The sequence below is a fragment of the Nicotiana tomentosiformis genome, chromosome 3, assembly GCF_000390325.3.
Source record: "Nicotiana tomentosiformis chromosome 3, ASM39032v3, whole genome shotgun sequence".
NCBI classification, from domain to species: domain Eukaryota; kingdom Viridiplantae; phylum Streptophyta; class Magnoliopsida; order Solanales; family Solanaceae; genus Nicotiana; species Nicotiana tomentosiformis.
In genome coordinates, this window is record NC_090814.1 from 147856511 (window position 1) to 147928599 (window position 72089).

The window sequence follows — 72089 nt, forward strand, 5'->3', positions numbered from 1 at the left end:
ATTACATTCAAGCCCAAGAGGGATGTGATCGAGGCTTTGATTCCGCACTAGGATCTTGAAAATAATGTGTCCCGTTTTACCGACTTTGAAATAATTTCGACCTTGGAGGAAATTACCCATTTCCAGGGGTGGGGCCGCAATCTTCGCCACCAAAAGCCTATAGTACCAAAAAATATGAATGAGGGTAAGTTCCTGAAGTTCTTGAACATAAATTACGGACAATATGAAGGTTTGGGAGGCAAGTGGGTTAAGTTGGGATTTTTGTTTCACTTGTATGGCCTATAATAAAATTTCGAAAGGAATGCGGGAAAATTAAAATCAAATGAAGGTAAGAAAACATGGAAGGTACACAGAAGGTTTGCATTTATGGTTGCTTTTTTGGGGCGTGTAGTTTTTCCGGAAAGGGAAGGACGCATTGACATCCGCTTGGCTGGTGTAGTTGAGGCTCTGACCTCAGAAGGGGATAATTATACTTTGGCGCACGAAATGTAAATTGAGCGCACGAAACTTTGATGGCTGCAACATTTTGTTACCGATATGGTTTTTGGAGCATTTTTATCGTCATCCTATGGTCACTGATTTTAGTAAGCTATGGCCCAATCATACTTATGATCACCAGAAAAGAATTGACGAATATGACTTACCAGAAGGGATTGATGCCTGGAAAGAATTGTTTCTTACTCTGTCCGCCAAACGGATCACTTGGAACGACGATTGGTTTTCCTCTAAAGAGGTCATTTGTGAGTCTGCATACCATTCTTATTTGGTACTCATAGGATTGGATGGTGTTTAGCCATATGCTCCACTTCGGGTAATGCGCCAATTTTCACGATTACAGGAGGTGCCGCCGACATGAGATATGAGCAAGTTCTATTATGATTTCGGTTAAGATCAGCTTCATGACGAAGAAGAAATTATGAAAATTTGGTATGCGAGTAAGGTATCGGAGTTTAATAAAATAGTAGAAGACCGAGATCGTAGAGAAGTGGTCCGTGAATATATTACCTGGTTTCATGACCTTTCGTCGATTAGAGATAGGCCTGAGGGGTCCCACATGATGAGAAATGATCAAAGAACTATAGAAGGGCTAAAAGAGGAATTGGAGCATGCTCGGATGACCATAGCCAAACAACAAGCACAACAGCAAGCCGGAGTCGCTCAGATTCATTTAAATATTGAGAAAGATTATCAATCTGCCTTACGGGTCATGGATAAAGATCTAAAGCATGCTAAAAATAAGGCGGCCTGCTTAGAAAAAGAACTGGCGAGCACTCTCGGTTTATCAGAAGAGTTGAGGCGAATAAATATGCTCAAATGCATAAGTTGCAAGAAGACTTGAGTATCATTAAAAAGGATGCGCACCAGCAATAATTGGAGTTTGATCAGCAGAGAGAGCAGTTTGAAAGAGAAAAGGGCCCATTGTATATGCTCAATGGGTCAACTTCATGCACAATTGGAAGAAATAAAAAGGCATAAAGGGGGTCATCAACATGCATATTTTGAGGCAGAGCGGCATCAGTGGATGATTGAGAGAGCTGTGCTATACCGTCGTATTGAAGAATACGAGGGATGCGAGTCTCAGACAGGGCATGCCCTCAACACTACCCAGATATGGTTGCAGAATTATCACGTGAATATGGGGCAAGCCAGAGAGCAAGTACTTCAGTTGGCAGAGAAAGCAACATATATTCATGACGATCATCATCATCTAAACAATGAGAAAGTTGGTCAACAAGCACGTGCCCTCGTTCCACAGTTGCCAGCGGTGTTTCAGAATTTGTACGAGATTTTGGGGGAAGAATGGAGGCCAAGGGATGCAGACCATTGATGATATCAATTTAAGAAAGAAGGTCATTGAAGATTAAACTTTTAGTGCAGTCAATTAGTTCTTAGTTTTATTTTTTATTTGTCGCATTTTTAATTTTATATTTGGAGGCTTTTATTCCTATCAGAGTTTATTTTATTTCACTCATAATTATGTCTTTAGAGTCAATTGAGTTAGTTTCTATATATTTTCCTTTTCTCTCATTGTATTTAAAAACAAAAACAAAAAAAAATGATTTGAAAATGAATGAAAAATATTTGATTTTGTTTTTTTTTAAAAAATAAATAAATAAAAAATCATCAAAATTGTTATTATTTCTCCCTGAACTACGTAATGATCTGGTTCATGCGGCGACATGATACGTAAGCAACCCACAAAAGGTTCAATCAAAATATTTTTCAACGATCTAAGAGGAGGGATCGAATGAGGCGTGAGTGAAAAGAAAAAAGGGGAGAGAAGAAACTAGGAGCGTCAATAAGAAGCAACCTGATAAGCAGGAATGAAACATGAAGCCTTCCAAAAGCATGTTAGAAATGGTGATAATGTTAGGAGCATGGCATATTACGTGTGAATTATATTTATAAAATTCTTAACCCTAACACGTTTGTTGTCTTTTAAAAGTAAGCTTAAGGTGGTTGGTTTGTGGTGAAACTGGCAACACATCATTACTTCACCTGATCTAAAGGAAAGGTAATGATGGCTAACAATGATGAGATCGAGTTGGTCAGTGATGACCCCCAGGTTCAGTCAGTTGAGTAAGAGTCGGAGGAAATAAGAAAGTTGAGACAAAAATTGTCTGATGTACATCAAGCTTGGGTTTCCGGTCAGCCTCCACCCCGGGGTCCTTCAGAGGGAACTTCCACCGTACCCCTGGCTACTCAACCACTGCTCCATGCAACGAGCGATCACATTCTACCACTAGGGTATGTGCCAAACTAAAGCCTCCATGCTGCCCCTGGTACCTCTAATGTGTGACCTCCAGTCGCACCGGTCAGGAACCCACCTCTCTTCGTGTCTGGCGCACCGGTATATACAATCCTGCCACCACCTCCTGTGACAAGTCCAAACAACGAGCCACCATCTCATGCTTATGATGGCCAATACTACTCTCCAAATATGGCTTTCAGGGTCTCGGATCCATACAATTTGACTCCTCAATACGAGTCACCAGTGGAAAATGAAAAGCCTACCAAGTCGATTGAGCCTGATGAAATGGCCAGAAAATGAAAAGTCTTGAGCAAAACATAAAGAACATACAAGGACTAGGTGGTCACAAAAGTGTTTCGTTCAGCGATTTATGCATGTTCCCTCACATCCATTTGCCACCAGGGTTCAAGACCCCAAAATTTGAGAAGCATGATGGACACAGCGACCCTATCGCCCACTTGAAAAGGTACTACAACCAGCTGAGGGGTGCAGGTGGAAAAGAAGAATTGTTGATGGCTTATTTTGGGGAAAGTCTTGTGGGGGTAGCCTCCGAATGGTTCATTGACCAAGATATCTCTCACTGGCATGTTTGGGATGACATGGCCCAAGCCTTCGTCAAACAATTCCAATACAACATTGATATTGCACCAAATCACAATTCCCTATCCAATATGAAGAAAAAGCCGACTGAAAGCTTTAGGGAATATGACATAAAGTGGAGGGAGCAAGCGGCTAGGGTTAAGCCACCCATGGATAACCACAAGTTGATCAATATTTTTCTGAAGGCTCAAGAGCCTGATTACTTTCAGAACATGATGTCCGCGATGGGTAAACCTTTTGCAGAAGCAATTAAAATAGGGGAGATGGTCGAAAATGGCCTCAAGACTGGCAGAATTGTAAGTCAAGCTGCTCTTAAATCCACCACCCAAGCAATCTAAAATGGGTTAGGAAGTTTTGCAAATAAAAAAAAGAGAGAAGAAGGGGCCATGATGACCTCGGGATCCAGTCAACTTCAAACACCGGCATCATACCCTTATGTGCAAGTTCAGCAGGGGCAATCCAGCTACCCTCAACATTATTATCCCCCGTCGATTTCTCAGTACTCTGTGGGCCCACTACAGTATACAATATTTAATGCCCAATCCTATGTTCAGCCTCCCAATCAACAGGTACGGTCACCAGCTCCAAGGATCCCCTGACCTCAACAGCAATATTTTCGGGCACCCTACAATGCTCGTCCTAGGCAGGATTATGGTCGAGAGCAGAGGCTGGTGGAAAAATTCACTCCATTGGCTGAATCATACTCTAATTTATTCCAGAAGTTGAAGCATATGGGTGTGATTTGACCCATCGCTCCCCACAATATGCATCCCGATTCACATGGATTTCAAGAAAATGCTAGATATGAATATCATTCAGGTGCCCCGGGGCACAACACTGATGGCTGTTGGACTCTGAAAAGAACCATAGAAAGACTCATTGCTAAAAAATTAATTGCAGTGACGAATGGCGAGGAACCTCCTAATGTGACCAATAACCCATTGTCAGTAAACAATGATGGTTATTTTGTGGGAATGATTGGCCGAGATCAAGAATAAAGGTCGGTTGGTCGAGCAGAAATAACACTGGGAACGATTTAAGAGAGAACCAAACTGAAAGTAAGTCCAAGACAAGATGTGTCGTTGATTGTGAAAGGTGCCCCGAGCTTAGAAAAGGCAACTTTATTTGTTCCCAATGTCTCAAGGTTGGAAGTTCGCTCCGATGTTCCAAGTCCAAGGTTGTATGTCCTTGGAGGCCACCTCATCACAAGGCAGAATCAGGGTGGTACGAAGGGTATAACAGAGCCGATCATAATCAAGCCTACCATACAACCCCGTGTGACAAACACGAAAACCATTCGCTGGAACTACAACAAAATTATGGTGACCTACAAAGGCAAGGAAATCATAGAAGAAGTGGGGGAAACTGGAGGTTTACTCGATCAGGGAGGTGTTATTCTCCAGAAGAGTTGAGGAAGGCCAAGCAAATCAGAGAAGGCCAAATGCCAATAAAGAAACCAGTCACTTAGGAAGAGACGGAAGAGTTTTTGAAAAAGATGAAAGTTTAGGATTACTAAATCATTGACCGGTTGAGAAAGACTCCTGCTCATCTATCTGTTATCTCCACTCATACAATCAGAAGAGCATGCATGTGTACTAATCAAGATCCTGAACGAGGCACATGTCTCAGAGAAGACCACCGTGAATCAGTTAGAGAAGGTGGCCAATAGATTTTTCGAGGTGAACAGAATCTCCTTTACTGATGATGAACTTCCCAAGGAGGGATCCAGGCACAATAGGGCTTTGCACTTGATTATCAAATGTGAGGGACATTATGTACAGCGAGTCATGGTTGATGGAGGCTCGAGTGTAGATGTATGCCCTCTCTTTACCTTGCAAAGCATGAAGATCAATACAAATAGAATCCGACCCAGCAATATTCGTATTCGGGCTTTTGATGGCTCAGCGAGACCGCTGCATTACAGGATAGTATGGATATCTCCCGGATTTAGGCATTTGCCCAGAATATAGAAAGGGGTAGGCATCGGCAGCAGGGTATGGAGAGGACTGACTCAGGGCAGCGTAAGAGGATGAGATTTGCCAGGTCTCAGGAGCAGCCTTAAGATAGTTACAGGCCCCAGTACTTCGAACGGCCACCTAGACCTCTGCCACCTCAGCTACAGGGTTACAGGTATGACCGCTATACTCAGTCAGGACCAGGTGAAAGCTCCCAGGCGTCAAGTTTGCAACGACAGCGAGGTTCGGGGCAGACATGGACATTTCTGCTGTGGTGTGCCATCTGTGGTAGAGGACACTTGGGCCAATGCCGAGCCGGTTCCGATGCTTGTTATACATGTGGACGTCCGGGGCATATGATGCGAGATTGCCCAAATAGAGATTATGGTGGTATGGCACAACCAGCGAATTCAGCAACAGGTTTCTGTTTAGGTAGTAACCAGAATCGTAGCTATGCGTTAGCGGGTCGAAAGGACCAGGAATGTTCATCAGACGTTATGACAGGTATGTTGACCATTTGCTCTTACTATGCTTATACCTTGATAGACCTAGGATCTACTTTATCGTGTATTACCCCATTTGTCGCGGGGAAGTTTGGTATAGTGCCTGAAATACTAAGTGATACTTTTGCGATATCTACACCGGTCGGAGAATCGATTATTGCTAGACGAGTTTATCGAGGTTGTACGGTATCAGTTTGTGGTCATCATACCTCAGCCGACCTAGTTGAGCTAGAGATGTTGGATTTTGATGTTATCATGGGCATGGACTGATTGGCAGCTTGCTATGCCACAGTTGATTGTCGAGCAAAGATAGCTAGATTTTATTTTCGGGTGAGCCAGTCCTTCAGTGGGTAGGTAATACAGCGACACCCAGATGTAGGTTTATTTCCTATCTGAAGGCAAGGAAAATGATCTCAAAAGGGTGCATTTATCATATTGTGCGAGTTAGAGATATAGATACTGAGATACCTACACTTCAGTCTATTCCAGTAGTAAAAGAGTACGCGGATGTATTTCCAGATAAACTTCCAGGTATTCCCCCAGAACGAGAGATTGATTTTGGCATCGATTTGCTTCCGGGAACTCAACCAATATCCATCCCTCCGTATAGAATGACACCTGCCGAATTGAAGGAGTTGAAGGAGCAGTTAAAAGATTTGTTGGAAAAAAGTTTCATCAGACCCAGTACTTCACCTTGGGGTGCATCGGTACTGTTTGTGCAGAAGAAAGACGGCTCGCTGAGGATGTGTATCGATTATAGGCAACTGAACAAGGTAACTATTAAGAATAAGTATCCAGTTCCAAGGATAAACGACTTGTTTGATTAGTTGCAGGGAGCTAGATGCTTCTCAAAAATAGATTTGAGGTTGGGGTACCGCCAGGTTAGAGTTTGGGAGAGATATATCCCTAAGATAGCTTTCAGGACCCGATATGGCCATTTAGAGTTTTTTGCCATGTCCTTCGGGTTGACGAATGCACCTGCTGTATTTATGGACTTGATGAACAGCCTATTCCGACCATATTTAGATCTGTTTGTGATAGTCTTTATTGATGATATTTTGGTTTATTCACGTTCAGAGGATGAGCATGAGGACCACCTGCGAGCGGTACTCCAAACCCTCCGTGATAGTAAATTATATGCTAAGTTTTCTAAATGTGAGTTCTGGTTGAAGTCTGTAGCATTCTTGGGGTACGTTGTATCCGATTGAGGTATAAATGTAGACACTCAGAAGATTGAGGTTGTGAAATCCTGGCCTAGACCTACCACTCCAACAGAGGTTCGTAGCTTTCTAGGCTTAGCAGGATACTACCGGAGGTTCGTAGAGGGTTTTTCTTCTCTTTCGGCACCATTAACGAAGTTGACGCAAAAAACAACTAACTTTCAGTGGACAGAGGCTTGCGAGTGGAGTTTCCAAGAGCTTAAAAACAGGTTGACTTCAGCACCAGTTCTAGCACTTCCAGAGGGTCCATATGGTTATGCCATGTATTGTGATGCCTCAGGTGTCGCGTTAGGATGTGTCCTGATACAACATGGGAAAGTAATTGCATATGCTTCAAGGCAGTTAAGGAAGCATGAGTGGAATTATCCGACCCACAACCTCGAATTAGCTGTGGTTGTCCATGCACTTAAGATATGGAGGCATTATTTATATAGTGTTCATGTTGATGTATTCACAGATCATAAAAGCATGCAGTACATCTTCAAGCAAAAAGAGTTGAATTTGCGACAGAGGCGATGGCTTGAGTTATTGAAAGATTACGATGTTAATATTCTCTACTGTCTAGGGAAAGCTAATGTTGTAGAAGATGCCTTAAGTCGCCGATCTATGGGTAGCTTAGCACATGTAGAGGCCAAAAAAAGACAATTAACTAAATATATTTATCAATTGGCTTGTTTGGGGGTTCGTTTAGTAGACTCTGGCAATGGTGGAGTTGTACTCCAAAATACTACAAAATCATCTCTCGTAGCTGAAGTAAAGGAGAAGCAGTACGAGGACCCAGAGTTGGTCGAGTTGAGAGAGCGAGTTCCGCAGCAGAAGAAGTCGTTGTTAGAACATAAGGGAGACAGGGTTCTTAGATACAGGGGTCGTTTGTGTGTTCCAGATGTAGCAAGGCTACGGGATAGGATTATGTTAGAGGCACATTATTCGTGGTACTCCATTCACCCTGGGTCGACGAAGATGTATCATGACATTAAGGATGTGTATTGGTAGGACGATATGAAGAAGAACATTGCAGAGTATGTCGCTCAATGCCCTAGTTGCCAGCAGGTGAAGATAGAGCACCAGAAGCACGGAGGGCTAATGTAGACTATAGAGATCCCGACATGGAAATGAGAGGCGATAAACATAGACTTTATCACGGGTTTACCTCGTTCTCATCGTAAGTTCGATTCCATATGGGTGATAGTAGATAGGCTCACGAAATCATCTCATTTCCTACCGGTTAGATCTACATATACAGCAGAAGATTATGCAAAATTATATATTAAGGAGATAGTGCGACTACACGGATTACCAGTATCTATTATATCTGACCGTGGGGCCCAGTTTACAGCACATTTTTGGAGGTCATTTGAGAGAGGTCTAAGAACTCAGGTGAATCTCAGCACCGTTTTTCATCCACACACTGATGGGCAACTCGAGCGCACAATTCAGACGCTCGAGGATATGTTACGAGCATGTGTGTTGGATTTTAAAAGAAGTTGGGATGAATATCTACCTCTTATCGAGTTTGCATATAATAACAGTTATCACTCCAGTATCCAGATGGCTCCGTACGAGGCTTTGTATGGGAGTAAGTGCAGATCTCCTATAGGGTGGTTTGATGTTGGAGAATCTGGGTTACATGGGTCAGACCTGGTTCAGCAGGCCATAGAAAAAGTAAAGCTCATCCGGGAGCGACTGTTGACAGCTCAGAGTCGTCAGAAGACATATTCTGACGTGCGGTGACGAGATTTAGAGTTCGGGGTTAATGACTGGGTATTCTTAAAGGTGTCACCTATGAAGGGTGTGATGAGGTTTGGCAAGAAAGTCAAACTTAGCCCACGGTATATTGGGCCTTATAGGATTATTCGGAGAGTGGGCCAAGTAGCATATGAGCTAGAATTACCCTCAGAATTGGAGTCTGTCCATCTGTTTTTTCACGTATCAATGCTACGGAAGTGCATTGGCGATCCTATTCGAGTGGTGCCCATGGATGATGTACAGATTACGGAGAACTTTTCATACGAGGAAATCCCGGTTTCCATCCTAGACCGACAAATCCGCAAGCTACGGAATAAGGAAATAGTCTCCGTGAAGGTTTTATGGAGGAGCAAGAATGTGAAAGAGATGATGTGGGAAGCGGAGGAAGAAATAAAGTCTAAATACCCCCACTTATTTCAAACTGAAGATATGGCTCGAGGTAGGATACCTCAGCACAGCTCTATTCAGGCCAGTAGGTCATCAGGTAAGCTCCCATTTTTTACTCTCAGAATTTATAATGGATAGTTGTGTGAAGTCAAGTGTTGTTATTTATAGACAGTGGCCATGTGTGGCATGTATAGTATGTTTTCTGGCTGCGTACAGATTAGTTTTAGTCTAGTGTACGGAAGAGACTCTAGCAAAAAAAATTCCCAAAGTATCTAAGAGTAGACATTCGAGGACGAATGTTTCTAAGGGGGAAAGGATGTTACATCTCGCGTTTCTCGTACGTTAAAGTTTCGTCTTCAATTAATTGATATAGACTCGGGGATGAGATTATCTTGAGGTTAGCATATTTACGTTATTTATAACAAGCAATAAGTAAGTGCCATAAAGGAAAGGGTACACGAATTAAAGAAAATGAGTTTCGTTGAAGGTTGTTGATTTGGGATAAAATACGGTCCGAGCTATAATACTCAATACTTATGGACTAGTACCATACAAGGTATCATATGACCGTGATAATATGATGTATAAAGTATATTAAAAATAAGTAAAATTTTAAGTAATTTGAGATAATTCTTAATTATGTGGGTAATTGATTAATTATCGGGTAGCGGAATAATACCTAATTAATTATTAATTATAGGATAAGATTAAAAATAAAACCTCCCCCACCGTATGTGGCAACAAGCCACCACCCAAACCAAATGACTCATTAGTCATGGTAGGTGGCAATTTAAGGTGCTAATTAAAATACACCTCATACTAACATTTTTCAAGGCAAAAATACTACAATCTGATATTAGCTCAAAAGAGATTTCTTACAAAAATCTTCAACTAAATCCTTACGATCAGAACACTAAAGAATTCCTACAAGTTTCAACAATTCCATCAAGAATTTTTACACATTAAGTAACGTGGTTAAGGCCCGTAGCAACGTAAATCTTCAACAGTCCAACGAAAAGTTTTTGAACTGTAGCAACGTAAAATTTTGCGATTCTAAATGAGTACGGTGTAACCTTTTCCAAGAACATTATATGGATTTTTTCTTACTCCAGGTATGTTAAGGCTAAGCTATTCTTTCATTTTGGCATGATTTCGTAATTACACGAGTTTGATAACGAAGCATAAAGAAAAATTCATATCCCAAAATTTACGTATATTTTTCTAGTTTTGTAAGTTACAATATTTTCTTTATCGGGACTTCATATTCATTTGAGTATTTTCTTTTTCCAGTCAAGAGAACAGAGAGTCCATATATACAGTATTACAGTAATTTCATTACCATCGAGCTATAATCGATGGGCAAGCCCCTATTGGGCAACCTCTGATCAGATGGTAAGTTATATACGGAGCCTACTGTGGCCGAGCGCCTATGAGCGAGCCCAGTTGGCCGAGATACAGAGCCTAGTATTGTCGAGCGCCTATGAGCGAGCCTACTACGGCATAGCAGTTATATACATATACCGAGTCTTATAAGGCCGGACAACTATTTTACTTACTATATTGAGAGAATAGAATCAGTATCAGCAGGTGAGCATATCTTTAGATTATCTTTGACCCCCAGTTACTTTCAGTTATTATATTATCAGTTCAGTTTCAGCTTTCAGTATATTACCTTACATACTCGGTACATTATTTCGTATTGACGTCCCTTTATGGGGGCGCTGCATTTCATGCGTTCAGGTTCAGACAGACAGACGGGTAGACCTCCTCAGTAGGTGTTTTCCGAGTTCAGCTTTAGCGGTAAGCTCCCTCTCCTTCGAAGTTGCAGGGTCTAGAAATTTTGTGTACATCTTGTGTATATATGTAGATAGGTTATGGGTAGGTCGGGGCCCTGTTCCGATCACAGTATATCTATCAGTAGAGGCTTGTAGACATATCCTGTCAGTTAGTACAGTATGTTGGGCTTGTAGGCCCTGTACGTATATTTTGTTGGCTTGTCAGTTGTAGTAATTATGACGGCCTTGCCGGCCCAGCTTTATGTTGACATTTAGTCAGCGTTAGTCTCTATTCAGTTTTATATTTTTCATCGCACATTATCTTGTAATGTGGCCCACGGTCAAAGTATGACATTACATGTTCAGAGTCTCTTAGTCGCAAGTGATACGCAAGGATATGTGAGGTACTGGATGCCGGTTTCGCCCCCAGGCTCGGGGCGTGACATTTTATTTGATAATTTAGGTCATTAATTAGTTTGTTTTCTATGTCAAGCAGTAGATTTATTTGGGATTAATCTCTTGGATTCATTGAGTATCAACTAGACATCATTTGGTATATTTAGCTGATGGTTTATTAAGAGAAAAGGAAACCTTGTTCATTAATGGATTAAGATTTCTATTAGGTTTATTGATAAACAAATATGAAATGTTGTTTGGGTATGACAAGATGATATTTGGGAATAAAGATACTTCTACTGCTTTTTGTTAGATTGCTTTCATTCTCATTTAATATGCCAAGTTTGCTTAGAACAGGTAAATCCACCCTTCTTTTCTTTTTTTAATAACAAATACTTGAATAATAGGGTTACACCAAAAATTGTTAGTCATGCCTCAAATTAAAAACTATTCTTTAATGACTTTGAAATGTGCTTGGATTGCATAATCGGTTTTAGTGATTAATTTATATCCTTTCCATAATAATTTCTAAAATTGTGCTTCAAGAATTAATTTTCTCAAATGTAGTAATTTCTCAAAAGTAATACAAATAATTGATTGTCATGATTTCGGATTCGCTTGCGAGGTGCAATTATGATAAGTTAATTAATTTTGTTATTCGATCACGCATTCGCTTGTGTAGCGTAGTTATGACAACATAATATTATCCAAATTATTTTTTTAAAATAATTCTAATAATCAAAAAATAAAAGCGGATATGTAAAATATGAAAATTATATAAAGCACAGTTTTGTCCAAAATTAATTCAAGTCAAATTTAAGTCAATAAAGCGATCGTGCTAGAACCACGGGACTCGAAGAATGCCTTACACCTTCTTCCCGGTCAACAGAATTCCTTACCCGGACTTTATTTTCGCAGACCAATAATGATAGAGTCAAACCTTCCTTTGACTAGGGATTCAAATAAAAGGCGACTTGGAATACCAAAAATCAATTTCAAGTGCCGACTCTGAATAACAAAATAATCCCTATTTCACAATTGTCACTTTAATTGGAAAAACTCTTTAACCCACAATCCATAACATATATCTTTTGTGTGTGTGGGGGGGGGGGGGGGGGAGGGAGGAGGAGGGGGAAGGGGGGAGTAAAAGGAGGTGTGACAGATCTGGCGACTCTGTTGGGGAACTCTCAAGAACACATATCTTTTGTATTTTAATTTTCTGTTTTTGTTTTCGTTTTTCTGAACCACCCACCACCCTCCCCTCCCCCTCCCCTCCCCCTCCCCCCAAAAAAAATTATTTTTTTATTTTTCAGTTTACATGTTCGAAATTTTACGAGTTCCAAAGTTATGAGTTCGGAGGTGTATGTGTTTGGAAGTTTGCGGGTTTAGAAATTATATAGTTTACGGGTTCTAAAGTTTGCGGGTTCGAAAATTTATGAAATTTATGGGTTCGGAAGGTTGTTGATTCGAAAGTTTATGGTTTCATATTTATTGTATCTAAATTATAATTTATGAGTACTCTTGAGAAGTTATTTTCCTTAATTTGCGTACCAAATACCGAAAAATGAGTAAGATTACTACTTGTTTCCAAAAAAATATTTTTCACAAAAAATACTTTCTGTTATACCAAACACACCCCCAAGTTTCTTTTTCATTTTAAGAGATACCGGAATCAAGATCGAGGAACAAACATATACCCATCTTCTTATATTGTAGATTCTAAAGTCTTTTAAGTTCTCTTTCTTTATATTGTAGAAAAAGTTACTCAAGACATTTACCTCGGAGGTGCTAATACTCAGAGGCAGATTTAGAATTTAAATGTTACGGGTGTCATGTTACTTTGAACATAGATATGTTCTTATTTATACAGTCCAAATAGAGTATATTTATATGGTCCAAATAGAGTAAATATTTAGTTTTCGCTCGAATTATTTGTCTTTCAATTTATACATACAAATCAATTAAACGAAAAATATACTAATTATGACAACTCGACGCAATAAGGGGTTTCGTAATAGTGGGAGAGAAGATTCTTGGAAGAAGAAAACTAATTTATATATAGTGTGTGTGTGTGTGTTTTGCAAAATATTGGTGGACTTTTTTATCCTTTAAAATAAATTTCATATTGAATAAAATTATAATTAATTTTTTTTAATATTTAGAACTTTAAGATTAACTAAAAGTATAGTTATTAAATCTTTTTTTATTTGAGTAGAAAGTCCTAAACTTTAAGTTCCAATAAGCTTATATAAATAATTTTCGTATTTAAACTATGTAACACAATTATACTATCTTTCATGTTAATTTTTCTAATATTTATATTAATTCTAAGAGAATATAAATTGATAATAACGATCATGAACTGCCGTGATACTCCTACTAATAAATATGAAGGAGTCATTGATTAACTTAAATTAAAATTAAACAAAGAAAGAAAACAGTGAAGTGTAGTTTAGGATACTTTCGTAATTATAGTCAAATTATTATGCTATATAAGATGTACGTATAGTATAGTATAGTATAGTATATATATATATATATATATATATATATATATATATATATATATAAGTTATATTCGATATTAAATATTGAATATTAAAATTTCGGATGTTAAATAAAATTTAGGTCATAATTCTATAATAAAATTTACAAGGCATTGTCTTAGATATTTTTTTTAAAATCCTTTTGTCTCTAATATTTATTTAATTTTAAAAAAAATCTGTTGGGCCTATTTAACCCGCGGGCCGGAACCGTTTAGCCCGGGACCAAACGGTCACGGTCCCGGGCCGGTCCCTACAAAAAGAACGTTTAGCCCGGAACCGTTTGGCCCGTTTAATTTGGGATCGAGACCATTTGGACCGGCCCACTTGACCCGTTTAGGCTCGAGACCGGCCCACTTGCCACCCTTATAATACTCCATGTTGCCTAATGGTCGTTTACTTATGAGGATTAGAAAGATAATCTGGATATAAAGTTCAAGATTATTTTATCTCGTTTAGATGAACTCTTCGATAGAATTAATACCAAATTATTTTATACAACTCCTCTAGTGTTATTTTATAGTGGATTCTATTAGCGGGATAAACAATCTATGTTTACCTTTTCTTCCTTCTTAGTTACTTTAAAATAAGGGTAAAATTGTAAAAATAATTTTATCCAATTACTTAAAACCAAACACATGCTTTTCACTGTACATTGTATATCCTATTTTCGATGCAATGAACAAAAAGGTCGTAAAAAAATGCATTTAATAATCTAAGATTATTAATCCAAGTATGACAATCGTTGAATTATAATCTGGCATAACTTTGTCTAAGAACCAAAAGGCACCAACCCGCAGCCTGCCTTGGGGGGGGGGGGGTGGGGGTGGAAAACTAAATCATTGGCAGTTACAGATTATAATTATTAGCACTACTATTTTTCTGTAAAATATGTGTCTGAGGTGGGAAAAAAAAATTCTCTAGATTCAGGAGTTTGGTACTTTGGTTACCTCCAAGTTTCCAACAATAGAATAAAGAAAGTTGGGCAAAGATCCGTTGGTGTTAAGGGATCAGCCTCTAGTTAATTACTTAATTATTATGACATTTAGCAGTACCTAACTTCTTTTTCCTCTTTCTCTAGAAATGGAGGAATACTAATAATTCGTTTAGATCCTGTAAAACAGAATGATAGATACCCTTAAACTAAGAATATGTTGTTTCTTCGAAAAAAGTAAGCAAAATAGACAATATGGAGTGCATTAATCCAACGTGCCAAACATTAGACGCGCAAAAAATTAGTATCTTATTCAATGAATTTTAAAAAACAATTAACGAAAAGAAAGAAAGAATTCGTCTACCAAAATACATGCCAATCTGTTGAGACAAGGTGGTGTACTTCAACCATAATTGATAATACTTACCATTTTCTCTGACTACATTTATCCAGGTTTATTCAAGATATAATTAATTGTACCCTCTTTAATATTTTATGCTTATAAATGAGATGGTCACCAACTTATTATAGTATCGGAGCAGACAAAGTTTTTGAGTTCAAAGTGTCAACGCCGCCTATTACCAAAAAGACTAGGCCTTCACGTGAGGGAGGAAAAGGGCACACCCGATGCACTAAGTTCCCGTAATACGCGGGGTTTTGCGAAAGGGCCGAACCAAAAAAGTTTACTGTACGCAGCCTTATTCTGCATTTCTGCAAGATACTGTTTCCCGTGACCTCCTGATTACATGGCAGCAACTGTACCAATTATGCCAAGGTTCCCCTTCCTTGGAGGGAGTGTATTGAAAATATAATTAAGAAGTAAATAAAAGTATGCTTCGATTAATAGTTTAAGCTTTTAGATAAGATGATCACAATTCAATAAAAAAATCCAATTTATTAGTGCAACCTATTCCTAAGCGAGTGCCACATATAACACAAAAATGGCAAAATGTGGGATAAGGAAAACTTCAGCTTAAAGTAGAAACTAAAAGTGAAATTGAAGGTTGCCTTTAAGTCTTAAAATGTACATGTTTTTAAGTTTTGTCCACTTCCAACGGCTCATTTTGCATTCCAAGTTTCCACACATATCTTCATTTACAAAACATATACATAGCTGTCTTTGAATTAAAATAACAAACTTACCTACCTTTATATATCAACATACATACTAATGTGTATACCCTTGACAAATCAAAGAAAATTCTGTATGTTCTCTGATCTTTCCCTCCCAAAATATAGTCAACCAAATATCATCAAGCCTGTGAACAACTGCAAAATGGAGGGCAAATACAAATTTTTTCATGGAACACTTGAAGTCTCTATTTTCCGTGCCACATCTCACAAGTCATCCATTCCCTTTAAGGTAAGTGATTCAATGCAAGCACAGATTTTTTCTTGCAATAACAATCTTTTTTGATAACGAGAAATTCCCGAGAACCAATTAGTGTACACTATGAAACTTAGTGGATAAATAGCTTGTCCTTGTATCCTTTATCCTTACAACAACAACAACATATCCAGTATAATCTCACATAGTGGGGTCTGGGGAGAGTAGTGCGTACTCAGACCTTACCCCTTCCTTATGGAGGTAGATATGTTGTTTCCAATAGACCCTAGGCTCAAGATATCCTTTATCCTTATCCGCTTAAATACTAGTAGAATTTAATTTATGATATGGTCGAACTCATGATATGCGCCTCAGAGGCGGATCCAAGAGAACAAGATTTAAGCTCTATGCGTTCAACTTTTAAGGTTATTAGCACTGAACCCATTGTGATTTTAAAGTCACGGGTTCATATCGACTACTATTTGTTATAATTTTTGTAATTTTTTACACTTAAGTTTATATTCCGCAACGTAAATACTAGGCTCAGATGAACCCGTCAGCAATACGCTGCATCCACCTTTGGTGTGCCTAATCCTGCATCACGCGCTATGCTCTTACCGTTAGATCAAAGCCATTGGGCTACAATAACAATCAGTTTTTAAGGCCTAAAATCCTCTCTTGGTTTTTTTGCAGTGTATTTCAGCAAATGGAAAACCTGCATATGTGACAATCAAGATTGATAACAAGACAGTAGCAAAAACAACACAAGAACGTGATCGTGTTTGGAACCAAACCTTTCAAATCCTCTGTGCTCATTCTCCCAATACAACCATTACCATTACTCTAAAGACAAAGTGCACCACTTTAGGAAAATTCACAGTTCATTCTCATAAGCTCTTAAATGAAGCAAGTTTAGTTGAGGGATTCTTCCCACTTTCAACTGAAAACAAGAAGCCAAAGAAGAAACTGAAATTGCAATTCATTTTGTGGTTCAAGCCAGCAGAATATGAACCAAGTTGGGGAAGAATACTAGAGAATGGTACATTCACAGGATTCAAAAACTCAACATTTCTTCAAAGATCAAACTGCAGTGTGACTCTTTATCAAGATGCACATCACCAACATACATTTCAACCACCATTTCAACATTCCAAGAGATCCAAAAACTTGTGGGAGGATATATACAGAGCCATTGAGGGTGCAAAGCATTTGATTTATATTGCAGGCTGGTCTTTCAATCCTAATTTGGCGCTGGTAAGGGGAAAAACTACCATCATTTCTATTTTTGTTAGGGTCTAATTTAAGTCTTAGAGCATGGGTTGAGGTGAATTCATACTCCTTTTCCTAAACCATATATAATAATGTGATATTTTTTAAAATTACTTAAATATATTTGCATGCACCCAATGCTTAAAGTTTCCTATAGTGCAATAATTATTGGGTGCACCTCTAAGAGTGAAATTGGCGGTTCAAATCACACTTCGAATGGTCTTATTTTCGGCACGGTGTATAAATATATAAATAAAAATCACTAAATTTTAAAAAGAACATAATTTTGAATCTATAATCTCAAAAGTATAGTGAGTTCATGGTAAGAGACTAGAGTTAAACACGTCAAATGCAAATTTCTGGATTCACTTCATACAATAGTGCACCCATCCTCTTAAAATCCTGAATCCGCCTCTGAATTTTTTGTTGCATAGTTTTATGCATCACGTTGTTGAATTGTGCGATCATCTCATCTTAAAATTTGAACTATTAGAGATATCATAGCTTATTTACTTAATTATGTTTTCAACACTACCTTCACGTGGGGGCCTGATTCTTTTTAGTGGGTCAAACACATCGAAATTCTTTTTGATAATATGTGGAAGTGAGACTCGAACCTAGGGTCTCTGCCGGCTCTGATACCATGTCGAATTGTGTACTCATCTCATTTAAAAGTTTAAGATATTAGAAAAATACACTTTTATTTACTTAATTATGTCTTCAACAAAGCTATCATCATTTCTGTTTCTGTTGCATAATTTTATGCGTATGTTGGAAACTAATGGCTTCTCTTTTCAGGTCCGTGATCCCAGTACAGAAATTATGCATGCAAAAGGAGTAAAGCTAGGCGAATTACTTAAGCGCAAAGCAGAGGAAGGTGTGGCTGTGAGGATCATGCTTTGGGACGACGAAACATCCTTACCAATAATCAAGAACAAAGGAGTAATGAGAACACACGACGAAGATTCTTTAGCCTATTTCAGAGACACAAAAGTAGTATGCAAATTAGTTCCCAGATTACACCACAAATTGCCCTCATTCTTTGCACACCATCAGAAAGCAATAACAGTAGATTCAAGAAGTCATCTATCTTCAACTAGCCGAGAAATCACTAGCTTTATCGGTGGTTTAGATCTTTGTGATGGCCGCTATGATACAGAAGAACATTCCTTGTTTAAAACTCTCAACACAGAATCACATTGCTACGATTTCTATCAAACGAGTCTATCTGGTGCAAGCCTACACAAAGGAGGACCGAGAGAACCATGGCACGATGCTCATGCTCGTGTCACAGGACAAGCAGCTATGGATATACTCAACAATTTTGAACAAAGATGGAATAAGCAAATTGGCCCTTCTTTGCTCATTCCTATAAGATCCATTCCAGAACTAAGCAATCAGCCAAACATGGCTTCTACTGATCGCGATTGGAACGTTCAAGTCTTTCGTTCAATTGATCATGTCTCAGCTTGCCCATTGCCAATGAACATGCCAATTGAAAGAAGTATACATGAAGCTTATGTTGAAGCAATAAGGCGGGCTGATAAATTTATTTACATAGAAAATCAGTATTTCATCGGCGGATGTCACCTTTGGGAGCAAGATCAACATTGTGGCTGTAGAAATTTAATTCCAATAGAGATTGCACTAAAAGTTGCTAACAAAATCAAAGCTAAGGAGCGATTCGCTGTGTACATTGTGATACCAATGTGGCCTGAAGGATTGCCAGAGAGTGATTCAGTTCAAGATATATTGCACTGGACTAGAGAAACAATGAAAATGATGTATAAATTTATAGGTGAAGCAATTAAAGAAAGTGGTGAACCAGGGCATCCTAGAGATTACTTGAATTTCTTCTGCCTTGCAAACAGAGAAGAAGAGTTCAAGGGAGAGTTTGTTCCTCCTTATTCTCCACATCCTGAATCACAGTATTGGAAAGCTCAAAAGAGAAGGAGATTCATGGTTTATGTCCACTCTAAGCTAATGATAGGTATGAAAATCTTCCTCCGCTCGAGTTAATTTTCACATCTGGTTTATATTCATTGTACTTTATCTACTATAACAGTAAAGTCACAGAACTATTTTTTGTCATATTAAAATAACTTAACTTTACTCACTATAATATTAAAGTCATTAAACTTACCTGCTATAATAGTAAAATCACAAAGTTACTTTGTCACATTAAAGTAACTGAAATTTACCAAGTATAACGACAAATCCTATACATCAAGATGGTAAAGTTGTGTGACATTATTGTTTTCGGTGAGTTAAAGTTCAGTAACTATACGTGAAGTTAACTCTCATCTACTCGTGTTGCTTAACGTTTAGACTAATAAAGCTGAGATGTTTACAACTCTTTCTCTAAATTTTCAGTGGATGATACCTACTTATTAATTGGTTCTGCTAACATAAACCAAAGATCCATGGATGGGCAACGAGACACAGAGATTGCAATAGGATGCTATCAGTCGAAAAGTGAAGAAGGTGACATAGATCAAAGGGACGTTCATGCATATCGTATGTCATTGTGGTATGAGCATACAGCAAAAGCAGAACAAGCATTCCAAGAGCCTCAAAGCTTAGAATGCATGCAGAAAATCCGTTCTATCGGAGACCAAATGTGGAAGATTTATGATCAAGATGAAGTAGAAGATATGAAGGGTGTTCATTTGGTAACCTACCCTGTGAATGTGACTGCAGAAGGTCATGTAATGGATCTTATTGAGAGAAATGGTCATTTTCCAGATACAGAAGCACTAATAAAAGGGAAGAGATCAAAAGTTTTAGCACCTACAATTACTACATAGTTGGAATATAACATGAGTTAGAAGCTTGGAGCCCTTTGAGCAGTGATTCTGTATATGCTGAATAGTAGTAGAGAAGGCTTTATTATATGTTCATTTGATTGTAAAATTACAAAGAGGAGAAAAAAACAGTTACTTGTGACTACTGACAATATCAATATAATAAAAATATGAAAGGGAAAAAAAAAAACAATAGCAATATGTGCAATTCAGTTCTAACAAAATACCATCTTAAGAGTCGAATTTTTACTGCCACTCATAGTTAAGCCTCAGGCTTCCACCTTCATGAATTCTCTGAAATCATACTCAGATTCAGTACTTAACTATTTTCTGCAAATTTCCACCCATTTGCTTTTCACTTATATAAATGGTGTGCCAAAGATAGTTACAAAACCCAAATACCTTCCAGCATTAACAGTCGCGAATAGTCAAAAGCACATAGTGAATGCAATAGGCTCTAATGTTCTTGCCATTTCCATCGACTTCAAATTGAATAAAATCCTGAAACACTCATACAAAACACATCTGATAGTGATTTTGTTTTGAACTTTTCACCATAACGTCACGTGAGATAGATTACAGCAATGGCAAAAAAAAAGAATGCTTTGTACAAAGAACGATGTGCAGCTTTCTAGCATATTATAGAAGAAAAGCTGTGAGTGTGACACAGCCCATAGCAGTCTGCAGTAAGGGTTTGAAAGAAAATATAGTACACACATTTGTTTATTTATACTTCGAAGACGATTTTGACTGTCCATCATTGTCATATGCAGAAACTTCACAGAAGTTGAGAATCACCAGTGCCTTTCAGTGTACTCTCATTTGCATTAGCTGGGTTATTATAATTTGCAATTGCATCCTTTAGTTTCTGGAGCTGCATTATATTTCAAGTTTTAATTCTTTCAAAGGAGAACTGATTAAAAGGTCAAAACATGAGTAGTAAAAGACATGCTTAGACTGTTATGAAAATCTTCTTCCCTAGAAATAAGCAAAAAAGTTCAGGACACCACATTATCAGTTAAGAAATTTCATTTACCAAAGAAATCCAACAATGGAGTTTCAACTACAGCAATGAGATAAACAATTGGACAGTGTCTAATCAGTACATTGCTGTGCAGATTAACCAGAAACAAGCTATTCCCAAGGAATACCGAAGAGGAAGCACAACCATTATCTTAATCCAAAATATACAAATCCTAATTGATTTGATGTCAAGGGGCCTAAACTTAGACGGAAAGATACAGGAAGGGTTGCTTACAGAGAGATGAGGGAAGGGATTGCTTTTTGACAAGAGCAGTTATCCAACAAATATCATAATTGTGGGTCCATAAAAGATTTAAATAACAATTCCTTTAGGTGGCCCATGAATACATAGGTGTTATCAGTAGTTCATTTCTTGGTTTTATTTAGAAAGATATATCAACTATTTCTTCTCAATGCCTCAAAAATAAAAAGGTTCTCTAATTTCCACCAAGTTACCATCTAAGCTGAGCATCATTCCATGAGTTGAAGAGTAAAAGGTAGCACAAAATGATAATAAGATAACAATAAAAACACACTGATATGCACTTCATGATCCTACCTTTGCGAGAGAACAGGAAAAGGAATCCAACAGACCGTCAGCGCCTCTGTAGAAATGGAAATATGGAAGGACTTTTACATTTAGGCTTTTGCACAAGGGCTTGTTCTCATCAAAGTTCACCTTAAGGAAAAAGATTTCTGGGTGTTTTTCAGCAATCGTGCAGACCTGGCCATTGAAAAACAAATAAGCAAACCAGTTATCTATTAGGATATTTTGGACGGCAAAAGCTTGTTTGGCATCTGCTAGGAGGTGTGTAAAACTGTTTAAGGAAAGATGGGTGACCCAGAATTTAAAAAGGCAAAAGTAAATATAAAACTGCAATAACAGTCAGCATAAGCATGGTAATTCAGACTTACGAACCAAAAGACATAAAGGAAACAAAAGAAATTATTAGAAACTTAATGAAGCCAAACCAGATTAATGCGTAAATTAAGAATATACAATGATTGTGTAAGTTGAAATTAAATAAAAGGAAATTAGCCCAATATCGAACAATAGGACATAGCTAATGCTGATAGCCATAAAAGAAAGATGTAAGACCAAAGTAAAATTCCAACAACCTACCACACATTCATTAGCAACGACAACTATGCGCCTCAAATAATGGGGTTATATGTACAATCAGAGTATCAGACAAATAATAACTAATGTTCCAAAATGAATGCACCCCTCTCTTCAACCTTCGGTAAATAAAGAAGCTCCAAGTCCAGCAATTTTACTTGCAATTACATGAATAGGAACAGATTCTTATAGAAAATCGGACAAAGATTTCCAATCTCAAAAAGGGAAATCAAGAGCTTCCAAGGCCTGCAACTCTGCATGCAACCAAAATGACTGTACAACTGAGGTTGATGGCGAATAACTGCTTATAAATGACAAAAATGATTAGGAATTTATGCAAGGGAAAAATTGAAATGACCAACTAATGCAGCAGCAACGACCCCAAAAATATGAAATAAAAAGTACACGTTTTTTTAATCAGTAAAAAATTTCATTAATAAGCACCAAGTCGGTGTTAAAAGATTATGAACACGCAATGCCTATGATTCAACCCGATCATCTATAAGTTTGTTCAACTATCTATACAGCATGTTATTTTCTTTTTACACCTAGAGCATGAAATAAAAAGATACTTAATCTGTTTTCTTCATCCCTCTCACTAATTTGGGAGCATTCTCCTACTTCTTTTATTCCATATGCTGCAAAAAATTCAAAATGGCTCAGGAAATATAATGTACTTGTGCACATAATATGAAAGAAAAGAAACTTCCCCCGATTAAAAGGGCTTCCGAGAGACTATAAAATTTGAGAATGTCAACAAAGAGTAGAGCCACTTTTACATGAAAATTAAGCTAAAATTTCTGTTTCCAAAAAGCTATATTAAAAATGCTTAAAGAGATTGATTATGCAAGTTTGAAGCAATTATTACTTTTTTACCAGAAGTTTTCATTCCTTTCTTAGACCGATCTGCTAAAGAACACAAACCACAGGAATGGAGAAACGAAAGTGATTACTTTTGTTTACATCTTCCAAAAAATATTTGTAACAACGATGCATTCTGTGGTCTAGAAAAACCAATGGTTCATTACTCAGGGAAAGCTTAAATACTCACCTTGGGGAACAACGCACGACAAGAGGCACACCATGTGCCATAAAATTCAACAATCACTAATCTATCTCCAGCTTGACTTAAAGCATCTAAAAATTGTTGAGTTGAATGGATGTCAACCATATTTGAGGCATTCTTTTCCCACCATTTTGGTTGATCAGTTTCAGCAGCAGTTGCATGTACCTGATGTCCAGAAAAAGAACACTGTTACTTGACATTGTAAGTAAAAACCAGCAATGGTTCATATAAGGAAAAAGTGTAATTAAGGGAACAGATGGACCCTATAGACTTGGTCTAAATTGGGATGAATTAAAATTGGAAACCCAGTTCAAACTTTGTATCTCTTTAAAGGAATAAGCTAAAGTTTATCTGTATTATAACTCAGTCTGTAGCATCGTCGTTTCAATAGTCTAGGTAATTCGAAGTTAATTAACTGTAGGTAAAGGCGGATCCAAAATTTAAACTTGATTGCTTCAATCTTTAAAATTCTTAACACTAAACTCACTATGCATCTAAAATAATGGGTTCAAAGTCTAATAATTGTTGAAATTTTGTCATTTTTCACATAAATTACCCAGAAATTAATATATGAAAGTAAGACATCCAGAAATTACCTTGAAAAGAAGCAAACGTTTGTTGGGGGCATAATCAGAAGGATTTACAAAATGGGAAGAGTGAACCCTTCTTTTCCATGAGTTCAATTTAAAGGGCAGTGAATTTGAAGGAAGAGAAAAGGGGGAAAAGGGACAAACTTTAAGTGAATACAGAGAGTAGCCTTGCATACTCCGTTGTAAAATAACATATGTACAGAATTAGAAGTGGAATTGAAGGAAGCAGTAGCCTAAACCCAAAATTCCAAACTCTGAAAATCGACAATGGTATATGTTTTGGATATAGGAACAGTGACAGAAAAGTAGTTGAAGTCTGGATTTATGCTACCGTCGCTATCCTTGTTGCGAGCTTCTTGACCCAACAATCGCCAGTAATTTGCCAAAGTGCTTTTGCTCACGGTCACGGGTATGGGCTCTCGACCAACCAACCCGATTCTAGTAAGAAATTATATATATATATATATATATATATATATATATATATATATATATATATATATATAATTTATGTATATGACTAGAAAAATTAAATAATAAACAAGACCGGTTATTTGTGTAAAAATATGAAAATAAATGGATTACTTGATTTCCTTCTTTAATCTATTTTTATTGCTTAGGAGGAGAGAGTCCAATAGAAGTGTCCTTAACGCTTGGAAACAAATAGTTGGACTAGAAGATTATATACAAATGTACTCTTTTTTTTCATGATAATAGTGTCTGGACCACTTTACTCGCACCTCGATGGTTCTATTAATATATGTTACTAGTGTTCGAATCACCTTACGTGCACCTCAACTATTTTATTAGTATATGTTATCTCCCGTCAACACAAGTATCGAGTAACGCTGCACATTAAAACTTAAACAAAAGGAAAAAATCACGTCATATTTTTTGAGATGTGAACTTGAGACTTCACAGTAAATATTTGTTATTGACCCAAAAGATGAGTATTGTTCCTTTAGTTGAGGATCATAAAGAATGTTGTATAAACAACACAAAGGCGCATAATTTGGTGGTGAATATGCAAAGAACTCAAAATACATTGGAACAATGAAAGTTTTGTTTTAGAGCCTATTTGTTCATTGTTTTAATTTTGGGGTGCACTTACATATCAACGGAACGGAGCAATGTGTTAAGCGCGCTAGATCCCCGAGAAGTGCTCGAAAAAAGACCGGCTTTACTGGTTATACTTACAATTGAAAAGATAACTGAGAATATTTATTTGGCAAAATGCAGGCACTTGAACTATCGCCAAATCTCTCTTACACACTTTCTGTGAACGAAAATAATATTACACATTTAACATTTTAAAAGTGTGTCTCATACACACCTTCTTTGACCAGGACCCAACATGTGTAAAACACCGAGACATATGCGTGTCTATCAGATAAAAATATTATCTAAATACTTATTTATGCCACGTGCCACCAAATCCCTCATCTTCCCCACCCTTCTCTGTCTCTCTCTTCGTTTGTTTCGCCAGCCAAACTCCCCCTCCATACCATATTCAAGAATCTTATTTTTTCCTCCATCTCTTCCTATCTTCACCACATTTACTTGCCATTTCTAATATCAATTTTGGCCTTTCTACGGACAATCTACAATTACTTCGTCAAATTTGAGTTTATTAACCCATTAGTTACTATCTAACAGTTAAAGTAAATATGGAACTAATGTCATACATTTTACCAAATTGATCAAGAGCATCAACAACCCGGTTGTCATTTTTCTTTTTTTTCTTCCATTCCTTGTGATCCTCTCCTGCAAATCCATCAATGTCGGTGCTGCTATCCTTGTTTTCTATGATTTCTTTTTGTATAGTATCTAAAATCTAGGAAGAGGGATGCACAAGCATGAAAAAGTAGAAATTAAAATTTTAGATATTTAGGTGAAAGGAGCAGGAAGATATCGAGGGATATAAGGAGGAAGAGATTGTTAAAATTGAAAATTAAATCACCAATTTATTTGTTGGTATGCAATTTAGTGAGCCATGGCTTATTAGCTTTTGATGCCTTTTATTTCTTTATCGGATTAAATCACTTGGGCTCCTAATTTTTGGGTTGAATTGTGTGTGCTGATTTTTCTAGTTGTCCATAGAGGGCGAGATGGAGGGGAAAGAGATGGGGTTGAAGAAGACGAGGTTATGTGTGTAACTTTAGATATTTTTTTATGCTAATGACACGTGTCATGGCCTTATTGGTGCGTGACATTACCCATATTTTGGTAAAGTGGTCAAAAAAAAAGTAGTGTGAATTAGACACACTTTTAAAAGGTTAAGTGTGTAATATTATTTTCGCCCACAGAAAGTGTGTAACCGAGATTTAATTCATAGTTCAAGTGCCAACTTATGTATTTTGCCTATTTATTTAGAAGTAGCTTTTAAATAGTTGATTTGGCCATACAATGAACTATCTGTTATGAAAATAATTATATTGTGGATATCCATTTATTACTCTGTTATAGATAATCTTCCTGAAGAAGATTATCCATTTAGTACTCTGTTGAAATTTATCTACAAACAGTTGATGCAGGTAGATTGTAAGCAGCTCAATGAAATGATTTGCAGCAACTTCTTATTAAACATGCAGGTTGCAAGCAGCTCATGCAGACAGCTTACAAACAGCTATAGAAAAGCCTTGCAACTGCTTCCTGAAAAGCCTCGCATCTGCTTCCTTTCTTCTATAAATAGAGGAGTTTTCAGTTCATTATGTACATAAGTTTGAAGTTTGAATAATATATCAATCTCTTTCTACACTTGTTTTCGGTTTATTTACTTTATAGTTTTTATTTTATAACACGTTATCAGCACGAGACTCTGTCATCTCGAGCAAATACTTTGAAGTATCACAAGTACGAACTTTCTTTTCATAAATAATGTCAAATCTTTCTAAACTTGAATTTGTAGCCCTGGATATATCGGGCAAAAATTACATGTCTTGGGTGCTCGATGCCGAAATTCATCTTGATGCGATAGGTCTGGCAGACACCATCAAGGACAAAAATTAGGTATCAAACCAAGACTGTGCCAAAGCAATTATATTCCTACGCCATCACCTTGATGAGGGCCTGAAAATGGAATATCTTACTGTTAAGGATCCAGTCATACTGTGGGATAATTTAAAAAATAGATATGACCACTTGAAGATGGTCGTTCTTCCACAGGTACGATATAATTGGACTCATTTAAGGCTACAAGATTTTAAATCTATCAGTGAGTATAATTCTGCTATGTTTAGAATTATTTCTGAATTAAAATTATGTGGTGATAATATTACTGATCATGATATGTTGGAGAAAACTTTCACCATTTTTCATGCCTCGAACATGCTCCTGCAGTAGCAATATCGAGAGATGGGATTCAAAAATTATTATGAACTTATCTCACATCTTTTTGTAGCCGAGCAACATAATGGGCTATTAATAAAAAACCATGAAAGTCGACCTATTGTTCTTGTCCATTCCCTGAAGTGAATGAGACGAACTTTCACCGAGCTAAGCGTGGAAGAAGATGTGGCCCCAGTCGTGGTCATGGCCGTGGTCAGGGAAGGAACACTAATCATGGTAATAATAATGCACCAAAGAACCATCCTCACCACCAATAGTGGAAAAGGAAGGAACAAAAGCATGAAGCGGTGCAAGTAGCAAACGCAGAAAATGCATGATATAGATGTGGAGAAAAAAAGAACCGGTCACGTACATGTCGTACGCCAAAGCACTTGATTGAGCTGTATCAAACTTCCCTGAAAAAGACTGAGAAAAATGCTGAAGCAAATTTTATTTCTGAAGATAATTTAGACTTCATGCATTTGGATGTAGCTGATTACTTTGCACTCTCGGAAGGAGAAACAAGTCATGTGATCGGTGATGAATCTGTAGAGATGTAATATTTTAATTTTTGTTGTTTGTAGTAGATAGTATGGTTATGTAATAGTTGTACATAAATAAAAGTTATGCTTTGATAATAATGTTTACTATCATTTTTATTTTGTTTATGTCATTTTGAAGAATATGGATAATCCTCAAATTATGTTTGGATCAAAGACCAATCATGAAAATATTTGTATAATTGATAGTGGAACAACTCATGCCATATTCAAAGATCAGAAATACTTTTCTTATTTTCATAAGGAAAAAGCAAATGTTTCTATAATTTCTGGTAATATAAGTTTGATTGAAGGCTCCGGAAGAGCTATTGTATTTCTGTATAAGGGAACAAAACTTATTATAGACAATGCATTATTCTCCTCCAAGTCCCGAAGAAACTTGTTGAGTTTTATGGATATCCGCCAAAATGGGTATCATGTTGAGACAATAGATGAAATGAATATGGAATATCTTTGTATTTTACAAAGAATATTTCTGGCCAGAAGTACACTATAGAAAAGTTACCAACTTTATCTTCTGGCTTATACTATTCAAAGATTAGTACAGTTGAAGCACACTCTATCGTAAACCGAAAGTTTACTGATTCAAATATTTTTGTACTTTGGCATGGCCGTTTGGGCCATCCTGGATCAATAATGATGAGACGAATTACTGAAAATTCGAGTCGGCATCCATTAAAGAACCTGAAAATTCTTACAAATGATGAATTTTCTTGTGATGCTTGTTATCAAAGCAAAATGATCACTAGACCTTCACCAATGAAGGTTGGCATTGAGTCCCCTGCCTTTTTAGAGCGTATACATGGGGATATATGTGGACCTATTTACCCACCAAGTGGGTTGTTCAGATATTTTATGGCCCTAATAGATGCATCTTCAAGATGGTCTCATGTGTGCCTACTATCATCTCGCAACCTGGCGTTTGTAAAGTTATTAGCCCAAATAATTCGATTTAGGGCACAATTCCCAGATTATCCTATAAAGGCTATTCGCCTTGATAATGCTGGAGAATTCTCATCTCAAGCTTTTGATGATTATTGTCTATCAGTTGGAATAAAAGTTGAACATCGTGTAGCTTATGTTCATACTCAAAATGGCCTTGCAGAGTCATTTATTAAACACCTGCAGTTGATAGCAAGACCACTACTTATGAAAACAAAATTGCTCACTACTGTTTGGGACCATGCTATCTTGCACGCAACATCACTTATCCGTCTCAGACCAACACATTATAATAAATGTTCTCCGTCACAATTAGCTTTTGGTCATGAACCAAATATTGCCCATCTACGAATTTTCAGATGTGTTGTATATGTGCCAGTAGCACCACCACAACGCAGTAAGATGGGCCCGCAAAGAAGGTTAGGAATATATGTTGGGTTTGAATCACCCTTTATTATTCGCTATCTTGAACCATTGACTGAAGATTTATTTAGTACTCGATTTGCAGATTGTCTATTTTATAAAATAAATTTTCCACAATTAGGGGTATGGGGGGAGAAAAAGGAAATCAAAAGAGAAATTGTGTGGAAAGTTTCATCATTATCTCACTTTGATCCACGTACCCCTATATGTAATCATGAGGTCCAGAAGATCATCCATTTACAGAATATAACAAATCAAATGCCAGACCCATTTACTGATTTGAAAAGGATAACTAAGTCACATATCCCTGCAGAGAATGTGTCTATCCGAATTGATGTCCCAGCAGGACCATCTACTAGCATGAAAGCTAGTGAACCTAAAGCACGCCTGAAGCGTGGTAGGCCTTTGGGTTCTAAGAATCGAAATCCTAGAAAAAGAAAATCGATAAATTATCAAAATGATATTATGAAGGGATCTCCTGAAGAGACACAAGATCTGATTAGTTCTGAGATTCCTGAAGAAATCAACGAACCCGAGACTCAAGTGAGTGAGGAACTTTTAATAAGTACTACTGGTGATGGGATTAATTTAAATCGATCTGAAATAGTGGTGGATAATATTTTTGCATATAATTTTGCACTTAACATTATGCAAGATAGTGAGAATCTTGAACCCCGATCTGTCGAAGAATGTCGATAAAGATCTGATTGGCCAAAATGGCAAGAGTCAATTCAATCGGAATTGAAGTCACTTGCTAAAAGAGAGGTCTTTGGACCAGTAGTCCAAACACCTACTCGTATAAAGCCAGTTGGTCATAAATAGGTTTTTGTGCGAAAAAAGAATGATAAAAATGAAGTTGAAAGATACAAGGCTCGCTTTGTTGCACAAGGTTTCTCACAACGACCTGGAGTCGATTATGAAGAAACATATTCACCCGTTATAGATGCCATAACATTTCGATATCTCATCAATTTTAGCCTTACGTGAAAGGCTTGAAATACATCTAATGGATGTGGTTACGGCTTATCTATATGGGTCACTTAATAATAAAATTTACATAAAAATCCCTGAAGGATTTAAAATGCCTGAAGCATATTCAAAATCTCAGGAAATGTATTCAATCAGATTACAAAGATCTTTGTATGGTTTAAAGAAATCTGGGCGCATGTGGTATAATCGCCTCAGTGAATATTTGCTGAAAGAGGGTTACATAAATGATGTTATTTGTCCATGTATTTTTATAAAGAAAATGGCTTCAGAATTTGTTATACTTGATGTTTATGTTGATGACATAAATCTTGTTGGAACTCGAGAATAACTCTAAAAGACAATTGAATATCTTAAGAAAGAATTTGAGATGAAAGATCTTGGAAAGACAAAACTTTGTCTTGGTCTACAAATTGAATATTTAACAGACGGGATCTTTATCCATCAATCTGCCTATACATAAAGGGTCTTAAAACACTTTTACATGGACAGAGCGCACCTACTGAGTACACCAATGGTTGCTCGATCACTTGAAGTGAATAAAGATTTGTTTCGACCTCCAGAAGAGGATGAGGAACTCCTTGGTCCCGAAGTACCCTATCTCAATGCAATTGGTGCACTAATGTATCTTGCTAATGCTACAAGGCCTGACATAGCATTTTCTGTTAATTTACTAGCAAGATATAGTTCTTCTCATACATGGAGACATTGGAACGGGATTAAACATATATTGCGATATTTAAAGGGAACTCTTGATATGGGTTTGTTTTATGCTAAAAAAAATAGTGCAGATCTTGTTGGTTATGCAGATGTAGGTTATTTATCTGATCCCCATAAAGCTAGATCTCAAACCGGGTACGTGTTTACATGTAGAGGTACTATCATATCATGGCGCTCCACAAAGCAATCTATTGTTGCTACTTCTTCAAATCATGCTGAAATAATAGTTATTCATGAAGCAAGTAGGGAATGCATATGGTTGAGATCAATAATTCATTTTATTCGAGAAAAATATGGTTTGGAATGTGAGAAAAGACCCACAATTTTATACGAAGACAATGTTGCATGCATAGACCAATTGAAGGGAAGATTTATAAAAGGAGATAGAACGAAAAATATTTCACCAAAATTATTCTACACACACGATCTTCAAAAAAATGGTGACATTGATGTGCAACAAATTCGTTCAAGTGACAATCCGACAGATTTATTCACTAAATCTTTGCCAACTTCAACTTTTGAGAAAATGGTATACAGAATAGGAATGCGGAGACTCAAATATTTGAAATAAGGTTTTCATCAGGGGGGTAAAATACGTGATGTACTCTTTTTTCCTTACTAAGGTTTTTTCCCACAAGGTTTTCCTTATAAGGTTTTTAATGAGGCAGCTAGAAATACGTATTACTAAATATGTGTACTCTTTTTCCTTCACTAGGATTTTTCCCACTGGGTTTTTCCTAGTAAGGCTTTAACGAGGCACAATACCTTTTAATGAACATCCAAGGGGGAGTATTATGAAAATAATTATATTGTGGATGTTCATTTATTACTCCGCTATAGATAATCTTCCTAAAGAAGATTATCCATTTAGTACTATGTTAAAGTTTATCTACAAGCAGCTGATGCAAGCAGGTTGCAAGCAGCTCAATAAAATGATTTGCAGCTTCTTATTAAACAGACAGGTTGCAAGCAGCTAAAGAAAAGCCTTGCAGCTACTTCCTTTCTTTTATAAATAGAGGAGTTTTCAATTCATTATGTACATAAATTTGAAGTTTGAATAATATATCAATCTCTCTCTATACTTGTATTCGATTTATTTACTTTACAATTTTTATTTTATAACACTATCGTGCTTTTATACCACTAATAAGAGGTAAGAGTATACGTCGGACTAAATACCAGTTAATAAAGATGCGTCTTCTATTTTTTTGCCTTGAACACAAAATGTATCCCAGTCTTATATGTCTAGTTTTGATTTTGTGCTGCTATGACTTGACAGAGGGAACGACCCTCTTATGACATCAAAAAATTCATACAAGCTTCTCTAATATTAGAATGGCAAACTCGATCCATTTCCCAACTAAGGAAAAAAGATGAAAAAATAATGATGATAAGGCAACAAGCAAGCAGGTAGAAGACAACAAAAATACGCAGAAACTAGTCGCTGCGAGCAACAATCATATTGGCCTTAGTATTCTGTGATTTTGCTATCCTAAAGACAACAACAATCAGGTCATGCAACTACCCTAAAGAAGTTGACCCTTACATACTACCCCCATATTTCCATATCAAGTACGTCCCATGTAGGTCCTTTTTTTTGTGTTTCAAGCACAAGCCCAATGTAGTCCAGATGCGTACTGTAAAAGGCCAACCATATTGGCCTTAGTATTCTGTGATTTTGCTATCCTGTCCTATCTCTTGGAAAACACACTTGCAGACTAAAAAGAGTACTGACTATAGTCAAATCGATCAAGCTGCTTTTTGGGTCTTTTTTTTTTTTTTGTTTTTTTTTTTTGTGAATCCCACTTATGCATGTGTTGCTTTATGCTGCTGTTCATAGAAAAAACCTCTGAGAGCATAAGACGTTAAAACCGGGGTTCCCATCCTGCTAAACAACAGCACGGCAACTTCTGTCCATTTGAACTTTGTTATGAGACTTACGGGTTGTTGACTTTCTTGATGATTGAACGGAATCAAGCCCAGGGGTAAATCCTCTAAGCCCTGGGTGATAAAGAACTTGAAAAATATGCACATGGGTAATAAGGAACCTGAAACAGGCATGGATATGCCCCCCCCTCCCCAATGGTGAATGTCGGAAGTCAACTTCCTGGATCACGCATGTGTGGGCTGATTCACGGTCAAGCTCCTCCCATCATAACACCCTTGAATTTGTGCCCAAAGTGGATTTTAATTGGATTCCTTACAAAATTTCCATTCAATATCATTCAGAAATACCCCGATTCAAATTGACTTGGAACAGATCGTCATGAGTTCCCCTAGATCCCTCTTACCATTATCCGACAGCCCAGTCAAGGATCCCCAAATTAGGAGCCAAGCAAACTGAACGACTAAGTCAGAAAACATCCAACTATACTGTGTCCAGCTCCCACAGCCCAGAGGTCATGGCCCAACTTTGTACCACAAAAAACCTCCAATAGCATAAAGGCAGCAACATAAGGATAAGGCAGATCATTGAACCAAGCTGCCCAGCTTTCTCATCTGCAAAACGAAAAGAACAAACTATGACGTGAGCACTATTTGCAAGGAAAAAGAAAAGAGGAAAATAACTTTAGTCATAAATGCTTCTGATAAACAAGAGACTCGTGGAGACAATTGCGCAAAATCAAGCAGCATGCTGAGTTCTAAAACTGCATACCATGACGTAAAGGAATATGAAAAGGTAAATCTACCAGTCACATGATAGAACCGCATAGTATGCTGATTCCTTCTTCCTTTTAATTTTTCTTTTTGGGTAACTCTATGGGACCTATAAGCTTTGTGGAATAATTTATAGTTCATAAGGACAGGATTGAAAGGGAAAAACGGAATCAACGAGCAATCCAAGTGGGACAATAGAGTGTCCATTCTTGAGCAGTTGCTGACCAGAAAAAAATGTACTCCTTGCTCCATGGCAAACCCAAGATATTCTAGTACCTCCAGCACCTGGGTCATTTATCTCAAATACCAAAAGCTTCTTCCTTGATCTTAATTTTCCTACAGCTTTACGCCGGAACTAAAATCCAATCGCCTTCAGTGATTGAACAATGAAATCTCAGCATCTCCATGGAGGTACTCAACTAAGAGACCTCGGAGAAATCGGCACACCAAAAGTAAGCATAGTTCAATCCTAACATTAACCTTCTCATGTCACCAACTTCAACTATCAAATTTACTCACCTTCTTCCAATTACAGAGTGATTTCCTTCAAATCATTGCCACTAACTAAATAAAAGGTAAAGGTCGCCCACTCAAGCACACAAAAACCAAGTATTACATAAGTTAGCACTCCACCTAAATACAAGATTGCTGTGCTGAAAATAGCTGTAGTTGAAAAACTGCATACCATTGGCCTCCTCTCCTAAATATGAGATGTGCTTCAACTACTAAGTAAAGAATGCAACATGAAACCAAGTGTAGAAGGACCCCTGCATTATCCATTAATAAGGTGCACACACTGTCAACAAGGTAGTAACCTACTTGCTTCTTCAGCCCAAAATTCAATTTGTATCTCCTTTTTTAGGGAAAAAGTTAATTTGTATCTCTCGTACAGTAAATGTCTGAACTGCAAAGTGAAATACCCATATTATAAACTAACATTGGTTTCCCATTTGTAACCCAAACAGAACCTCCTAAAAACAGTTCCCTGACAACAAGGAGAAGCAACATTGGAAGCCACGAAATAGGGAAGGAAGCCAACACTGCTAACAAACGACCGAGAAATGAGCACCCAAGACCGTCTCCTAGTGGCCAATGAAGCAGGTGCAAACAATAGAGATCAAGGTTAGACTAAATACTAGGTGGTTTCTTCTCATCTGCCTAAGCTTTGGTAGGCATAGTTACCTAACACCTCTGCCAATGGGAGGGTAGCAAGTACGATGAAATAGCCAAGAAACGTGCAAGCTTGGCCCAAACACCACCGTTATTTTAAAAAAATAAATGACTGCAAAGGAGAATCTCAAAACAAACTCCTCCCCACAATGCATTCGACATCAAGTAAATGGAAGCAAAAATATCCTTCTTCCTTTTGTTTCAGTTCCCTGATAAAACAAGTCTCTGTGAAAAACTAAACCCACCCCCACAATATCAACATATAACAGGTAAAATGGAAAAGAAAGCTGATATAAAAATAATAGTAGAAGTAGTAGTAGTCCAGAGAACCCCAGGATCTATATGTTAGTGAACTGAGATCAAATCCTAGACTATAACCCATCAGGAAAACTGAACCTAAACATTAGGCTGGTGTCTGCAAGAATTAGTCTCCAAAAATAAAGGGAATCCACAAGCATAGAAAAGAAAGAGAGGGATCGATCTACATCTAGATATTCCTGAACAGAAACGCAAAGAGACAGAAAGAAGATATAGAAGCACATCCAAGTAAAATCTCTTAGAAAGATTGTATAATTCAGGGGCCATCGAAACAGAATACTTGCCTATGGCATTTTGTTTGGCAGTCATCGATTGCCAATGTAGCTTCCACTGTCTTCACTTCAGATCTCAACTCGTATTTCAATTGCTGCAGCCAGGATGACTCGCCTTATGAACAGTATAGAACAGCTACATGTTAAGCGAACGGTTCATGAAGGATTACCCAAGCGTTCACATAGATGCTGCATTTTCGAATTTGAATGAGTTAATCAGATCAGGGAGGTATTTCAATCTCTAAACTCCAAGACCACCCCAGCTTCACCGCTCTGCCTTTGTCTCCCCATCTGGGAACAGTGATCCTATTCCAAAGAATCTACGAGACTACGCCAGTCTATTTTCGGCTGTAGTAGCTGCTTCCAATGGAACTGATAACTTGATAGACCAACACAGAGTGTTTCATTGAGTGACACTATACTTCTTATTTCCCAAGGCACAATCCTTTCCCACCAGTACCCCATAATGATTTGAGTTCATTATTAACCACCAACTTCATGTTTGAACTCAAATAAAACAGGGATAAGATAGTTACGGACTTTTCAGATCATCACTATGTTTACAGCATGCCACTACAGTGCAGACTGACATTCATCAAGTGCAATATTTATGGTATGCATATTCACTGCTGCTGATTTTCTTCATAAACAAGTAAACTAGAAAATTCGCTCAACAAAAGCATTCATAAATATAATGCCCACAAAGCATTCCCCCATAAGTACTGGTGGACATCATTCATATATACTCTTCACTGTCATTCATTTCCACTCTTTACATCATTCATTTCCCACTCTTTACTATAGTTATCCTGGCCAATATCCTATATACTTGAATAATACACCCAGGGAATAGAAACACAGTGCAAAAATTCTTCAGGGAAGTCTACCATAATAGTGGTTCCTATCGTGATGAGGGTTATTGCACTGCATCAATTTCTTCTGCCAGAATTAAGTACTGAATATATCTCTCAAAGGGAGGTCCAACTAATACAATCAAGAGAACACGGGTTTGTAATGTCCTCAAAGCAGCTACCTCATGGTTAAGCTTCAAATCCCAAAATACTTTTTTCTAGTAAGCCAAAACATTGGCAACTTCATATTCTCATACAGTACACCATCTATTATGATAACAACGTGGTCAACCATACTCCCAAATTCATCAGCTAGTCCTTTGCAAAATGCTTTTCCAAGTGATAATATAATCTTAAAAGTTTCACCAGAATTATTAAGAGAATCAAATGCTCACAAAGAGCAAAATGGACAAGGAATATGTACACAAAGAACTGGAATGTTGCTACTTTTAAACTATAAAGTTATAACATTAGACATTAATTAAAAATATCCATCTCCATCAGCTATGGGAGAGCCTTAATTACCCTATACAGTTCAAGATAACAAGCAGCACACAGTACTTTAGTACCCGAATATGATAACATCCACATCAGAGACTAGAAAATTATAAGCACAAACAGAAGAATAAAAAAGAGGCCCTTCTTCCTACTGGATAGCAAGCGAACAGGAGAGAACACCTCAACGACGATTCATCTGAGGTTTCTCAAGTCCTCCCCATGAAGCTGAAGCAGCACCGTACAAAGGACCCTTGTCCGCAGCACCCTGAGAATAACGGATGAATGTCAATCCACCAAGTCGACACTACCTATGCTGTTTGCTATGACCACTAAAATAAAATTCCCAATCATGTGACTGGAAATATTCATACCATATGAACCCCATATCCCTCGCCATAAGGAGCAGGAAAAGTTGCATCATGTCTGCCGTATTTCATCCCATATGATCCACCTTTAGCAAACAGATAATAAATCGTTAACATAAGTAACCAAAAGAACAAAGAACCGTCACATTTCTTGAACTCCTTCAACCACACTAGAAGGCCAATATATGCTCTAATTAGGCCACCAGTTATCAAGAGTAAACTAAGTTCTAAGTCTACTGCTCAACCAGTAGAGGCTTATAAAGAGATATAACTTGTAATCATTCTTCTCACTACCCTTTAGCTAAAGAAGTTTGAAGATGGATTTTAAACAACTTTTCCTTAAAGAACCTATATAAGGAATGCATGTTTCCATCATGGCAGGCACATTACTTTGTTTATAAGTATCATGCAGGCACATATTGTTCGACTATATTGTTGGTTTCGCACTATTTGGTCATTACCTGATTGCATTTCCGAGGACAATAGCAGTAAAAAAAGAAATTGGTCATCTCTATATAACTCTTTCTATCTCTAGAAGTGGGCGCTTTTCTTGTGGGGGTGGGGGATGCCAGTTGGTTGGTAGGTAGGTCTGCCTCTAACACTGCAACAAGTGGAACCAAAAGAGACCCTTCACTGCAACTCCAGAAAATGAGTTCCTATATCATGAGCTACAACACTACCAAAGAAATGTATTCACCACAAACTCCCAAATCTAAAGGTCATTTAGCCTCAAAGGGCAAAACCTGCAAACTACTTGAGAATAATAATCCAGAAAAGAATGCTTTTACTTGGAATCACTATTCACTACTCCAAGCCTCGCCATCCGACCATTAAACAACTGGGTTATAACAGAACCCTACTTGCTTTCAAGCTCAAAGGAAAACCAAAATAAATAAAAGACTAAAGAGGCTCATCTATAAACAGCAAATAAAATCCAAGGCATAAATTACCACTCAGGAACCCTTTCCCACCCGCCTCAATGTTTGGGTCCAACAGAAATCACATGTCTCTGTAGATTCCCTAATTTTTGCGTTACCACTCATATACAAGAACACCCCCCCCCCCCCAAATTGAAAAATTATTCACCTAATAGAAAATGTTTGGGTCCAAAAATAAGGGCTCCCAGATCCTAAGATTGCCACGTTGGGCAACTACCTAAATAAATATGGAGGCTAACCTGGGACAGCAGATTGGGTAGAGGAAAAATCAGAGAAATTTAAGTAATACCAATCAAGCATAGATAAGATTTATAACAGAGCTATTTAAGAAACTACTAGAAACATAATAACAGCCATTACAAAGAAAAGTGCAATAACATATTCGCATAATGACAACTGTATAATGCTAAGTACATCTTCTGCTAATTCGAAACACAGGGCCCTCAGTGAATTACTTGAAATATTTTGGATGATAATGGTCCTTGATAGTTCGCTTCATCTCATCTCAGCTTTTATTTTCTCTTTGGGATAAGCTCAGTTCGTTGTAGTTGTATATACAGCTACATAATAAAACATAGTTTCCTATATCATACGTAGAATGATGCATGCAGGCAGGTGGGCCTATAGACACACTGTTTTAAAGCATTATGTAAAGTCAAACAGATGCTACATTGGTTCGAAGAAATCTAATCCAGCTGTAAGAAGTTGGTTGTTTAAGAGAAACTAGTCTGTGCGGCTGTGCCTTGCTGTACTGGCCAGATTGCACAGAAGTTGGGGCTCAAGATTGAAGGCAATCTCATTTAATAAATTTTAAAAGTACGTGTAGGAGAAAGATAACTAGCTTTTATCAGGCAAGTGAATAAACAAGACTGCTCAAATATAATAGTTAGCTTGGTCCCCAATTACCCAGAAGACCAAAACTTTTAGCACTTATCAAGGATTTTAACACCTACTACAGTCTTTAGGGACACTGGTAAAAATGAATCTACTCAGACTCTGCCATTTTACCATTAGTTAAAGTCCCAACACTCGAGCATCAACAATTTCTGAACTTCTCTTCTACTACATACCAATACAGGAAAAAGGGGAGTAAAAGGAAAAAAGTCATTTCTACAGTTGGAATGTGTCAACTCTGCTCGGGAAAGCATTGGAGAAGCAGTAAAAACAGTAGCCCCACCACTAGAATAGAAAACATGTAAACTGCCCCCCACATGCTTTATAAAATAAAGTGTAAACTACTAAGAGCGTACCTGCAACCCATGCTCTACCATCAGAATTAGAAAGTTCAGCACGTAGCTTCTCAACTTCGCGTGCCATTGAAACTAAGTTTGTCTCCATTGCCTGTCTCTGATCCATGAGTTCAATTTTAGCCTTCTTTTCATAGTCAACAGCAGACCTAGAAGTCACGATCAAATTAATAAAAGGGTTTCCACACCTGATGGCCACCAAGCAGGTTTTTGAAGTAACAGCACTCCATGTTAATCATATCTCCAGAAACAGAAAGAAACAAAGTAAGAGCAGATACCTTGTGCGTAAAAGTTCCTGATGCAGACCATCAATATCAGTCCTTAAAAGGGGAATCTGTTGGCTATCAGCTTGTAGCTTGGCGAGGTCTTTGGTGAGGGTCTGCACCTGGCCAGAGAGATCCTGCTTAATAGTATTAAGCCTCTGAACTTCAGTATGGAGTTGTTTAGCCTCATTTTTCAGAGGTTCAGTAGCTCGAAGATCACCTTCCAGCTTCAAACCCCTTTCGATCAGTTCCCTAGAGCGCATTTCATGCTCCGCCTGAATATCACCTATTGCAAGATTCATGCGATGAAGTTCCTCCTTTGCAGCACCCAATTCACGCTGCAGAGCAATTCGATCTTCAACCAGTCTCCGGTTTTCACCCAAAAGTCTGCGTATTTCAACATGTTGTATTTCAAGTTCTTCCTCTAACAAAGCAGGATGAGGCATGGGCCGAGGTATAGGACCCCGAGCAATATGTCCTTCTGCAGGATAGGCCCGGCGGTTATCAAATGCTTCCCGAGGAATGCGATTCCTTCCTGCCATCTCACACAGTGCTGTAAAAGAGTGAGTACAGCAAAAATAATTAGACCACAACAATAAGAAACAAACAGCTCGAAAACAAGTAATGATATGGCAATTCAACCAAGTCTTAAACAATGTGGGGTGAAAACAAGCTACGGTCGCAAGAGCACAATATTCTCATCAGTAACACGCAAATAATAGTTTATTTAATTGGCAGAGTCAGATAGTGCACAACACAACTAACACTAGACAACAAACCGTTGGCTGCTTCTATGTGAGCAAATTCTTAACAAGCATCCTTAGTTATCCAACAGAAATTAAAGATATAAGACAAAATCACTCAAATCTTATTGTGAATTTTTTCCTTTAGAGGTGTCTCATCAGGAACTTTACAGATCTAGAAAATACAGGATGACACAAAAAGGCGGCATTCATGTGTAGGAGGATTAATAAATAGTCGGCTAATGTAAGTAGTAATAAATGGGGAGCTAAAAGCAACTGGCAAACTGAAATGCAGCAGTCAACTGTCTAGCTGCAGTTAGCAACTACACTCGTATAGATAAAAGATCCAAAATATTGCCTTCCATTAATAAGGGAATCAGTTTGCACAAGAAACAAACAAGTCAGCAAAAACCCCAACAAACAAGTGATTGCAATAAATGCTCTCAGACACGGATACCGAGGTAAGTCACAAAAAACCCTTTTCCGATACCCTCTTTTCTACAATCACTTTTCCGACATAACCAAGACCCCTTTTCCGACTTTCTCTCTCTTCAAAAAACCTCCGACCACCTCTCTCCAACAAATCCGACCACTACTCTCAGTAAAATATACCCTCCACGGACAAGTTTACTTCTTATCTTCGCGCCGACATCTCTGCAAATCCCGGATGCATGGTTTAGCTTTCTCCGGCGACTCCTTTTCTCTCAGAAACCCCATCTCTTTCTTCTTCTCTTAGTGCTGACTGTAAACTCTGGCAAGATGGGTTAGCTTTTTCCGGCGTCGGTGGCTGTCTCAGTTCTTCTCTTGCAGGTGAGAAATCTTTTGACTGATACAGGGGAAAAGTTTGATCGTTGGTTCACTTTAACAGAACGTAATAGAAGATTCACAAGCAAAGTTACGCTAGATGAAGGAAATCTTCGATGGGTATGTGATGCCATTCAACATGCTTCAGTGGGGAAGGGGAATTTTTTACAGAAGGTGGAGAAGGACGGTCCAAGCATATACATACCGTGTTTATCAGAACTACAACATCCATGGACGCTATATCAGAATTGAAACTTGGTCAGGAAACAGGAAATCTGCAGTAATAATACCAGAGAATGCATACAATCAAGGATGGGGTGATATCGCTACAAAAGTTGTTCATTTCCTGGGAAGTCCACAAGTTCGTAAGCCAGCCTTCATTGGGGACCAATCTTTTGTAGATACTGCAAAAATTATTCAATGGCCAGAATTGGAAGCGCAAGTTCACTCAGGGGAGAACTCATCCAGCAACGAAGGTGACGTCAACAAGAGTTAGTTTTTGTCTAAATGTCTGGTTGGAAGGCAGGTCTACTCAGTGGTAGGTACTCCAGACTATATCCTGCTCAAGAAGTTGAAACTGCTGAAGAAAGACATATCAACTTGGAATAGAGAAGTTTTCGGCAAAATTGAATCCCAGAGGAGCAAGGCACTAGAGGAATTAATGTTTCTGGACCAGGCTAGTGAGACCAGGCTGCTATCACCCATGGAGCAGTCCAAAATGCTTGATCTAAAGATGGAAATTCAGAATATAGCCAAAGCGGAAGAAACATCCTGGAGACAAAAATCTAGATGTTTATGGCTAAGTGAGGGAGATAGAAATACCAAGTATTTCCAAAAGATGGCCAACAGTCACAAGAGATACAATTGCATTGACAGACTCAAAGTGGGGAAGACATTATTGAGGACAAGAACCAGATTAAACAGGAAATATTGGACTTCTATGAAGACCCCTACTCTGAAGCTGAACATTGGAGACCAACAGCCAACTTTGAAGATTTGGCTTGCACCTCAGAGGAGGAAAAGGAGGAGCTTGAAAAAGAGTTTGGGGAAGAAGAAATACTAGCCACCATCAAGTCTTGTGCTCCGGATAAGGCATCAGGTCCTGAGGGATTCACCATGGGATTCTTTCAGAAGGCTAGGGCCATAATCAAATCCGATGTCATTGGTGCCATGAATCACTTTCACCTACACTGCCATATGGTGAGATCTTGCAATGCTTCATTCATTGCATTGATCCCAAAAAGAAAGGGGGCTATTGAACTAAAAGAATATAGACCTATTAATCTAATTGGCAGTGTATATAAGATTGCAGCAAAAATTTTAGCTGAAAGGTTGAAAACTGTAATATGCAAGCTTGTTTTTGGGAGTCAAAATGCTTTTCTAAAAGGTAGACAAATCACAGATGCTTCACTTACTGCCAATGAGATACTGGATTGGAAGCAAAAGAAAGGGGAGTCCGGAATTCTATGCATGCTCGATATAGAAAAGGCATTTGATCAAGTAAATTGGCAATATCTTTTCACTATCTTAAAGACGATGGGTTTCGGGGAGAAATGGCTCAAGTGGATAAAGTTCAGCATTACAACAGTCAAGTATTCAATCCTAGTGAACTCCAGTCCAATTGGTTTTTTTTATCCCCAAAAAGTAATCAGGCAAGGGGTCCCCAGTCCCCTTTTCTCTTCATCATCCAGCCATGGAAGGGGTGAGCAAAATGCCAGACAAGGCCAGAGACTTACAATGGATTCAAGATTTTGAAATTGGCACCAATGCTGAAAATACAGTCACTATTTCTCATTGCTATATGCAGATGACACTCTAATTTTTTGTGGAGCAGAGGTATCACAGGTGCAATATTTGAATCTGACATTGCTTATATTTAAATCCTATCTGGCCTCCACATCAACATGATAAAGAGCATTATATACCCGGTTAATGAAGTACAAAATTTGGAAATGCTAGCAGCAGATATTTTATGTTGTGAGATAGGCTCATTTCCAACAACCTATCTGGGACTGCTTTTGGGTGCTAAGCACAAATCAACTGAAATCTGGAATGGAGTGGTGGAGAAATTTGAAAAGAAGCTAACTACATGGCAAATGCAATACTTATCCATGGGGGGCAGACTCGCACTCATCAACAGTGTACTAGACAGTATCCCTACTTATCTTATGTCTCTTTTTCCCATCCCCTCAAAGGTACAGAAGAAACTGGACATAATAAGAAGGAACTTTTTATGGGAAGACAATAGCGAATCACACAAGTTTCATTTAGTGAAATGGGGGAGAGTGACATTGCCTAAAACTCTTGGAGGCCTGGGCATCAAAAACATTGCCACGCACAACAGATGCCTACTCATGAAATGGCTATGGAGATATGTGCAAGGGGAACAGTCAACCATGAAGAAAGTGGTGAATGCAAACACGGGGTCCAAAGTAACTGGTGTACAAAAGTCTCTAGGGCGGCACATGGGGTTGTACCTTGGAAATACATAATCAAACTATGGGGGGAGTTTAGCCAGAATAGCAGATTTCAAATCGGTAATGGGGCTAATGTTAAGCTTTGAAAGACAGGTGGCTAGGGGATTCAACTCTACAAAATGACTTTCCAAACCTCTATCAAATAGCAAGCAGACCTGATTCGACCTGATTCAACTGTCTCTCAGAATAGAGCAGACAATTCTTGGTTTCCAATCCTTAGAAGAAATGTGCAAGACTGGGAATTGCGTGAATTACTTAGCCTTCTGGAACAATTGGAGAAATGCATGGTCAATGAACAGCTTTCAATAAACTCGTATGGGGAACAAGTACTAAAGGAATATACACCGTGAAAGCAGGATACCTATACAATATTAGCCAAAATGAAATGGTGGACAGTTGGCCTTGGAAGCTCATCTGGAAAACAAAATTACCCCCCAAAGTTATATGTCATAGCTGGACTGCATTGAAGGAAGCGTGTCTCACTCAAGATAATCTTTGCAAAAGGAGCATTCCCATAGTTAATAAATGCTATATGTGCCGGCAGGATTTTGAAACAAACAGACATCTATTTTTGCATTGTCCAGTTGCTACAGACATCTGGAATATGTTCCTTTCAGTTTTAGGACTCAACTGGGTGATGCCAGAGAGTATTAAAGATGCTTATAGTAGCTGGAGTCTATGGAAAGTTGGTAAATCCATCGGCAGGATCTGGAAAATGATTCCTGGATGTATTTTTGGGGCTATTTGGATAGAAAGGAATAGAAAATGTTTTGAGGGTTTAGCAACTCCAAATTACTCCTTGATGGCTAATTGTATAGTTTTTTTATATAGCTGGAGTAACCTCTCCCCTATTAGCTCCCCCGAATTATTTTTGGATTTTGTTAGCTCCCTAACACTAGCATAGGACCATCTGTACAGAGCTAACATATCATCTTTTGTATTAGCACCTGGACAGTGCTCTTTTGCATCTTCTTGATGCTTTTTATAATATCTTTTACTTCATCAAAAAAAGAAACAAAAAAGTCAGCATTTAATTTTTGGAAAGCATATAAAAATAACATTAATTAATTGCAGAATAAAAAAGCCTCGAAATAACAGAATTAGTTACATAACAAACTGTCAATTAGCGTGTAAACAGCGTGCTTTAAACTATATAAACTACATATACACTGGTAATACATATAATCTGGCATGAACATTCACAAAGAATAAACTTTACACAGAATAAAAAGGAAAAAAAACAAAAAGCTACTCACGAATCCCATAATACTACATCAATCACGATTAATCCGTTAATTCCCGGTCTATACAACAACAAAAAATTGAAAAAATAAAAATAAAGATCAAGACTCCTCGTTGATAGTCCAAAATTCAACGTTATAAAAAGGACAAAAGTATACCCTGAAAACCCTAAAATCGTCATTCATAATAATCTGAATAGATTCCTGAAGTGAACAGTGCTAAAATTTAAAAGATTGCCAAATCAAACGGAATAAATTACAGCTGAGATTGGGTTTTAGAGCTTACGAAAATAAAAAAGTTGATTTCCTCCAAACCGATGTAGAGATGCCTCTGTCTCCGCCGCTAGGAGAATTGTTTGCGCAGCCTTGCAAAGTCGCAGAAAATAGTTTTAGGGCCTTTTTGGCGATGCCTAAGAACTAAAGTTGAGGGGAAATAAAAAAAAGTAAATTACCTTGTCCTATCCCGCAAAAATAAGGAAAGAACGATTTATTTATGAGAAAATTAAATTAAATAATTTTATGATTGGGCCTATTGACAGAAAGAAGGATAGCGTGGTTTATAAGAATGACCTTTGAAATGGATGGTCTTCAATATTTAATAAAAACTTCAAGTTTAATAACTTTTGCCCCAAAAATAAAATTTTTGGTCAAACGTTTAAGATCATCAATTTTCAAGATCATTGAGAGTGTAATTTTCTGAGAAAGAAAAGTCAACATGTAAATTCATTTGTAAATACTAGTAACATAATTTTCTTTCAATAATATGAAAGTATTGATATTTGTGTGATATTTGAAATTATAAAAAATATATTTGTTACTATCCAAACTTCATGAAAGGTATGTTAAAGGATGGGAGAAAATGGAGAATTATACAAGCATGTTGCATGTAACTTTGCCTTGCTAGATTTCGAGGCATTTGCACAAATGGCCTCTTCTATATCACTATTTAAATTCTATCCTTCGGAGCGGACTAAATTTGTCAGCCAAAAGAAAAGAAAAAAATTATTCAATCATGTTTAAAGACAACATTTAACCAAGTTGGCTAACGGTCACAGGATTTAAAGAATGGCCTTAAGAAAGATCATACAGTCTATAAAAGTCTCTAGCTTTTTAGCTATGAATCCTTGTTTCATTTAACCAATTTGTTTTTAGAAAGATCAACATTTAACCAATTTGTTTCATTCTCCAAAACCCATGTACCTTGTTTCATTCTAGCTTTTTAGCATGAATCCTTTTGTAGAATAAGATACTGTGAATGTTGTTACACACGCATATTTCAGTTGTGATGTCTCAAAAGTGATAAAACTTATACTATAAAAGACACATGGTATGGACTTACTTTTTTGGTATATACCATAGTGCAGATATTACTTTCCACTTAATGATTGCTTCATTAGTAACCAACAAGGAAAACAAAAATGCCAATATCAAATAAGTTGTGACATTGGTGAGAGAGATTCCTATGTGCAAATTTAGTCACCGCTGACTTCCCAGAAAATTGCATCACCATATAAAAATGCAAACACCTAGTTCGTGTTCGCTCAGAAAAGGGTACTAGGAGCTATATTCTTACCTATATCACAAACCTAAAAAGCTTTTTAGAAATCAGCAACATTTGATGGAAGTTCGTCGATGACCACATTGTAGAACCTTTGAATATCAGATAACATTTTTTCCTCATCTGCTGTTACAAAGTTGATAGCATATCCTTTGCTTTCAAATTCTCCACCTCTTCCAATACGACGGAGATAATTCTCTAGTTGAGTTGGAAGATCATAATTTATCACAATACACACCTGTTGCACATCAATAACACGAGCTGACAAATCAGTTGTGATAAGTATACTAGAGGAACCAGAGCAAAATTCACGCATGATTATGTCTCGAGTTTTCTGGTCCATTTTTCCATGAGTGGCTGAGACTGTGTGACCACGGCTTCGCATTTTATCTGTTAGCCAATTGACCTTTAGGCGGGTGTTCACAAAAATAACACTTTTGGTGATGTTTAGTCTCTCGTAAAGATTACACAGTGCATCAAACTTTCGTTCTTCCCTTACAACATTGACATAAAATTGTTTGACACCTTCAAGAGTCAGTTCATCAAATTTGACTAAGATTCTCACTGGCTTATTCATGAACTTCCTTGTGATTTCAACGGCGTCAGCCGACATGGTTGCATAAAATGCTACTACTTGAACTTTGGCAGGCAAAAGTTGCAAAATGTCATGTATCTGCCAATAAACGTACATGGAAGAGAAAATCAAAACTATGAATCTGTAAAGTGCCGGTAAAATGAAATGTAGGGGAAAGATTGAATCTGTATATACCACTACATGAGAAGTAGCAACTCAACAAATTGAACGCGGTGGGAATTGATACAGGAACCTACACGGGGGAGAAAATGCACTAAACCTGTTTTTGCATAGCTTTAGCAACTAATTGAATAGGAAGGATGACCAAATATTGTGCTACCAACATTATGCATACCATTGAAACCTCTATTCTAATCACCAAGAATGATTAAGGAAGGAGGAAAAGCACATGTTGACATTGTTTAGTTTCACATCTTCTACACTGGTTATTTCAAGAGAATTAATAAAAGAGATACTCCAAAACTGGGAAATACCCAGCCACCCTCGCACCTAAACATGTCCAGAAAGCATATATCATCGAAAACTTTGAAGTGTAAAATACAACTGTAGAAGATGAACTACCTGGTCTTTAAATCCCCTTGAAAGCATTTCATCAGCCTCATCTAGCACAAACATTCTAATGTGATCAAGACGCAGAGGTTGTTGTTTCCTCTGCAACATGTCAATTACACACCCAGGTGTACCAACAACGAGATGAACACCAGCTGATAAGATATGCTTATCCTCCTGGATGCTATTACCACCTACACAAACATGGACCTTTACCCCAAGGTGGTCGCCAAGTGCTCGCATGACATTCTCAATCTGTTGTGCACGTTCACGAGTAGGTGCCAAAAACAAGGCTTGGCATTGAACTAAGCGACAGTCAAGCTGCTGTAAAATTTCAGAACAAAATGCAGCTATCTTCTCTGAGGCAGATAGAACCTGCTGAATTACATCAAGTCCCCCGCAGGATGGAAGTATACCACTTTGCTGGGTTGTGGATGGTTTCTTAATACCTTCAATAGAAGCATCAAAGATTGCACTCAGCAAAATGGATTAGGAGGTGAGAAGCGGGAATTGGCAAGAGGAGAAGAACTTAATAGTTTTAGTACCATTTTGAGGAATAGAAAATCCAAAATTGTTAAAAGACTTAACACTTAAACAAATAGATAATCCAAACAGAACCTAAACAATGAGACAAATAAAAGGATTTCGATTGAATTTTTTTGAAAACAGACCTTCTTTATTTGTTTGTATCTGATCCATCAGTTCAATTTTAGCCTTATTTTCATACTCAGCAGCAGACCTAGAAGTCATAAGACAAACTTAACATTACCTTCTGATAGCCACATTGCATGTTAATCATACTTCCAGAAGCAGCAGGACACAATAATAACATATACCTAGCACACAAAAGCTCCTGACGCAGTCCATCAATCTCGGCCCTTAACAAAGGAATCTGTTCATTTTCACCTTGCAGCCTGACGAGGTCCTTCGTGAGTGTCTCTACCTGGCTAGAGAGATCTTGCTTAATGGTACAAAGCTTCGTAACTTGCGAACGGAGGTTTTTAACCTCAATTTTCAGAGGTTCAAGAGCTCGAAGATCTGCTTCCAGCTTCAAACCCCTTTCAGTAAGTTCCCTAGAGTGGATTTCATGCTGAACTCGAATATCACCTATCATAAGATTCATGCGATGAAGTTCCTCCCTAGCAGCACCTAATTCACGTTGCAAAGCAATTCGATCTTCAACCAGTCTCCGATTTTCATCTGAAAGTCTACGGATTTCAGCATGTTGCATTTCAAGTTCTTTTTCCAACAAGGCAGGATGACGCATGGGTGGAGGCATAGGAACCATGGGAATATGTTGTGCAGGGTTACCCTGATGATTATGAAATCCTGCCATCTCACGTGTACTGTAAAAGAGTAATTGCAGCAAAAGAATTAGACCACACAACTAGAAAATTTCAGCTCAAAAGCAGATGAATGATACATCAGTTCAATTAAGTTGTTAACAATGCTATAAAAGTCTTCAGAATCTTCTGTGGGGAAATAAGTTCACAGAACAAAGTTGCAGTGGTTATGCCATTCTCAATAAAAACAAAGTTATCAATATTATGGCTGGGCCTTTGAACCAAGGGAAGCTTAACGAACCCAATAAATAGTACAATTTTTGACAGTGATAAGAGAAGTGAAAAAAAAAAAAAAGGATAGGCCATTAACTTATAGTTCAAGTCCCTGTTGGAGGGAGGGGGAGGAAATTGAATTCTACAGAACGACAAGACAGAAATAAGAGCAAGTTTATCACTACATAATGGTCTTTCAAGAATGTATTTACGTGAAAACTAACACATTGAATTTCGAATATACTAATTAAAGACGAAGCCAGTGAGAAATACTAGGATTGCCAATCACTCACAACAGACAAATACATAAGTTAAGTATACAGTGTTACATCCCCTACTGGACAGACAAACTCATAAAAAAAACTTAGCTTATTCAATAGTAAAACAGAAAAAGAAAAAAAAAGGCAATGAATTAATAGAAGCTAATATGGAGTGAACTTGATAAATCCAGTAAAGTTCAGGTGAAACTGATATTTCCCTCAGACTAACAATCTCACTCTATACCTGAATTGAAAAATTAACCATCATATGTATACTTCTTGATGCTGATCAACATAAAATAACAAAATAGTGTTTCAAAAGCATAATTTCTCGTCAGTAAATTGGAACAAATTTTTTTATTTAAATTGGCAGTTCAGATAGTGCACAAGCAAAGCAACAACGACAGACTAATCGTTGGCTGCTTAGTTGTTAGCTTACTCATAAAAAGCACCCCTAGCTTTCTTAAACGGATGGAAGATATAAGACGATTCCAGTCTTGCTTCTTAACAATTTCCTTTTGCTGCATTTTCGTTTTGAGCTTTGCTCTTCTGTTACACATGCAATCGATTTTCCGACTTTATACAGCAAACCAAAGAAACAAAAATCAAGATCAATATTACTCCTTTTCTTTCTCAGCCAAGGGTGTAGCCTAATAGTCAATCAATTGGATTGAGAACCATGAGGTCTCAGGTTCAAATCTCAGTTGACGCAAAAACACTAGGTAATTCTTACTAGGTGATCGTCCAAGCCGTGACGGACAGATTTACACAATATTTTCCTTGACGGACATAGTTGAGGTGAGTGCAAGGTGGTCTCGATAATAAAAAATATCTTCCTTTTTTCAACAGCATGTAGAAAAATTTAAATATAAAAACAACCCTAAATTCCACATTCTTTTTTTTTGGGTAAATAGAGGAGATAACTCGACTAAGAAAACTGTCCAAATTAAAAGGATAAATAGGGCTGAGATAGGATTTTAGACCTTGAGAAGATAGGGAAGTTGAACAGCGGCAGCGCCGGAAGCCGGTGGAAAGGTGCCTCTCTCCGCCTCCGGAAGAATGGTTTAGGAAGTGATTTTAAATCCGTTACACTCAAGCCCCGTCCCGCCGAAACAAAATGATATTCGACCAGAAACAGTGATAGTAGCTCAAAGGGAGAAAAAATGTTTATCTTTTATAGGAATTGATTTCTTAACTTTTTTAGGAATAAAATCTAAGCTATTTTATTATCTTTATCAAGTATTTTAAATTAACTTCTCGGTAGGGAGGATTTTACCTTGGACTTACGCGGTGTGAATCCGATTACACAGGTAAGCACGTTTGACCATTTAGATACCAGAAGATTACAAAAATAAAGTACATTATGATATTTCATTACTAAGACATAAGTGTTACGAATTTATATGAAGATCTCTAAAAAAAATATTTTTATTTGATTTGTAACAATCGGGTTATTTTTACCTTTTTTCTTTTTGTAATATAGCTAATGAATAAAAGAAATGTTCAGCTTCTTCTATTTATATTTTTGATATTGTATTTCAAAAATTTATCGCGTGATAATTCTCGAATTTTCTGTTTAACAAACGCATAAACCTATCAATTTCTCCTCAAAAGCTAAATATATAATGGAACAAAGTTAATTTGAATATTTACTAGATAATTAGTGGAAGAAGTGCTATGATTACTATATCTCAATATATTTTTTAATACTATATTTTAATAATTAAATGTCAATTTTGCTCTTAAAATTAATGGAATGAATTGCTTAGGCATTCGTAGTTAAGAACTACTAGTGCATTTTATTAGTATTATTCATAGTGCAAACTGCAAAAGATAATGTAGAGCCCAGTTAAGTATGTTCCAGTTATGAAATTATCGAATAAACATTATCGAGCGTTACAAAACTATTTTATCCCCATTAACTCAATGAAAACTGTCGAGATTATAGATGTGGACTAAGCTCTGCATCTCCTCCAATGTCCTCCAATGAAGGATTCAACAGTTTCTAGATGATGGAGTTCGTAGAGAGAGAAGAGAGAGCTTAAGAAAGTCTCTGACTTTGTGAAAATGAAACTCTGATATTTTGTATTGAGTATTGTTTAGTTATGTACAGGTGTACAACTAGGATACAGCTGGCAATAAAAAAAAGAATAAACTTCCACTAACTAATTTGCTAACAGTTAAGCATTATACTAGCTTACACTAACTATATTAACTAATAGTGTGCAGAAATTATAATATAAATATAGTCTTAATTACCCCCCTCCCTCCCCACTCCCCTCAAGTTGGATGCGAGGAGATCACACCCAACTTGCCAAGAGCAGAACAATGCTTGATCCCAGTGAGAGCTTTGGTGAGCACATCTTCAAGTTGCTCCCGAGTGCCAATGTGGTGTAAAGAAATGAGACCTTCCTGAAGCTTGGTGCGGACAAAATGGCAATCTACTTCAATGTGTTTGGTTATTTCATGAAACACGTGGTTCCTAGCAATATGCAGAGCAAATAGGTCGTCACAATGCACAGGTATTGGCAAACAGACTGGCACGGTGAGTTCCTCAAGCAGTCTGGATAGCCAAACAAGTTCACCAACAACCTTTCTGAGGGCTCTGTATTCTGCTTCTACCGAGGAGAGGGAGATGGTTTCATGTTTCTTGGACTTCCAGCTGTCAGGGTTGCCACCCAAAAATACAACATAGTCAGTTACTGATCTTCTAGAATCAGGGCAGGCTGCCTAATCATAATCGCAATAAGCAGCAACTGAAAGATCATCTACATTGCTGAAATATAGACCCAGAGTAGGGGTCCTTCTTCAGGTTCTCAGCATATGATATGCTCCTTGCAAGTGAGGCTCCCTAGGATCTTGCATAAATTGACTGAGATATTGAACTATGTATGCTATGTCTAGCCTAGTATTAGTGAGGAAGTTCAGTTTTCCAACCAACTTCCTATATAAGGTAAGATCAGACAATGGAGGCCCCTCTTTAGCTTTCAATTTCACTGTAGGATCAAAGGGAGAAGTCAAGCTTGGGGAATACAAACACTCATATTCTTTTAGCAAGTCTAGGACAAACTTTCTTTTTGAAATAATAATGCCATCTAATTTGTAAAGGGTTTCTAGCCCTAGGAAGTAGTTTAACTTTTCCAAATCTTTAATTTTGAACTTGTCAGGTAGGAAAGCCTTGAGCTGGTTGATCTCTTCTGAATCAGTTTTTGTGAGCAACACATCATCAACATACACTACTACAAAGACAATAGAGGAACCTTGCTTCATGTGGAAAAGGAATAGTCATGCATGGAATGTTTGTACCCTCTTGAATATAGGACTTCAATCAGCTTATCATGCCGTTGTCTACTGACCTGCTTTAACCCATAGAGGGACTTGTTCAGCTTGCAAACTAACCCCTCCATGCACCTCAAGACCTGGAGGAGCCTACACATACACCTCATCATGAAAATCTCCATGGAGAAATGCATTATTTACATCCAGTTGTGAGATTTCCTTTTTCTTCTTTGTTGTTATGGCAATGAGGGACCTGACAGTGGTCATCTTGACTACTGGAGAGAAAGTCTTTGTGTAGTCTATACCAGCTTACTGAGTGTATCCTTTTACAACTAGTCTTGCTTTGTACCTTCTATACTGCCATTTATTTTATGTTTTACTTTATACACCCATTTACATCCAATAGCTTGTTTTCCTTTAGGTAAAGGAATTTAAGTCTCATATGTTATTAGCATATATGGCCTCAAATTCATACGTTATGGCACTTTGCCAAGCAGGATACAAGGTTGTTTCTTCATATAAAGTTGGTTTTTTATCATAACGGATGTTCTTTACAACATGCTGACTATCGGGATGTAGAGCATCAGAAGTAATATGGTTATTATGGGAAAACATGGCATGTATGTAGAAATTATAATTAGACTTTAAGTTTGGTAGAGTGAAAACATAATCATTCAGATGTGAGGGGATTTTGTGCTCCATGTGATATCTTCTGTGTCATAGTGGTTCTTCTATTGATGGCTGAGGTGATGTTGTGTGTTGAAGTTGTTCAATGGGGACATGTGTCTCATGTGAAGAAGGTGCAGGCGGGGGAGAAAGAGGTGGTATATCATATAATGGAAGGATTTTGTTCTACTGATCACTAATGTTGTGAGGTATACAGATATCAGTGTGATCAGAAGAGTTATCACTGGGTGGTATATCATGAAAAACAGGTGGAATGATGTCTGCAGTAGGATTGAAGGTAAAAGAAAGACAAATTCATAAAAGGAAACATCTCTAGAGATATGTATTTTCTTAGTGGCCAGACTTAGTACCTTATACCCTTTTGTGCCAAAGGGATATCCCACAAACACATGTGGAGTAGTCCTTGACTCAAGTTTGTCTCTTGGAGGCTTTGGTACAGTGGGATAACACAAACACCAAAAACTCCTCAAGTGAGAATAGTTGGGCTTCTTTCCATACAACAATTCAAAAGGACAATTGTTCTTTAGAGGAGTAGTTGGGATTCTATTAATGAGAAAGGCTGCTGTAAGTACACATTCTCCTAAATATTTCAATGGTAATTTGATTGAAAGAGTAGTGCCCTAGCCACTTCAATGAGGTATTTATGTTTTTTTTTTCACCATTCCATTTTGTTGTAGTGTATAAGGAGATATTTTATGGTGGTTTATTCTTTTTGATTGGAAAAAGGAAACTGCTTCATTGCTAGTGAAATCTAGGTCATTATCAGACCTTACACATTTAATAGTGGTTTGGAATTGGTTTTCTACCATGCTCACAAAAGCCTTTATGACTTATAGGGCATTACTTTTGCAAAGATGGGTCCAAGTGGACCTACTGTAATCATCTACTAGGGTGAGAAAATATTTAAAGTTATTATGTGTGGCCACATGGTAGGGACCCCACAGATCTACATGAAGTATTCAAAAATTTTAGTGGTATCAGTTGTTCTTTGAGGGAAGGGAAGCCTAGACTGCCTGGCCACATGGCAAATGGTACACATGAGTGGTTGTTTGGTAGAAAAGGTTGCAGGTATGGTAGAAATGCCTTTCATTTTACTAAAGGGTACATGGCCAAGCTTGAAGTGCCACAATAGATCCACATTATCACTTAGAGATAAACAAGAGGACAAACTAGAAACACTATATTTATTATTGCAATTGGGATTATTTACAGTAAATAATGGATTGTAGGAGTGAGATAGACAGTGTATATCATTCACATTATCAGCATGAACAGAAAAACAAGGGAGATCACATTTTTTATTCAGGTGCACGACTACCTTTCTTCGGATACTTAGAACAGAGGAAGTGCAGCCCATCATATATCTTACCAATCTCCAAAGGCCTCTTCAGTGAAGGGGCCTGTTGTAGACAGGAAGTGCCAGAGCAGGATGCAATGCATTTGAGATGAACAACTAAAGAACTTAAAGACACTAGATTGAATTTGAAGGATGGAACAAACAAGACTTTGTACATAACAATTTTAGGTGTCATAGGCACATCTCCAATTTCAGTTACTTTAACTTTGTAACTGCTTTGGAAGTTCAACTAACAGAGGATACGACAATCTTATAATGTTTTGCAAGTGAGTTTTGTTAAAAGTCATATGACGTGATGCCCCAGAATCTAATATCCATAAGTCAGCTTTTGCACCAAAACATTTGCATGATGGATTATCAAAATCAATTGAAGAGGTGCAAGCAATCATACCTGCAAAGTTCACTGAAGCTCCACTAGACATATTTGCACTGGTTGAATTTTCTCCAGTATTGCCAATCTGAAAATGTTGCAGCAAGCTGACAATTTATCCATATTGCTCTTTTGAAAGACTTATGCTTTGGTTTTCTCCTTGGTGTTCCACCTCCTTTCCTCTATCTATACTTGCAACTGCATTTGCCATGGTGTTCTTCCCTTTGTTGAACCTTGCATTGTTGTTGTATCCTCGAGTGCTTTGTTTGTATTGTTGAGTCCCTTGATTGGAATCTTGGGGGGTATCCATACAATTTATAGCACTTATCTTTGGTGTGACCTGGTCGTTTGCAATTGTCACAAAAAGGTCGGGGTTTGTTGTTTGTAATTTGATAATTTGATTTCCAGTTGAGTAGTTTGTCTTGAAGGTCCTTCCTCCTAGATTAGCATTCAATGTAGTGGAATCAACATATAGCTGATTTTTTGGCATGAATTCCCTCTGCTTTTCCTCCTATATCAACAGAGCAAATGCACGTGCCATGGATGGCAAAGGATTCATCATGAGTATGCTCCCTCGAACAACTATATAGACTTTATTGAGTCCCATTAGAAATTGTATCAACCTTTTATCCTTCTCTGCCTTATGCATACTCTCATTTGCCCCTCAGTACACACACAACTATAATGAGTTTTGATGCTTAGAGTGTTCAATTCTTCCTAGAGCTTCTTCATTTTTGTATAGTAGCCAGTGATATCACGCACTCCCTGACTCAAGTCATTAATTTCTTTCTGGTTTTGGTACAACTTAGCACCATATGTCTGGTCATATCGATCCTCTAGTTCCTTCTATAGCTCACCAGAATCATTCACATACTCAACACTGTCAGCAATGTCTTTTGCCGGAGAATTTAGGATCCATGATGTGACCATATCGTCACATCTCTCCCACTGACGAAAATGTGGAGATGTTGCATCTGGTTTCTTACTATCCTCATTAATACTAATTTGTTTTTTACTGAAAGGGTTCACAATACACTTCTTATCTAGGAACGATATCCAATTCCATCAAACGGAACATGTACTAGTGTGGAACCAAGACTATCAAAAGGATGTATGTAAAGAGGGCTAGTTGTATCAATTACCGTCTGTGTTGTCGTCGTCGTTGTCGTCTATTCAATCGCCATCGAAACTTATGCAAAATCATTTAGATTGATGTTCGTGTAGCTGGAATGTAGCTTAATTTCTTCTATTTGTTGATGAATCATCAGTGCATGCGTATGATCGATATTTTTCCTAAATTGTTGATTGACAAAGAACTCTAGGTTACTCAACGATTAGAATCAACAGAAAATCAAATAAGGGTGTGGTTGATGAGAGAACCTCTGCTCTGATACCATATCGAGATTATATTTGTGGACTAAGTTGTGCATCTCCTCCAATAGAGGATTCAACAATTTCTAGAAGATGGAGTTCGTAGAGAGAGAAGAGAGAGCTGAACAGTGTCTGACTTTGTGAAAATGAAACCTTGATATTTTGTATTGAGTATTGTTTGGTTATGTACATGTGTACAACTAGGATACAACTGGCAATAAAAGAAAGAATAAACTTCCACTAACTAGTTTGCTAACAACTAAGCACTATACTAGCCCACACTAACTATATTAACTAATAATGTGCAGAAATTACAATATAAATATAGTCTTAATAAGAACAAATAAAAATCATTAAAATTTTAAACATAAAAACTGATAATACGGACAAAGGTGAAAATATAAAAGTGACCATACGTTCTTATTCAGTTTCACAATATTTCATATTTTTCTTTAGCCCGTTTATTTCTTTCCTTTGTTTTTATCATAATAAAAGGGACTATTAGTTTGTTTCCATCCTCATAATGAAACTTAAGTGGTTGGAGAATATCGTAAATTGTAATTTTATGAAAGCAACACAAGAAGATCTCACATGAAATTCGAAACGGGTACGTATGATTGACACGCTATTTATTCGTCCAAGAAATAACAACTTAAAATTTTTCATTCTCTTTCCCAAAAAAAAAAAAGAAGAGAAAAATTAACCTAAATAATAGCTCACCCAATATTTTAAACTAAATATAGTGGCTGATATAATATATGTATAACTAATATATAATCTATGTGCCGACTAAAAAGATAAATACAATAAATATAATTCAGTCGCTTATTTGTGTAAAGATCCTAAAACAAAAATCTTGTTGTTAACCACGTACACAAAGATAGGCCTGTTGAGAAATAAGTAACTTAGGAAGGGCAACTTAGTCTTTTTATAGCTTTAATTAACCAAAATTAAGAAGTGGTTAAGACCTCAATTAGTCAGTTAATTAGTTAACTATATATAGTGTAATATTTCCTTGTTGTATACTCACGTGAATATGCAGAATCATTTTATGATCCTCCCATCTCTCTAATTCTCTCTAGATCTCTCTCTCTCTCTCTCTCTCTCTCTCTCTCTCTCTCTCTCTCTCATTTCTAGGGTTCATACCCACTCCAATATTCAATTAATTTCATGGTATCATAGCGATCAAGCTTGATATTCTAGCTCGAAATTATCGATCCATTCCGCTATTACAGAAAGTTTCTTGTAAATCTTGTGAATTATTGTATCAATGTAAAACAAATAGAATTTGGGTCAAAATTCAAGTCATCAGCAACATGCAAGGGAACAACTGAATTCTGGCATTGGAAATCAACCAATTGGAGTCGAAAATCCAACAGTTGGAACTGGAAATCAGACAATTGGAGTCGACTATAATCATTCACTATTTTTGTCTCCGGATGATGTAAGTGGTATACAAATTATATCGTTTCAACTCACAAGTATTGAGAATTACTCTATTTTGGAATCGATCTATGCGTGTTGCTTTGCTAGGTAGAAACAAGTTAGGATTGGTTGATGGTACATGCAAGAAGGAGAAGTTCCCATAATTCTTATGGAATCATTGGGAAAGGGTGAATGCAACTGTACTTTCGTGGATTATGAACTCTGTTTTTAAAAATCTTCTTGGAGGAATCATGTATGCATCTTGTACCCAAGTGGTTTAGGAAGACTTTTCAGAACGATTTAATAAGGTAGATGATTCAAGATCCTTTAATCTTTATAAAAAAAATTGCGACTCTGTCTCAAGGCATTGTATCTGTATTAGTGTAGTTCTCAAAACTTAAGGATATGTGGGAGGAGTTTGAAGCCTTGGTACCAGCTCGAGGCTGTGATTACCCAAAATCTAAGGAGTTTGTTGCTTATCTCCAGAAACTAAAATTGTATCAGTTTTTAATGGGGCTTAATGACTCGTATGCTCATGCTATGAGTCACATTTTAATAAAAATCCATGCACCCACAATTAATCGAGCCTATGCAATGATAGTAAGTAATGAAGGGTAAAAATCAATAGCAGCAACCACTGGGATTTTAGGAGCCAACCATGTTGTTATGACTGGATGTTTTGATGCAGTAATGTACTCAAGAACTACAGAAAATTAAAGGTTCAAGAAGAACTATAACATTCAATGTGAGTTCTTTAAACTCAAAGGGAACAACAAAGAGAATTGTTACAAAATAGTTGATTATCCACCTGACTACGGACCAAAAAAGAGAAGGGGAGTAGGAAATAATGCAGCATATAATGTCATCACGTTCCTACACAACATACATACAATGGTTTTAATGATGTAAGAGCTCCTCTGAAGAATTTGACTATAAATACAAATCAAGTTCATGTAACTACTGGGGACCAAGGGACCGTATCTGGCCTAAATTTCAATCAGTTGAATCAAATGGCAGGTTGCTCCCTCTCTAGAGATCAGTGTGAGCAAATTCTTCAATTGCTCAACAAGGCAGGATCTAGTCAGACTTCCAACACAATGTCAACCCCTACAACAAATACAACAGTTATTAGTTGTGCTCTACTGGCTTTTAACAATCGACAAGATTGAATAATAGACACAAGAGCCACAAATCACATGATAGCTGATTTGAATATGCTAAACAAGTCAACTATTCTTTAGTTTAAAAAACAAAGAAAATAATTATGCCTAATGGAGACATCTCCTATGTTACACATACTGGTACTAGCAATCTATCAGAGGGGAACACAATTACTAATGTGTTCTATGTTCCACATTTTAAGTTTAATTTGTTATCAGTGTCTAAACTGACAAAGGAATTGCTATCCTCGGCCAACTTCTTTTCTGATTTCTTTGTATTTTAGAAACTCTTCAGTGGGAAGGTGATGGTGATTGGTAGAGAGGATGATAGACTCTACATACATGAAAGGCAAGTTGTTGGAACTTCTTTAGCAGCAACAAGAGAAATAACTGACAATAATCAGACAATTACAACTACGACAAAGGACATTAGCCTATGGCACAAGAGGTTTGGTCATGTTTCAACTACAATCTTTAAGAAGTTACTACATATGAAAGCAGAACTTATAACTGACAGTGTGAAAAATTATATAGTCTGTCCTTGTGCTAAGCAAATAAGGTTACCATTCCCTACTAGTAGTATTAAAACGGCTGGAAGCTTTGACATGTATATATGGATTTGTGTGGGCCATACAAGACCCCTACCTATGATGGTAATAAATACTTCTTAACAGTTGTTGATGATTTTTCAAGAATGACTTGGATTTTTTTACTTAAGCAAAAATCTGAAGTGTGTGTCTTACTACAACAATCTATAGTACTGGTTAAAACTCAGTTTGACAAGATTGTTAAAATTATCAGAACAGATAATGACACTGAATTCGTAAACTCTGTGTGTAGTGATATGTTCAGAAATCTTAGAATTATCCACCAAACTTCATGTGCCTACACTCCTCAGCAAAATGGAGTTGCTGAGAGGAAACATAGGCACATATTAGAGATCACTAGGGCTATCAGATTTCAGGCTGAAATACCAATAAGATTTTGGGGACACTGTGTGAATGTTGCTGTTTATCTCATAAACAGGATGCCAAGTAATGTTATTAATAATAAAACTCCATATGAAAGGTTATATCAGAAGCCACCATCCTACAATCACCTAAGGGTAATATGATGTCTATGTTATGCTAAGATAGTTCAGCAACATGACAAAATGATGTCAAGAACCAAAACTACAATCCACATGGGATATGCAGAAACTCAGAAAGGTTACTTATTATATGACCTAAATGATGTGATTTTTTTTGTTAATATGGATGTAGTATTCAGAGTTTCCCTTTAAGAGGAAAGAAGATTCCACAATACATATATTCCCAACCTCAATAACATCACATCCTGGAAGATATTCAGTGCCTCAGGGTGTACAGATACATGATCAATCAACAAATAGATCAATTCAACCTCCAAGTAACACTATGGAACCAGAACTTAACTATACATCAAAGGATACACATGAGCAACCTCAAATCTAAGAAGAAAATGCTCATCAATCTATAGAACCACATACAAATTCAACTCAAGATTTCCAGAATTTAGGTTTAGAAATGCCATCCTACATATTTCCTAAACGTAAACTCTTCCACTCAGACCACATCTCCAATAGTTCAAGCTAGATATAAAATATATGATAGGGAAAAAATGCCACTTATATGGTTGAGTGATTTTGTTTCACTCAATATTCATCAAGAAGTCCCCTATTCTATATCAAAATATATATCCTATGATGGACTGTCTTAAACATATCAAGCATACATAGCCACTTCTTCAACTGTAATTGAACCTACAAACTACTCAGAAACTGTTAAAGATCAAAGATGGATAGAAGCAATGAAAGAAGAAATTGATGCCTTAGAGAGTAATCATACATGGGATATAGTCTTTCTTTCTAAAGGTAAAACACCAATAGGGTGTAAATGGATTTACAAAGTAAAATACAAAGCTACAAGTGAAATTGAAAGGTTTAAAGCCAGACTAGTAGCAAAGGGATACGGCCAAATAGAGGGGATTGATTATCAAAAAACTTTTTTACCACAAGTTAAAATGAAGACAGTAAGAACTGTACTAGCAATTGCAGCTGGAAAGCAGTGGCATATACATCAAATGGATGTGTATAATGCCTTTCTTCAAGGGGACCTATATAATAAAATTTACATGGAGCTTCCACAAGGATTTAAGAGCCGGGGAAAGAAGAAACTAGTGTGCGGGCTCATCAAATCCTTGTATGGTCTAAAACAAGCTCCAAGACAATGGAATGCAAAATTGACTGAAGCATTGACAAGGTCTCAGTTCAAACAAAGCCGGGTTGACCACTCCTTATTTATCAAGAAAACATGTGAAGGCACTACTATGGTGTTAGTGTATGTTGATAATATACTTATAATAGGTGATAGTCTGAGTCTGATTGAAGAAACAAAGAACACACTGCAACATGCTTTTAAAATAAAGGATCTAGGTGAGTTAAAATGCTTCCTAGGTATTAAATTTGCAAGATCTAAACAGGGGATACAGATGCATCAAAGGAAATATGCACTGGAGCTTATTTCAGAGCTTGGACTTAGTGTTGCTAAACCTTTTGTAACTCCCTTAGATATTCATGTTAAACTGACAACAAAAGATTATGATGATCATTGTAAAAGTGTTGATCACTCATCAAATGAACTTCTTGCTAATACTCATACCAAAGGTTGATAGGCAAACTACTTTACATGACTATGACCAGACCTGATATATCATTCATTATACAAACTCTTAATCAGTTCTTACAGCAACCTAAAAGATCTTACATGGAAACAACTATGAGAATTGTTAAGTATATCAAAAATCAACTTGGAAAAGGGATTCTACTATCAAGCACAAACAAAAACATTATCACAACCTACTGTGATACAGACTAGGTTGCATGTCCAGTCTCCAGAAAATTAGTAATAGGGTACTTGATCAAGATTGGAGATTCATTGGTTTCTTGGAAATCAAAGAAGTAAACCATAATATCTAAGAGTTCCGCAGAAGCTGAATATAGAAGCATTGCAGCCACAATAGCTGAACTCATTTGGCTACAAGGACTTATGCAAGAAATTGGAATTGAAGTAAATCTACCTATTGAAGTTTACAGTGATATCAAGGATGCTATGCAGATTGCAGCCAATCCTGCATATCATGAGAGAACCAAACACATCGAAATAGACTGTCATTTTATAAGAGAAACAAAAGTGCAAGGACTGATAGTAATAAAGTATATTCCTACCAAAGATCAACAAACAAACATACTTACCAAGGGCCTCAACACAGTTCAACATGAACATTTAAGTTCCAAGCTAGGAGTTCTCAACTTTTTTGCACCATGTAGCTGGAGGGAGAGTGTTGAGAAAGGAGTAACTTAGGAAGGGCAGCTAATTAGTCTTTTTACAGCTTTAATTAATCGAAATTAGAAAGTAGTTAAGACCTCAATTAGTTAGTTAATTAGTTAACTATATATAGTGTTATATCTCCTTGTTGTATACTCACGTGAATATGCAAAATCATTTTCTGATCCTCTTATCTCTCTAACTCTCTCTGTGTATCCTATCTTCTTCTTCATTTCTAGGGTTCATACCCACTCCAATATTCAATTAATTTCAAGGCCCAATACTACGATATCTCTTTTTTTTTTTCTTCCGTAAAAAATAGATATTGTGAATACCTAATTTTTGTACTATTTTAACACCTCCTAAAGTCATTAGTGTTTTGTTGCTTTAATTATATTTCCCAATTTTTGTGTCTTTGATTGCATATTTCCTATCATAAAAATACCAAAAAAAATAGTTCTTTCTTTATTTGTGCATTTTAGGAATTAACTAACTATTCAATTGGTGAATTAATCTAGTTAATTGATCATTTAAATAAGTTACTTAATTAATTTATTTGTTTGTGTAAATTTAGTTTAATAAGTAGGATTAAGAAAGAAATTGGGCCAAATTTGAAAGAGAAAGTGGCCAAAAGTGCAAGATAAGGGGCTGCCTTTGAAAGGGTCTGGAACGACGTAGTTTTGCCTCAAAACTACGTCGTTTCATTAAGTGACCCAAGATCAAATCTCACCCATTGATCACCCATTGATCTAATGGTTCATATTTGATCTCTCAAGAGGTATTTAAAGCCTCAAAAATCTGAAAAATTCCCTCATTTCACCCATAACTCTTTCTCTCTTCTCTCTTCTCTCTCTTCTCTCCATCGCCGCCGCCGCCGCCGAAAATCACCCACCGGCAGCGGACCACCTCCAAACACCTCCAAATTAACACCATATAATATCCACAACCTCCTCTTCCCATATCTCCAAACTCCTTGAATTTTAGATCTAAGAAACTTTAGCCGCCACTTTTTGGTCCAAATTCTTGAAGCTCCGGCCAACACCACCCTACAACACATACATGAATGGATAGAACTCCACGAGACCTATCTTTTCCTACCCATTTCACCCCCAAAATTCCCGTCGCCGCCGGCCCGCTCCTCGCGCGCCGCCACGGCTCCACCGCCAAAATGCCCCGAACTCCCATTTTAGCTATTTTTCGACTCAAAGACACTCGTTTCTTTTGGCGAGATGCTGAAACGCATTTCGTTCTAGCATCTACCCGAAAGAAACATGCGTTTCGGAGTCGGGTAGTCGCCTTTTAGCATCTCCGACGTCTTCTCGTGGCTCGAACGGCTTCAAGCATACTTGTTAGGTATAATCGTCATCTCTTTAGTTAATTTCTGATTTTTTTATTTTATTTAGTAGATTAGTTTCTGATTTTTTTTATTTTTTCTGTTTTGGTTATTTCTTGTTAATTAGAGTTTCAAGTTAGGTTTATTTAATTAGCTATCTCTATTTAGTTTAGTGGTTTGTTAGATTCGTTATTGATTTAAACATGATCTTTAGTGTATTAGTTAAATCGTTCACTTAGTTAGTCGATTATTTAGTTGTTGTTAGTTGTTGTTCGATTATTAACGATGCTCGTTCTGTTTTGAGCATTAGTTTGTGAATTTAGTTATTTGTTTAGTAATTAGTTTGCACAAATCCAATTCATTCCCATCAAGTTGGTTTTAATACTTAGTTCAATTACGTTTTTAGTCTCGTCTATACTTTGTCAGTTCATAGTTGTCCAAGTTTGATTTGTGTTGAGCAAGTACTTTGTTGTTGATGGTTAAAATATGAAGTTTAGTTTATTTTATCACAAAATAGGGTAATAGTATCTTACTTTTACTAGTAGGGTGGCTGAAAGGACATTTTTTCTCCTTGCTTCTGACACAACAGATTTTCAGTTTGTCCTTTCACCTTTGGGACAGACCTTGAACAGTGTTTATCACACTAAGTCAGTCATTTGGACAGATTTTTGGTGAACCAAAATCTGTCCAAAAATCTAACTTTATTTGCCTATTGAAAGGGCTGCTTTTCTCCTATAAAAGAGACTGTCTTACACTTAGAATGCAGAGATCCTTACTCACTGAAAAGGGGGACACTCTATCTTATACTGAGACACATCTTGAAGAGTTGCTAAAAGACATATATCTTTGAGAAAAATCAGCAGCTTAATACATATAACAAGCTGAAATTTCAGTGTTTTGTGAGGATTATTTGAGTGCAAAAACCTCGAGAAAAATAAAAAGATCCCTTAGGCAACTTTTGAAGTTGATAGCTACTAGTTTCAAGCATCTTTGTTGAGTTTTATGGGTTGTCTTAACACTTGAGTTGATATTGTTTCTACTGTATTTACTGCTGAGTTTTTTGTTGCTGTACTGCTGTATTTTATTATTCCACAAATCAGGTAACTTTTAAATTCTTATATTGCAGATTCTTGATGATCATAAGAAGGATTTGATCCCGGTTTGGTTGATGGAACATATTAGATCTGATTTTATTTCAAGATGAATGTTATATTAGTGTTATCATCATGTAAATCTGTTAAAAATTAGTTAAATTATCGTTTTCTTCTTTATATATGTGATTGAAATTGCATTCTGTTAAGATTACTTAGTTTAAGGAAAAGATAAAGACCCCACTTTTAACCGTGTTTGTTTAGTTCGGGCTCTTTTCCGTGAGTTACTTTCATGGTTCATGTATAATTATCTAAGAAAGACTTCTAGCTTCAAATATTTTGATGCTTTGAATTATAGTCAACATAATGTTATACATAATATAGTTCTTCTCTTTAGCATTGAAGTATTACCGTTTTTTGTAGTTTTTATATTTAGTCGTGGTTTTTATGTTGTTAATGAGTGTAGTTTGATTAGTGCCATGATTGGTGTAGATGAGTAGAAATATTATGTTAGTCCTTAAGAAATAGTTGGTTAAGAAGATAAAATATAATAATTAGCATGTAAGTTTCTTTTATGAATTTTTTTTTTTTTTAGTTTGGACATCAATGTAAGAAGAAATTTGGGCTTAGAAGAATACTTGTTATTTTGTGTTGTCTTGGTCATCGAGGCTCTTAAGCAACATAGTCCAAATAAGCTAAAATTTGTAGGCCCAATGACAATAGAAAGCAAGATGGGCATTTTCTTTAAAACCAATAAATTATCTTTTGTTAAATAAAATAAGTGGCCAAATACCATGAAAGCTTAACATAAACTTATCCGGGTTTAATGTCTTGCATTAGTAAAAATTATTTTTAATAATAATATTTTTTTTTCCAGTTGAACAAGTAATAAATAAAAAAGAATCGCTTTTTAATTAATTTAAGCGATAGGCAATTTTAGGCACGTTTGAGATGTAGACCATGTGTTCATACACGGTCCTTGGTCGATTTTGTTTTTAATAAAGTAGTCATGTGTGCATTCCCGCTCCTTGACTTTTCAATATTAATTGTATTTAAACCATGTGTACCGACACGTTCTTTGTTTTAGTACATATAATCAAATAAGGACTTTATGTGCTTGCACGCTCCTAGGGCAAAATTATTAATTATTAAGCAACACTAGACAATAGTAACTTAAGGCAAATAATACACACTTTATCCAAAAATAATTCAAGACAAATTTTAGTCAATAAAAGCGACCGTGCTAGAACCACGGGATTCGGGGAATGCCTTATACCTTCTCCCCGGTTAACATAATTCCTTACCCGGACTTTGTTTTCGCAGACCAAAAATAATAGAGTCAAATCTTCCTTTGATTAGGGATTCAAATAAAAGGTGACTTGGAACACCAACAAAATCAATTCCAAGTAGCGACTCTATAAATAAAATAATCCCTACTCAATTTTGTCACTTTAATTGGAAAAACCCTTTAATCTACACAATATTACTTTGCGGGTAGAAAAAAGGGGTGTGACAGCTCTGGCGACTCTGCTGGGGACATTAAGAATTCGAGCTTGTATATTGACTTTATTTGGCTTTATTAATTTTTGTATATATTGTGATTTATTTTGGCCTAATTTGTTACTTGTCCACTTTATACTGTTTTGATATTGTTGAACTGTACATATAAATTGTATCCTCTCTCGTACCCCTCTGAATCTTCTTATAGTTAGTTATGTTGTGTTTGCCTACCAGCATTACAAAATTTCTGTCTTGAGATAAAGCCAGTTAGCCTACCAGCTTCTGGTGAAGGATTTAGTCACACATGCTTAGGCGAGAGAGTCGTTAGCTAGCCAGTGCTGTTCTACTACTGGTGACGCTTGACGCTTGATGCTCCTCGGCTCGGGTAGTCCGCTCGAGTAAGACAGTCTAGACACCTTCTCCATCAGGATTTCAACATAGAAGAACATACCTCAAGCCGGATATCCCTAGTAGGTTCGCTTTATTTGCATCACGTGCATTTGACTTAGCGAAACTCGGCACATGGGCCGGGTCCGTATAAGACAGGTATCCTCTTTGAGACCATAACGTTCACTTATGTGCTATATGTTACTTTATTTGGGAGGCTTGCATGTCGACCGGCTTTAGGGTGGATTAGTTGAATAAGCAGAGAAAAATAAAAAAAATAAAAACATGCTCCCAATTTCTATACAAATGTTCGTTATTTTTAAAATATAAAGTGATTTGGTGCGTTTGGTGTCCATGATTAATTTTTCATAAAGAGAGAAAATATAGTTAGTTTTATTGAAAGTTTTAACACCGAACTATGCGGGTCGGATTCTCACCGGATGTGAGATACGTAGGCAAACCTCATCGGTTCCGACCCAATTTTCAGAAAAAATTCAAAAATATTTTCCTTTTCCTTAATTCCCTATTTACAATTACTTCCTTAGAAAATCCAAAAAAAAAACAAAAATACTTTTTTTAGTCCCACAATTTAGCTTTTATTTATTTTTTATTTATTATTTTCTTTTATAACAGTCAAAACCCGAGAAATCGAAATTTTTGTGTGTCAATAATATGTTCGATCAAAGTCTAACCCCGTGTCTGGGTAGACAGGTATACCATGAGTGAGGAAAGAGGTAAGTCTGAAAAGAGGCCCAAATCAGAAGGGATACTAGATTTTCTAATTGTCGATCAGATACCACAGTTGTTGTGGGATTGGTGGAGAGACTTTAAGGAATATGAGCGAAACCAGATAAAGAAATACTTGAGACATTTGGTTCATATGATTACGATAAAGCCCAGGAAGGATGTGATTGAAGCTTTGATTCCGCACTGGGATCCTGAAAACAATGTGTTCCATTTTACCGAATGTGAAATGACTCCGACCTTAGAGGAAATCGCCCATTTCCAGGGGTGGGGCTGCAATCTTAGCCGCCAAAGGCCCATAGTACCAAAAAATGTGAATGAGGGTAGGTTTCTGAAGCTTTTGAACATAAATTACGGACAATATGAAGGTCTAGGAGGCAAATGGGTTAAGTTGGGCTTTTTGTTTCAGTTGTATGGCCTAGAATGCAATTTCAAAAGGAATGTGGGAAAATTGAAATCAAAGGAAGATAAGGAAACATGAAAAGTACATAGAAGGTTTGCATTTATGGTCACCTTTTTGGGGCGTATAGTTTTCCCGGAAAGAGAGGGACGCATTGACATCCGCTTGGCAGGGTGTAGTTGAGGCTGTGACCTCAGAAGGGGGTGATTATACTTTGGTCCCTATGATTCTTTCTTGCATTTTTCGTGCTTTAACTAGATGTAAAATGGGCGCACGAAACTTTGATGGTTGCAACATTTTGTTACAGATATGGTTTTTGGAGCATTTCTACCGTCATCCTACGATCACTAATTTTAATGAGCTATGGCCCAATCATACTTATGATCACCAGAAAAGAATTGACGAATGTGACTTACCAGAGGGGATTGGCGCCTGGAAAGAACTACTTCTTACTCTATCTGCCAAACGGATCACTTGGAACTACGATTGGTTCTCCTCCAAAGAGGTCATTTGTGAGTCTGCATACCATTCTTATTTGGTACTCATAGGATTGGATGATGTTCAGTCTTATGCTCCACTTCTGGTAATGCGCCAATTTGCACGACTACAGGAGGTGCCACCAACACGAGATATGAGCAAGTTCTGTTATGATTTTGGTAAAGATCTACCTCATGACGAAGAAGAAATTATGAAAATTTGGTATGCAAGTAAAGTCTCGGAGTTGAATGATATGGTAGAAGACCGAGATCGTGGAGAGGTGATCCCTGAATATATTACCTGGTTTCATGACCCTTCGTCGCTTAGAGATGGGCCTGAAGGGTCCAATAGGAGGAGAAATGATCAAAGAGCTATAAAAAGGTTAAAAGAGGAATTAGAGCATGCCCGGATGACCATATCCAAACAACAAGCCCAACTACAAGCCGTAGTCGCTCAGATTCATTTAAATATTGAGAAAGATTATCAATCTACCTTACGGGTCATGGATAAAGATCTAAAGGATGCTAAAAATGAGGCGTCCCGCTTAGAAGAAGAACTGTCAAGCACTATTGGTTTAGTTAGAAGAGCTGAGGCAAATAAAAATGTTGAAATACATAAGCTACAAGAAGACTTAAGTATCGTTGAAGAGGATGTGCACCAACAACAATTGGAGTTTGATCAGCAGAGAGAGCAGTTTGAAAGAGAAAAGGGCCTATTGGATACACTCAAAGGGTCAGTTTCATGCACAATTGGAAGAAATAAAAGGGCATAAGAGAGGTCATCAACATGCAGATTTTGAGGCAGAGCGGCGTCAGTGGATGATTGAGAGAGCTGTGCTAAACCGCCGTATTGAAGAATACGAGGGACGCGAGACACAAATGGGGAACGCCCTCAACACTACCCAGTTATGGTTGCAGAATTGTCACGTGAATATGGGGCAAGCCAGAGAGCAAGTACTTCAATTGGCAGAGAAAGCAGCATATATTCACAACGATCATCGTCATCTAAACAATGAGAAAGTTGGTCAACAAGCACATACCCTCGTTCCACAGTTGCCGGCAGTGTTTCAGAATTTGTACGAGATTTTGGGGGGAGAGTGGAGGCCAAGGGATACAGACCTTTGATGATATCAGTTTAAGCAAGAATACCATTGAAGATTAAAGTTTTAGTGCAGTAAATTAGTTTGTAGTTTCATTTTTCATTTGTCGCATTTTTAATTTTATATTTGTCGCATTTTCAGTCATACTTATGTCTTTAGAGTCAATTTCAATAATAATAATAATATTAAAAAAAATGTTATTATTTCCCCCTGAACTACGTAATGATCTGATTCATGCGGCGACATGATATGTAGGCAACCCAAAAAAGGTTCGATCAAAATATTTTTCAATGATTCTAAGACGAGGGATAAAAATGAGGCGTGAGTTTAAAAAAAAAAGAAGAAAATAAGAGCGTTAATAAGAAGCAACCTCATAAGCCGGAATGAAACATGAAGCCTCCAAAAACATGCTAGAAATAGTGACAATGATAGGAGCATGGCACATTATGTGTGATTCTTATCTATAAAATGCTTAACCCTAACACGTTTGTTGTGTCTTACGTAGTAAGCTTAAGGTGGTTGGTTTGTGGTGAAACTGTCAACACACCATTACTTCACTAGATCTAAGGGAGCAGTGGTAATGGCCAACGATGATGAGATCGAGCTGATCACTGACGACCCCTAGGGTCAATCAGTTGAACAAGAGTCGGAGGAAATAAGAAAATTGAGACAGCAATTGTCTGATGTATATCAAGCTTGGGTGTCTGGTCAGCCTCCACCCCGTGGTCCCTCAGAGGGAACTTCCACCGTACCCCTGGCTACTCAACCACCGCTCCATACAACGAGTGACCACATCCTACCACCAGGGTATGTGCCAAACTACAGCCCCCACATTGCTCCTGGTACCTCTAATGTGCGACCTCCAGTCGCACCGGTCAGGAATACTCCTCAAGTCGTGTCTGGCGCACCGGCATATACAATCCCGCCTCCACCTCCTGTGACAAGGCCAATCAACGAGCCACCATCTCATGCTTATGATGTCCAATAATACTCTCCAAATATGGCTTTCGGGGTCTCGACTCCATATAATCAGACTCCTCAGTACGAGTCACCAGTGGAAAACGAAAAGCTTGTCAAGACGGTTGAGCCGGATGAGATGGCCAGGAAGACGGTTGAACAAAACATAAAGAACATACATGGACTAGGGGGTCACAAAAGTTTTTCGTTTAGTGATCTATGCATGTTCCCTCACATCCATTTGCCACCAGGGTTTAAGACCCCAAAATTTGAGAAGTATGATGGACACGGCGACCCTATCGCCCATTTGAAAAGGTACTGCAACCAGCTGAGGGGTGCATGTGGAAAAGAAAAATTACTGATGGCTTATTTTGGGAAAAGTCTTGTGGGGGTAGCCTCCGAATGGTTCATTGACCAAGATATCTCTCACTGGCATGTTTGGGACGACATGGCCCAAGCCTTCATCAAACAATTTCAATATAATATAGATATTGCGCCGGATCGCAATTCCCTGTCCAATATGAAGAAAGAGCCGACTGAAAGCTTTAGGGAGTATGCAATCAAGTGGACGGAGCAAGCATCTAGAGTTAAGCCACCCCATGGATAACCACGAGTTGATCACTATTTTTCTGGAGGCCCAGTAGCCTGATTACTTTCAGAAGATGATGTCCGCAATGGGTAGACCTTTTGCGGAAGCGATCAAAATAGGAGAAATGTTCGAAAATGGCCTCAAGACTGGCAGAATTGTAAGTCAAGCTGCTCTCAAAGCCACCACCCAAGCTATCCAAAATGGGTCGAGAAGTTTTGTCAAATAGAAAGAAGAGAGATGAAGGGTTCATGATGACTTCGGGATCTAGGGAAGTTCAAAGAGGGGCATCGCACCCTTATGTGCAAGTTCAGCAGGGACTATCCAGCTACCCTCAACATTACTATCCCCCGCCAATTTCTCAGTACTCCGTGGGACTGCCACAATATACAGTGTTTAATGCTCAATCATATGCTCGTCCTCCCAATCAATAGGTACGGGCACCAGCTCCAAGATTCCCCCGACCTCAGCAGCAAAATTTTTGGGCACCCTACAATGCTCGTCCTAGGCAGGATTATGGTCGAGAGCAGAGGCCGGTGGAAAAATTTACTCCATTGGCTGAATCATACTCTAGTCTGTTCCAGAAGTTGAAGCATATGGGCGTGATTGGACCCATCGCTCCCCACCATATGCATCCTAATTCGCACAGATTTCAAGCAAATGCTAGGTGTGAATACCATTCAGGTGCTTCGGGGCATAGCACTGATGACTGTTGGACCCTGAAAAGAGCCATAGAAAGACTCATTGTTGAAAAATTGATTGTAGTCACGAATGGCGAGGACCCTCCTAATGTGACCAATAACTCGTTGCCAGTACACAATGATGTTCATTTTGTGGGAATGATTGGACGAGATCATGTATACAAGCCGGTTGGTCGAGCAGAAATGACAGTGGTAACAATTCAAGAGGGAACCAAACTGGAAGTAAGTCCAAGCCTAGATACACCATTGATTGTGAAAGGTGCCCAGAGTTCAGAGAGGGAAACTTTATTTGTTCCAAAAATCTTGAGGTTGGAGGTTCGCTGCAATGCTCCAAGCCCAAAGTTATACGTCCTTGGAGGTCACCCCATCACAAAGGAGAATCAGGGCGGTACAACGGGTATAATAGAGCCGATCATAATCAAGCCTGCCACACAACCCTGTGTAACAAATACGAAAACTATCCCTTGGAACTACAACAAAACCGTAGTA

At 37.4% G+C, this 72089-nt stretch overlaps 4 protein-coding genes across 9 annotated transcripts; 1 reads left to right on the forward strand and 3 right to left on the reverse strand.

The window, feature by feature from the left end:
* The first annotated feature begins 15978 nt into the window (after positions 1–15978).
* On the forward strand, positions 15979–20404 carry LOC104095351 (phospholipase D alpha 4). The gene is made up of 4 exons (XM_009601472.4): positions 15979–16174; positions 16832–17392; positions 18206–19397; positions 19781–20404. Exons 1-4 carry the CDS (start codon positions 15983–15985, stop codon positions 20212–20214), a joined length of 2379 nt encoding a protein of 792 aa, XP_009599767.2. The 5' UTR covers positions 15979–15982; the 3' UTR covers positions 20215–20404.
* LOC104095352 (thioredoxin-like 2, chloroplastic) lies at positions 20280–24439 on the reverse strand. Of its 2 annotated transcripts, none has more exons than XM_009601474.4 (4): positions 24017–24439; positions 23406–23585; positions 21794–21958; positions 20280–20712 (listed from the first exon to the last, which is right to left on the reverse strand). In XM_009601474.4, the coding sequence occupies exons 1-4, from the start codon at positions 24182–24184 to the stop codon at positions 20623–20625; spliced, it is 603 nt and encodes a 200-aa protein (XP_009599769.1). In that variant the 5' UTR covers positions 24185–24439; the 3' UTR covers positions 20280–20622. The 2 variants fall into 2 exon arrangements, with proteins under 2 accessions (XP_009599769.1, XP_009599768.1); XM_009601473.4 differs by having other exon boundaries at positions 20654–21085; positions 24017–24414.
* A 7839-nt stretch (positions 24440–32278) lies between these two features.
* On the reverse strand, positions 32279–45293 carry LOC104095354 (protein FLX-like 3). Of its 4 annotated transcripts, XM_009601476.4 has the most exons (6): positions 45101–45268; positions 39565–40102; positions 39290–39435; positions 37108–37187; positions 36917–37001; positions 33332–33468 (listed from the first exon to the last, which is right to left on the reverse strand). In XM_009601476.4, the coding sequence occupies exons 2-5, from the start codon at positions 40089–40091 to the stop codon at positions 36918–36920; spliced, it is 837 nt and encodes a 278-aa protein (XP_009599771.1). In that variant the 5' UTR covers positions 40092–40102; positions 45101–45268; the 3' UTR covers positions 33332–33468; position 36917. The 4 variants fall into 4 exon arrangements, with proteins under 4 accessions (XP_009599772.1, XP_009599771.1, XP_009599770.1 ...); XM_009601475.4 differs by lacking the exon at positions 33332–33468 and having other exon boundaries at positions 36660–37001; positions 45101–45293; XM_070197798.1 differs by lacking the exon at positions 33332–33468 and having other exon boundaries at positions 36660–37001; positions 45130–45268.
* A 930-nt stretch (positions 45294–46223) lies between these two features.
* Positions 46224–50545, reverse strand: LOC104095355 (eukaryotic initiation factor 4A-9-like). Of its 2 annotated transcripts, XM_009601478.4 has the most exons (5): positions 50316–50545; positions 48353–48862; positions 48188–48255; positions 47529–47965; positions 46224–47045 (listed from the first exon to the last, which is right to left on the reverse strand). In XM_009601478.4, the coding sequence occupies exons 2-5, from the start codon at positions 48850–48852 to the stop codon at positions 46413–46415; spliced, it is 1638 nt and encodes a 545-aa protein (XP_009599773.1). In that variant the 5' UTR covers positions 48853–48862; positions 50316–50545; the 3' UTR covers positions 46224–46412. The 2 variants fall into 2 exon arrangements, with proteins under 2 accessions (XP_009599773.1, XP_070053898.1); XM_070197797.1 differs by lacking the exons at positions 48188–48255; positions 50316–50545 and having other exon boundaries at positions 48286–48416.
* Between the last annotated feature and the right edge of the window lie 21544 nt (positions 50546–72089).

Coding starts and splice junctions, on each gene's coding strand:
- LOC104095351 (XM_009601472.4), top strand. CDS start 15,983: ATGTGTATACCCTTGACAAATCAAAGAAAATTCTGTATGTTCTCTGAT. Junction 16,175..16,831: donor AGTCATCCATTCCCTTTAAG/GTAAGTGATTCA, acceptor GTTTTTTTGCAG/TGTATTTCAGCAAATGGAAA. Junction 17,393..18,205: donor TCAATCCTAATTTGGCGCTG/GTAAGGGGAAAA, acceptor TTCTCTTTTCAG/GTCCGTGATCCCAGTACAGA.
- LOC104095352 (XM_009601473.4), bottom strand. CDS start 24,184: ATGCAAGGCTACTCTCTGTATTCACTTAAAGTTTGTCCCTTTTCCCCC. Junction 23,586..24,016: donor AACGTTTGCTTCTTTTCAAG/GTAATTTCTGGA, acceptor TCTGGACATCAG/GTACATGCAACTGCTGCTGA. Junction 21,086..21,793: donor TTTCCTGTTCTCTCGCAAAG/GTAGGATCATGA, acceptor AATATAATGCAG/CTCCAGAAACTAAAGGATGC.
- LOC104095354 (XM_009601476.4), bottom strand. CDS start 40,091: ATGGCAGGAAGGAATCGCATTCCTCGGGAAGCATTTGATAACCGCCGG. Junction 37,188..39,289: donor TGGTAGAGCATGGGTTGCAG/GTACGCTCTTAG, acceptor TGTTTGCTAAAG/GTGGATCATATGGGATGAAA. Junction 37,002..37,107: donor AGGGATATGGGGTTCATATG/GTATGAATATTT, acceptor CGTTATTCTCAG/GGTGCTGCGGACAAGGGTCC.
- LOC104095355 (XM_009601478.4), bottom strand. CDS start 48,852: ATGGCAGGATTTCATAATCATCAGGGTAACCCTGCACAACATATTCCC. Junction 48,256..48,352: donor CAGGAGCTTTTGTGTGCTAG/GTATATGTTATT, acceptor TATGACTTCTAG/GTCTGCTGCTGAGTATGAAA. Junction 47,966..48,187: donor GATACAAACAAATAAAGAAG/GTCTGTTTTCAA, acceptor CTTCTATTGAAG/GTATTAAGAAACCATCCACA.